This window comes from Miniopterus schreibersii (assembly GCF_964146895.1).
Source record: "Miniopterus schreibersii genome assembly, chromosome: 2".
NCBI classification, from domain to species: Eukaryota; Metazoa; Chordata; class Mammalia; order Chiroptera; family Miniopteridae; genus Miniopterus; species Miniopterus schreibersii.
Window position 1 is genome coordinate 139,693,604 of NC_138102.1, and position 62,249 is coordinate 139,755,852.

At 52.7% G+C, this 62,249-nt stretch overlaps 5 protein-coding genes across 8 annotated transcripts; all 5 read right to left on the reverse strand.

The window, feature by feature from the left end:
• Positions 1-4,998: 4,998 nt before the first annotated feature.
• HOXC4 (homeobox C4) lies at positions 4,999-7,582 on the reverse strand. The gene is made up of 2 exons (XM_081130929.1): positions 6,716-7,582; positions 4,999-6,198 (listed from the first exon to the last, which is right to left on the reverse strand). The coding sequence occupies exons 1-2, from the start codon at positions 7,152-7,154 to the stop codon at positions 5,843-5,845; spliced, it is 795 nt and encodes a 264-aa protein (XP_080987055.1). The 5' UTR covers positions 7,155-7,582; the 3' UTR covers positions 4,999-5,842.
• Positions 7,583-24,651: 17,069 nt separating this feature from the next.
• On the reverse strand, positions 24,652-26,903 carry HOXC5 (homeobox C5; the record flags this gene model as incomplete). The annotated part of the gene is made up of 2 exons (XM_081130964.1): positions 24,652-25,758; positions 26,450-26,903. The coding sequence occupies 2 exons, from the start codon at positions 26,901-26,903 to the stop codon at positions 25,544-25,546; spliced, it is 669 nt and encodes a 222-aa protein (XP_080987090.1). The 3' UTR covers positions 24,652-25,543.
• A 2,379-nt stretch (positions 26,904-29,282) lies between these two features.
• On the reverse strand, positions 29,283-43,036 carry HOXC6 (homeobox C6; the record flags this gene model as incomplete). Of its 4 annotated transcripts, none has more annotated exons than XM_081130963.1 (3): positions 29,283-30,443; positions 31,176-31,521; positions 42,516-43,036. In XM_081130963.1, the coding sequence occupies 2 exons, from the start codon at positions 31,327-31,329 to the stop codon at positions 30,136-30,138; spliced, it is 462 nt and encodes a 153-aa protein (XP_080987089.1). In that variant the 3' UTR covers positions 29,283-30,135. The 4 variants fall into 4 exon arrangements, with proteins under 4 accessions (XP_080987089.1, XP_080987088.1, XP_080987086.1 ...); XM_081130962.1 differs by lacking the exon at positions 42,516-43,036 and adding an exon at positions 40,449-40,707; XM_081130961.1 differs by having other exon boundaries at positions 29,289-30,443; positions 31,176-31,475; positions 42,516-43,029.
• Positions 43,037-46,955: 3,919 nt separating this feature from the next.
• On the reverse strand, positions 46,956-50,399 carry HOXC8 (homeobox C8; the record flags this gene model as incomplete). Its single annotated transcript, XM_081130959.1, has 2 exons — positions 46,956-48,614; positions 49,964-50,399. 2 exons carry the CDS (start codon positions 50,397-50,399, stop codon positions 48,322-48,324), a joined length of 729 nt encoding a protein of 242 aa, XP_080987085.1. The 3' UTR covers positions 46,956-48,321.
• Positions 50,400-56,242: 5,843 nt separating this feature from the next.
• Positions 56,243-59,893, reverse strand: HOXC9 (homeobox C9). The gene is made up of 2 exons (XM_081130930.1): positions 58,877-59,893; positions 56,243-57,145 (listed from the first exon to the last, which is right to left on the reverse strand). The coding sequence occupies exons 1-2, from the start codon at positions 59,412-59,414 to the stop codon at positions 56,901-56,903; spliced, it is 783 nt and encodes a 260-aa protein (XP_080987056.1). The 5' UTR covers positions 59,415-59,893; the 3' UTR covers positions 56,243-56,900.
• Between the last annotated feature and the right edge of the window lie 2,356 nt (positions 59,894-62,249).

Here is a 62,249-nt window from a genome sequence, read left to right on the forward strand (position 1 = left end):
GCAATCCTTCCTAGGATTTGGGGTGGAGGTGGAGGGAGGACCCATTCTTGGCCTGGAATTGCTCTGATGGAAGAGACTGCCGGTTTGATGGCCTGGGATTCTTCAGTCCTGCCAAGTCCCTGTTAGGGAATGCTTCCACCACTAACTAGATCTCCCATCTCCACCTCCCCACACACACACACCCCAAATCTTAAAAGGGTCCCATTCCCTGCTCTTGTAATTCAGAAAACTATCCTTTTATTTCTAAAGAAAATGAAATCTTATCTGCTGACGGTAACATTGGGGTATTGGTGAGTTGAAAAGCAATTAATTGAGAGTCCACTCAATTTTCTATGAAAAAATGGAAGGTGGAATAGGGGAAAGAAAAGGGAGCTTGGGCTCTAAAGAGCGAGACCCCAAGGATGTGGGGCGGAGTTCATAGCACAGTGAACCAGCTCAGAGGCCACACGGCCCCAGCACCCCCCCTCGCTCTTCCTCCCCAGTCCCCCACCCAGCCCAGTGCCCTATTGTCCTCGAATGGAGCCTGAGGTCGTGACCCAGCTGAAGGCGACACTGAGGCCCCGGCAGACATGGCGTGGAACCCAGAGGAGGAGCCGAGCTGCTGCTGGCCTCTTGCATCTCGCCTTTGCCGGTCTTGTCCTATTTCTCCATCCTCAATATCCCCGAAGCTGGGGACACCCCCCCCATGAAAGCAAGCCACTTTGAACCCATTCTCTTGCTCGGCTTCCAGGAAGCCAGAGGTCAGAGCGGGAACCTAGGGTTGGGTTATTTGGCAGTGCCTCCCTACACGCTCCGTTTTAGGGCTTCTCTGCCCAGAAGTTCAAATACGCTTTGCTCTCATAATCTCTGAGGCTAGGAAGGGGGGTCAGAAAGGAGGAGTGAGTAGAGGTGATACTTCTTTGGGCTTGACCATACACCATCGGGACCAACAGAGCAGACCCCAGAGAACCCTCCTCTTCCGGAATCTGAGAATTGCTGACCGGGACTGGAAATTTAAAATCGTCCCTTCCCATTATTACACTCTGTAACCCTGTTCACCCTCACACACTCTCCAAGACCCTCCCTACCCATCCTTGTTTTCCAGGCCTCCTGATTTATCAGCTGGCTGGGCCTGCAGGAACTCAAAGCAGGAAGGTGGAGCTGCAGAGGCCCTTACCCCTGCTTGCATGGATGTGGGCTCAGCTTCTGGATGGACCCTGTGTTCAAAGAAGCTACAGAGCTGACACCAGAGAGAAGAGCAGAAAAATCCCGAGGAATGGAGGGAGAGCAAGTTCTGAGAAGAGGCTCCTGGATCTGGAGGGCAGTGAGCAAACCTTGGTTTCTTCTCTGCTCCCCAAATCCAAAAGGGATGTGAGCTCCTTAAGCTGCACAGGTTTTAAGGTGGCTGAGGGACCCCTTCAAGTCTCTGCCTGGTTCAAACAATGCACCTACAATTTTTCATTCTCAAGAGGCAGCTAAAACTCAGTACACGCTGCAGGAGAAAAATTAAAATGAGGCTAGTGATCCGGGGTGCAGAAAAAAACAGGCCAACGGGGGTGGTCAGTTGTAATAGAAAGATTGGTCAGGGGCAAAGATTTCCATTTCTACCAAATCCCCCGAATGTTTATTTTGGGCTCCTGCCCATCCAGATAAATCAAGCTAACAGATTAGGAAGTTCATAAAATTGTATTCTTAGGTAATGATATCCAGAGAGGTAATAAATATTCCCTCTGCTCTGATCACCGCTGGAGTTGGGGGATCCCTCATCTTTTTTTCCAAGCTTGAGACTGGTTTCCTGAAAGGGGAACACTTCTATTAGAATTAGCTCTACAAAGATGGGGTGCCAGATAGGAACTGTGGAAACCATGAGAAATGGCTTTGTGAGGGCATACTCTCCCAGGACTGGGCAAAAAGCAGAGAAAAGGACGGTGAAATTGCCCCAGCCCGATGCTCCTCGCGGTCATAGCAACCTCAGTCTCAAGGACTCCCTTGGTAATCACTGTTCCATAATCTTAGAAAAGCAGACAAACTGTGCCTAGCACGGTCTACCCTGGCTGCAAGCTGGAGAACCCTTTAATTGTTGTATCTTCCTTAAATACACACATACATTCTGGATTACAATCCACCAAGTCCACGTATGAAAAAAGCTGAGGCACAGATTGCAGAAAAAACTTTTGTAGGAAAGTTCGTACAAACAGCAATGAGAAGCCCTCAGAGAAACAAAGTTGCCCTGTCCTTTCACCCAGGCTCACTTTCTCAGCTCTTTCCCCTTTTTGAGCCAAGTTGTTTCACTCCTCTAGTACACCAGTCGGCGCAGAAACTCCATTTTCCCCTAGCAGAAGCCCTTCGTTCAGGATTAGATTTCCCGCCTTCCCTCCCCAAGACCAGAATTGAGATAAAAATTGAATGGCAAACAGAGATAGAATTGAAATTGCTAAGCTCCTTGCCCCCAGAGCAGATCGCGTGCTAACTACTTACATGTCAAGGGGATTTTTGACCTGTGGGGATCTCCTGGTGCTTGGAGAGAAGGACCTTGGAAAATTGGTGTTGTCGTTTCACCCCGTCTTCTTTTTACTTGGCCATTGGAGAGAGAGATACAATGTGCTGGCAGGCGTTCATGCGCCTTGCCTCTCCCATTACTCTAGGCAAGAAATCGCCAGCCCCACAAAAGCAGTGGCATACTATCTGGAGACCAGGGGCTGAGCCAGGGCTGGCTTGGGAGGGTCGGAGATGGGGGTGGGGGAGAGGTCAGAGGCGCTGCAGAATATAAAGGCGATGGGAGAGAAAATGCTGTGCCCTCCCCGTGAACCTGGGCTGCGTCCTCCCCCCACCCCCACCGCCAGCCTTTCCCCACTACTCAACCCAACTTCAATAAAAAGCCCCAGCCCTCTGCCCTGGGCTTCCCAGTGAGTCTGGAGCAGCATCGGGTGGAGCAGCAGCAAGCCTGCCAGAGCTCAGGGGCCTGGCCCAGGCTGCCCCACACGCTTCTCTCCCCAATCCTCCCCAGCAGCCTGGTCCCATTCTGCATGGTCAGGTCCAAGCAAAGGAGAGTTTGGGGAAAGAGGAGAGAATGGAGTCCACTGGAGGGAGGCTGAAATTTTCAAAAACTCAAATGTAAAGAGATCTAGTTTTGTTTTATTGGTCAAGAATTATGGATTTCAGATGTTTCAGACCAATGGGGGGATAGAGACACAGAGAGAATGACTATGTGTTTATGTGTGAGAAGAGGAAGGAGAAACTGGAGCCCCTAAAGAGGGAAAATAAAAGACTGTCCCAATTCTTTTAAGCTGCTTTTCCTTCAGCAACTTCAGGGAGAAGCTGGAGAAATAAAACAGTCATTTTTCCCCTCTTTGCTTTCATCTCTTCTATTTTCAGAAGGAGAGAGAATGAATTCCTCTAAAACCAAATGAGCAAAGTTAGGAAAGGACTTTGAATCTTAATTTTCTTTTTTCATCCCTCTCTTTCCACCTTAGCTTCCTTACAGGCTTGGAAAGACACCCAGGTCCACCCCTCAGACCTTCCTTCCCTTTTCCCAAGCACAGCTAGACCCTCTCTTCCTGCCCCAAAGTCAACTCCCTCAAGGTGACAGCAGCTACAGTCAGATTTGGCCCCTAATTCACTTGATTGCATAAAATAACTCTAGGTAATTGTTGGCCCTGCTTCCTCGCACTGTAGGCAGCATGTTTTGCTGTCTCCAGGGCACCATTGAGGAAGGAGAAAGTAGACCTACAGGACCAAGTGATTCCCCTCAACACACACACACACACACACACACACACACACACACACACACACTCCACTCCAAGAACCAGCCAGCAAGTGGTACAAGAGGAAACAAATCCAGATCACACCAAACTGATTTTCACAACTTGGTCCTCTTGTTGCCTTTCACTCCAGAATTTGGGGAGAGAGGAAAGAAGTATCCCTGGATCCCCTACACACCCCAGATCTCTCTCTCCTCTCTCTTCTGATAGTCTTCCATCCTAAAATTTGGATAAATTGCCTGAGAAGCTCGCCAACTACCTCCCCCACCTTCTCCCAACAAATAAGCAAAAATTTGAGCAGGTCTTGTTTAGAGCTTGGTCTTCAGGACCAGAATTATTTGGGAACCTTTGCTTAAATTAACTATTCAGGTAACCCAGACCAGTTTTCTTATTTTGCTTCTTTTTGTTTTTGTTTTTTAGCCCTGAAGAAGTAATTTTAAAACAAAAATTTTACAGTCAGAGAGCCGTGTTTCAGCCTTCCCTCAGCCTTGCCGGGACCTGGGAGGTTACAGGAACAGGGGTGGTCCCTGCCTCTCCCTGGATCTTTTCTCAACACCTGGCAGGTCCATGATAAAAGTTAGGGGGAAAAATAAAAGTTCTTCATTATCTCCAGTCATCAGGCTTTGAGGCCTACCCATGCAAGGGGGCCTCCCAGGCCTCTGGCCTCCACTTCACCCTTCTTTCCAAGTCTAAACAAACAGAGAAGCCATCCTGACAGGTCACTCTGCTGCTTCAGAATCACCAGCTCAAAATCTTTCTTCTTTTAAGGAGAACGCACATGTTGAAGGGGCACCTTTCTTAATCCCTCATCCCAAAAGAGCCCTAAAAGATAAAAACTCTTCTCCCCACTCCTTAAACTTGCCTTCTTGTCTGCAAATTAGGCAGGCCTGCTCAGCAGAGAGAAGGGAGAAGGTAGGAGAGGGAAATAGAAAAAAGAAGGCACTGTGCCTAACTATAGAAAAGTGAAACCCCTATCCCCCCAGCTCCACTGTAAGTAGCCCCAGGAGAGTCTGACCTCTTTGCAGACTCAGAGGGAAGGGACAGGAGAAACCAGCCCTCATCTTCCACATCCCCTCTACTGAGGGTACCCTGTCCCAACCCCCTTACTAGTTCTTTTAAGGACATTGTAAAACTAGAGTTGAGAGTTAAGATTTGTGTGTTTGCTTTGAGTAAACTTAGGCAACTATAGAGAAGGTGGGATGTTACCAGACCAGAAGGAGGAGGGAGATAAAAAGAAACCATCAGACATTGACGTAAAACTAATTCACATCCACTGGTTTATTATTGATCACGGGGCATTTCACATCGACACTAAAATTCTTTATTGCAAGTTTTACAATAATCAAGTAAATTCGTCCAAAAACACAATAACCACGATGGGAGGTGTGGGGGGGAAGAGATTACCTATAGACTGCCTCTCTGAACTGAAAGTTCATTTTTATTTTCTTTTGGCTCCTCAAACTGAACAGCTCTGAGAGGCTCTCCAGATGCATTTAGCTTTGTCTGCTGTCTTCCCCCATCTCCTCCCAGCCTCCCCCCACAACAATAATACAAAAGAACTTCATAGCTTTGTTCTCCTTAAAATGACTTCCCTCTCACTAACCTCCCCTGGTGCATTTTCAATGCAAAAGGCCTAAGGAAAGAGGGGTGGAAGGAGGAGGAGGAGGAGGAGGAGAAGAATTGGCTTTAAAAATCTCTTTCCTTTTTCTTTTCCTCATTTCCCCTGAAATTCACCCAAACCAGACCATCACACCTTGCAATATATAATTTTTGCAGTTTTTTTTTCTTAAAAAATAAATAACCCCCCAAAATGGCCTTAAAAAAACAAACCAACAAAAAAAAAACAACAAAAAAAACACCCAGCAGGTACCATGCTAAGACAACATCACATGCTTAAAAGGGTCCTTAATAGTGGAAGGGAGAGAAGGGCAGGGGGCTTGTTTGTTTATCTGTTTTGTCTGTTTAGAATTGACAGGGGATCAGGTGGGAAGAAGAGAGAAAAGAACCAAAATATATATATATTAAATTCTATAAATAAGAGTCAATCTGTATGTGAGGGGAGGACGGGGCTGGGGTGGGGGCAGGGTGTGAGTTATGTCTTATAACCTGGTGATGTCCTCTGCCCGCGGCTGCTCCTGCGGCGTGGCGCTCTGGGAGTGGTCTTCAGAAGTGCCCGGGGTGGCTGCCGAGAGGGTGCTGGGCGCGGCGCCGGCCGGGGGCGCTGACCTGACTTTGGTGTTGGGGAGTCGGTGGTCCTTCTTCCATTTCATGCGACGGTTTTGGAACCAGATTTTGATCTGCCTCTCAGAGAGGCACAGCGAGTGGGCGATCTCGATCCTTCTCCTTCGGGTCAGGTAGCGATTGTAATGAAACTCTTTCTCTAATTCCAGGACTTGCTGCCGGGTGTAGGCTGTCCTCGAGCGCTTGGGTTCCCCTCCGTTATAATTGGGGTTCACTGGGGGATGGGGAGGGGGAAAGCAAATAGTGGGGTTCAGAGGCAGTAGGCTCCCCGCCCCCCCCCCCACCACACCACCACCACCACCACCCTCACCCCAACCTCAGCTCTGTGGAACAGGAGGAGGGGGTGGTGGAAATAAAGTCATCAAGCTAAATGGGTTATAAAGAAGTTGAAGGAAGCTGGAGACTTTGTAGTGTAATAAGAGGGGAATCCTCATTGTAACGACACTGAATTATTTATGCGCCCTTAGAAAGCGAGCATAGTTTTCACACATACATAACAGATCGTAGCACATGGCTCGGACTGCCCAGAGTAGCTAAGCCATAAAATTTATGGGGGATGTAATTACCCATTCTCGCTCGTAAATCCAGTTCAATTGTGCTAACCCAGAGTCGCTCCTGGAGAGAGAGGGGGAAGGAGAGAAAGGAGGACGGGGGCCGGAGGGGGCCGAGGAGGGTGGGGAGCGCTGGGGAAGAGGGGAGGGAGGGGGAGAGCAAAAAGCAAAGTTGCCTACCCGTGCTAACGTGGATTTTTTTCATCCATGGGTAGACTATGGGTTGCTTGCTGGCGGCGCTGGAGGGATGGTCAGGGGCTGGCTGGCTGCAGGCTGGCGGGGCTGGGGACGGGGAGGCGGAGGCGCCTGAGAGAGGCGCCGGCTCGCAGAGCGGCTGTGATTTCTCTGGGTGGTGGTGGCCCGCCTGGGCCGGCCCGTGGCCTCGCGAATTGCCTGGCCCCTGGAGACTGGTGCAGCTATACTGGCGCTCGGGGTAGCTAGGGCGCGGAGGCGGTGGTGGGTACAGCTCCTGGTGGTGATGCTGGAATCCCGATTCCCTGGTCCGGCCGTAATATTCCGGACTGTGTTCAGGGATGTAGCTATTTTGCGAATATTCTTCGCATGGAGGAAATTTCGGATCGATGTAGTTAGAGTCCATCAAATACGAGCTCATGATCATTAATTTCTGGAGTGGAAAATAATTTTTCTCGCTTTGTCGTTTTTCTGCTCCATAAAGCCCTCCTACTAGCTAGCGACCCTGTAAAGTTACTTTCACCATGTGACTCCGCCGGCCAATCACACGGAGCAACCCAGTCCCCGGATAAGGAACCGAATCGCTTTATTCAAAATGTATCCAATTTTTTTTGTGTGTGGTGGTGGTGGTGGTGCCGGTGGTGCTGGTGCTGGGGTGGTGGTGGTGGTGGTGATGTGGGGTTAGCTGGCAGGGGCTGGGGTGTCCCAGTGCACACCCCGCAGACTGACAGCCCTCCCCTGTAAAAGGAGGTGAAGCCCCCAGCTTTCCTCCAAAGCCTGGGCATGGAGGGGCTGTCGGGAGGCTGTGATTCAGCCCCCTCGTAAAGTCTCCCCTTGGACGTCCAATGGGCCCCTTGGGCCTCAGCTCCCGAGCTTCTCCAAAGGTTTCCGTTCATGGCGATCCTGCCTCAGTCTGTGTAGGTCACCGGGCAGCGCCCCTCTTTCGCAGGAAGAGGAAGTTGAATGAGGACTGGAGTGGAGGTTGGATGGGGAGGAGCCCAGGCTGAGCCCAGGAGGCTGAAGAGCCAGGGGTGCCCCCCATCCAAGGACATTAGAGTCCAGCGCCCTTCCCGGTGGGTACACACTCACCCAACCCTCTGGCCAAGGGGCCGGCGAGGCGGGTCCCAGCTGGACCGGGCAGGTAGAGGCAGCGGGATGCAAATGATTCTGACGTCATTTCTGGAGGTCTGGGGGTTGAGACCCCGCTGAAGAGAGACAGGAAGTGGTTGGCAAAAGCAGAGTTTCAGAAGCCTTGCCCTCCCCTAGTACCCGCTGACCCTCCCTGTCCCAGCCCAGAAACAAGAGGATCTCTTCTACTGCTGGTTGCTGTCCCCACTCTCCACGCTGCCTGGCCTGCTGCTTTCTGACAACTACCTCCAAGGCTGCTTCCCGAGGAGCTGGGGCGAGGAGGAGAGGGACCTGCCAGGAGTCAGTGCCCCACCGTGGTGTCCAGCCAAGGCCCTGGGAGCTCTTCCTTCTCCATCCCCACAGAGGGCAGACCTAGCTAAGGGGGAGGCCTGTGTGGGTAGAGCCTGCTTGGGGCCAGGGATTGTATCCATGTAACACATGTGTTTACATGTAAACAGACATTCCCAAAGGCCAGCTCCAGGCTGCCTTCCAAAAGCTGAGGGGTGAGCTCACTCACCAAGCTGGGAAGGCTGGGTACACCTCAGGGGGGGGGTGTCTCCAGTCCCTGCCTGCCTCCTCCCCTCTCTCTGCCACCAACCCACAGGAATACCCTTGTGTCTGGGTGGCAGGGCCATGGAAGGGGGAGGGGGCCAGAAGGGCTGCTTTTCACACACACCCCCCCCATAGGGTGGCCGCATCATGCCACCAATTCCAATTAACTGATCCCATAACTCAGAGTTGGGGGGGGTTGGCAGAAGGGAGAGCCCAGGGAGGGAGCCGGGTCCCCTTGTTGTACTTGATAACAATTATAGTTTAAAATCATAGCTTGCCGGGGCTCAGCTATATTTTACTTGATAACAATAAAAGTGACACATAAAGTTAACTGTTTATGTTTTATTTATTAGACTAAATCTGCCAGCGGTGGTAGGAGCGCTTGCCTCGTCGCTACAGCTTTTATAGGGCTGTAAAACGTCATAAATCAGTCTCGCGGAATCGCCCGCACTCTTTGTGTCGGCGGCGGCGCAGAGCTGGCGGCCGCTGGCTGCCTGCTCCCTCCTTTCCACGAAAAGTCGTAATGTGATTTTTTTCCCCTCTGATTTTATTATTATGATCGCCGCCGTGATTAGTCAATCTACCTTTAATTCGCAGCCCTACGCTGCCTCCTCCCAGCCCAGCCTGGTTGACACTTGAATAAGTACCTTTTAAAACGGCATAACAACTATTTGAGGGTTTAATTAGAACATCTGCAATTAAGGGAATGAGGAGAGGAAAGAGAAAATATAAAGCCCTTGTGAGAGGGAGACTGAAGGCTGGAGATTCTCAACCTGTTTCTCACCACCTTTGGGATGCAAGAAAGGGTCCCCACTTCTAAATTAGGGCTCACCCTGAGGGCAGGAATGAAAGAGACACTGGGCCACAGCTGATGCCCAAAGGGGCTGATTCTCTGCCTGGGCCCTTGGATGCCTTCCCTCCTCAATGCTCAGGCTTCCCACCCTCACCCCAGGTGCCTGGGAAGGGGTCCCTGGATACCCTCTCCCCAAAAAGGCAGTGCCCTGCTCTCCTGCCATCAGGTGGGTGAAGGAACAGGAATTCCCTGGAGGTGTACCATCTCTTGGAGGAGATTCCCAAATTTCCATAGTTGGTTGAGATTCCCTGCCCACTCCTGTCCGGGACCCTCTTCGTGTGAGGACTGGCTGATTTGGTTGGAAGAGGAACTTGAGACTTTGAGGGGAAGGCTGTTGCTTGGTTGATAGTGGCTTGGAACGTGTGAGGGTTTTATTTTTTGCAATTATTGGTGGTGGGGGTGGGAGCAAGAAGAGGGCAAAGGGAAACCAACACTGAATGCTGACCTACATAAAAAGTCTGAACCACTGCCCCAGACTGCCCCAAGGGGAGAGCCAGAGCACCCGGGAATCTTAGGTAGGGTTGGGAGAAGGCGGCTGAAGGAACAGAAAGCCTTCCAGCCCCACCCCCAATCTCCCTTCCAGGCCAGCACCTGGATCAGGCTGCCCCACCCCAACCTGGCCTAGATATTCTTTTCCCCACCTGATTTGGTGAGGTCTTGGCCTGGCTCCCCTCTTCCCAGCCCTCACACTCACCTTCTAACAGCCCTGCCTCCACCTCAACCCTCATTTCTTTAATCTCTTCACCCTCTTGGGCTTGTTAGGGAGTCCTCTCCAAAGCATTGCCCATCCTATGCGATTACTCCCCAGGATTCTGAGCTCCTGCAGGTGGCAAGAGGGAGCGGGAGCAGGAAACCCACTTTGGAGCATTATGTGTAAGTAGATACAGAGAGTTCGGATGCCTCCAACTAAATGTCAAGTCTGTCTTTGGTTATTACAGCTAACAAATATATATACATACATACTATTAATATTTATTAATATATTAAATGCATCCTTATGCAGCCACAAATATATGTGGGGTTCTCATTCCAGGTTTGCACAGCTAATTCAGCATGCACATCCATAAAGTATAAAATGAAATCTGGGAGATTCCCCCCAATATGCCCACACTCATCTACATCATTTACCAAAAAATCTCTCTTTGGGCTCCCATAGCTTAACAGCAAGGAAGTTGCCTATCACATGGGGAAAATAGCAAGCCAGACTGCACCACACACATACAATACAAATGTTTTCACTTACTACCATACAGAAATCAAACCCTTTTGGAAGACTCCTGCACTTAGCATTGGCTTAATTGGGGTGGGGGAGGCACTAAAGCGGCTCTCGCCTATGATGAAGCCTAGTATCTGGTCCTGCCTCCTTTTGTGCATTGCTCTCCTGCCTCCGGCCTTGCCAACCCAAGGATCTTTCCACCCGGGCTCTGCCCTCCACCTCTCTCTTTCCCAATTTTATCTTTTATTTTTTTCTGACTACCTTTTGCCAGCTTCCAAACGCTCTACGAATGCCCGCTACCCCATCTCCTTTCTAAATCTCGATCTGGTTTCTCTTTCGGAAACATGTTTTAGTACAAAGCGCTTCCCTTCTGACACCGCTGAAGAAAAATATGTGTCCATTGTGTGCGAGGCCTTATTGTGCCCGGATTACCATACTGACCGTTGGATAACCCATATTCCTCCCCTCCCCAGTAACAAGCTGCCGGCTGAGAGACCTCAGCGGCTCCACAGATTCTGTGCTGCATTAAAATCCACTTCTCAGACTCCCTGAATTTTCCTAGGGAGAAAAATAAATGGGAGAACCAATGTAGGATTTGGAAGGCAAAGAGAAGGAAAATGAGAGTCATTCCTTTCCCATTCTCAGAAGTGCAGGATTTTTTTTTTTTTTTTTAGGTGTATGTGGTTTTTGTTACTTTAGAGATTAGAAATTGCAACATCTCTTTCTCCTTCCTGAAATAAATTGACTTTTAGATGGTATGCAATCAAATAATTCATTTCATTTTTATTTTTTTCTCCAGGCAACTTGAAAACTCCAAGCTAAAGCAAGACTCTTATCCCATATTTCCCCCTTTGTGTGTGTGCATGTATATACGTGTGTTTGGTCCCTTTCTAACGCCAGCAGGCAGGGCTAATGTATGCAAAAGAATATGCAAATGCTTAATTGATTTTTTCTTAAATCTCTTGTCAGTAAAAGTAATGAATTGGTCTAAAATGATTTTAATAACCCGGACGTGTCACCAGAAAATACTCAACCTTTTTTTCTCTCCTGGAATCGCTTATAGTCTGGGGGAAAAAAAAAAAGCAATCATGGAATGTTAATTTGCCCCCCTTTAAAATATTAAAGATAAATTTCCCTTGTTTGTTCCAAGACCATAGGCAAGGTCCTCTCATGGATTTCCCCCTCCTTGCCTTGCCTTCTTTGGAATTCAATTTTCCTCAAATCTCGTTTAAAGTGGCTTTTTAAAAAGTGGCCGCATTTTAATATTGGTTAGACAGAGTGACCTGCATTTCACCTCGGGTGTTTGACTTGTTCCAATAGGTCACTGCCATGGGGTTATTGATGGGGAAACTCCATTGAAATTTGTCTCTTCGCAAATGGCCTTTAGATCTTCCAGCGAGTTCAATAACTAGTTATAATGTGGAAGGGGAAAAATGAAGGCCCTGGGCTAACGAATTTGATGTTTCATTTTTATGCTGGAGAAATTGTTAGTTAGAAGAGGTTGGGTTCCCCACCCCCTTCTTTGCTCATCCTGGCCTCACTGACCCCCCCACTCCCATCTAAGTCTGCTGGATTATAACCCCTGTAAAACTTGGGCTGGGGTGTCCCTTTCTCCCTTTGATGCAAGCATTAATTCTTATTATTATGAATATTGTTGTTCAAAATTTGACTAAGGGTGCAGGAAACTTGCGCTGCTGGAGATTTGTGACCTGAACTTTCCTGTTAGGGGGGGAAAGGACCTTTACTTTTAAAGGAGCCTAAATGCAGTTTTGAAAGATTCAGGAGTTAGGCTGGCTTAAGGGTAGTTTATGGAAGGCTCGCCGGCCTGGTGCTCTCATTATTAAGGTGATGATAGGAAGCTGCGATCCCTTTGCCCCCATCTGTTCATGGCCTCCGAGGTGCCAGAGACCCATGGGATCAGGCACCCGGAACCATGGAAGGGTGAGAGACTGGAACGGGCTAAGGATAGAGGGAGAATTCCATGGAGCAGACAAGGTAGTCCTGGGTCTCCTCCAGGGTCAGAGATGGGATTCATGGAGACTTGGTCTGGTAACTGCCTACCGAACTTCATAAGAAGGGAACCCCGCAAAAGCCCAATGCCAAAGACAGTGCATTTTAGTGAACCAAAGAGAGCAGAGGAAAATAATGGGGGGCATGGAGATTTTATAAGATTCTCTTTTTGCTGGAATTCTCCAGGAGTGGGAGAGGAAAGGGCAGGGGAAGAGAGGAAGGTCTTTATTTTATTCTCCCCAATCACAGACAAGTTGGGGAACCCTTGACTTCTCCAGAGAAGCCTCTATGGGAAAGGATTGTGCAAAAATCATCTCTCCAGGCTGACCCAGCCATTCCAGATCATTACCATTATTAACCTCAATAATAACAAGAACATCATTCCCTCATAAAACAGAGTTGCCCGCGTGCCTGGTTTCCTTCTTCCAGGAACTATTCCTTCCCTTCCCCTACCCAAAGGGGTCCAGTTTGCTCAGCCCCAAGTTTCCCCTTTAATAAGCCCACCCACTTCCTATCCCCCTTCCGAACCCGGGCCCATAGATGGGAGTCATTCCAAAGGCAAGCACTGATTTCTGGGCTGGGGGAATCAAGGCCGAGGCCAACATGTAAGTGCCTGAAACTAAGGTGCCACTTCCCTCTATCCCCTCAAACCCGGAGGCAGTAAGTACTCTCAGTGCCACCTGCGCTCTCAGGCAAACTTTCCTAGGCAGACCCCTGGCACCACCGGGATGGGGAGCGGCCCTTAAACGCGCGCCAGAATCCCATAAAAATGGGAGTCAGAGAAGGGGGCATCGGCGGCTTCAGGACCCGGCCTGGGAGAGGCCACCCAGCCCGCTCTTCCCAGCCATGCGGGAATCAATAGCGATCTGTTTCTAAACTTGCCCGCAGCCGCTCCGCGCTCGGCCCGGGCGGGCGAGTCCCTTCCCGGGACGCTCGCCCGCCTCGGCCCGCACGTCGGCTGCAACCTCCGAGCCCCGGGCCCCCGGCCTCGGGCCTCGCCCTCTCCCCGTTTTAATTACGTGATTGATTTTCGCTTTGGCCGCATCGGGACGCCTCTGCCTCCGACTGGCGTGTATCTTTCGGTTCCCTTTTTGTCTTTCCGAGTCCTCCCGACGGGCTGTAATTTAGAGACCGCCGCTGGGCCGGCGGCGGCCCGGCTCGCCGCTGCCTCGCCCTACACGCCAACGAAATGGTCCCCCGCGGGCTCGGCGCGGCCGGGTCTGCAGCCGGCCGGCCACGCGAGGCCGAGACCGCGGTCCTGCCCGTTCTCCTTGCTGAATTATTTCGTGCTCCATTATTCTCGGATAGAGAAGCGGTCCGTGTTTGAAGGATCGCTGCGCGCCCGGGGCTGGGCCGGGCTGCCCGCGGGGCCGCCTCCTCGCCCGGACGCGGGCTGTGTCGGGAGGTCCGCGTGGGACCCGCGGGAGCGCGACCCCCGGCCCTGGGCGCGGCGGGGAGCTCCAGCCGCGCCCCCCCGAGAGCCGGCCCCGCGCCCGCGGCCCAGAAGCGCCCAGAGAAGCAAATATGGCCACAACTTTCCACCACTACGCGCCGGAGCGGGACCTCGGCTGGCGGCTCAGCCCCCAGCCCGCACTTGGCCGTTTGGTCTCACGTTGCTCCCCAGCCAGCCAGAGGCCCCGCCGGCACCAGCGCCGGCCGCCCGCGCCTCTGCCCAGGAGCACCGGGCAGCCCCTGCACCCGAGGGGCTGAAGGTGAGGCGCAGGAAGGGAGCGAGGGGGGATTTTAATTTATGAGTAGAAGAGATTTGGGGTGGGGAGTGGAAGGCGAAGACTCGAAATAAAGGAAAGGAGCCCCTTCTGCCGCTGGAGCTGACTTTCCCTTTCTCGCCTCCAGACCAAAAAAACCCTCTTTTTCCCTCCCCAAACCGCTGGTGTTCCGCTTAATCTCTCATCTATTTACAACTAATAAACACTTCTCTGATGATTCTCCCACGGCCTGTTCATTCTTTGATCCTTTCCAAGGGGGCAGAGCAATGAGTTGCTATTAGCAGTATTTGATGATTATTTTTTCCCCTGGGCAGAGGAGGGAGTTGGGAATGTCGTTCTCACTGGGGAAGAAGTTCAGAGAAACTTGAGTTGGTCGCAACCTTCTCCCTGTCCCTCGACCTACAACACCCCAACCCCTGCTCCCCCAACCCCCTTCCCCTGCAGCAATGTTGCTGGGTAAATAAGAGTCCGCCTGCCTGGCTATTAGGATTCTGGAGACGTTGGCATCTGTAGCAATCATTAGTCAAAGCCTCGGAAGCCAAAGGAGCCGAGGAGTTGGACAGAAAAAATCTTGGAAATGATATACAGGAGCCGCGGAGGCATCAATCCCGCCGATAAGAGTGCGGCTGCCGGGAGAGAGGCGGCTGCTTAATTGGGCCCTGGGCACCAAGAACAATTGGGGATGGGGCACCTATGGGTTGGGCAGTTACCCTGGCACCATTTGGGTACGCTACAAAAATAGTCGGGGACTTGAACACCCTTTCCCCGAAATGTCCAAGGCCCAGCTGGGAGGTGGGGGGACTCTCATGCCTCTGTCAGCTTCACCCTGGGAGCCAAGAGTAGCTGGGCTGAAGGACTCTTCCCTTTTTTCTGTCCCCTTCTCCTTAGGGGCTCTCTTAGGAGGTACTGCAGGTTGGGGAGCCTGGGCTGGGATTTCAGATCACAGGGACAGCCCGGAGAGAGGCTGTGATCCCTGGAGTTGGTTTTCAGGGAGCAGATAACTCAGTTGGACTAGATTTGAAGACAGCCTTGGAGATAGCAACAGAATCACTCGTTTTAATAAGCAAAACATCCAAAAGATGTTTGTTCCCTATGCCCATCACCTGTCTTTATTGATCACAGAGATAGACAGAGAGATGCACTGAGTTTAAATCCTTCCAGAGAGAGATCTATCCCCCTACATATAGATATATGCACTGTGGAACCATTTCTAAATGTATGTTTTCATATTTGAGTTTCCAGAAAAACTGCCAAGACTATAAAGATCTCCAAATATTCTGCTTCAATATGTAGCTATTTTATGAGTTGGGACCCTTGCATAAGTCTAGATAAATTTTTCAAAATAGAGATTTAGCAACACATGCACAGTTTTTTCCAAGTGAGAAAAACCCCCACCAAATATTCATCTGGATGTTTAGAGAGAGAGAGAGAGCTGTACCAATACATCCTAGAATATGCATCCAACACTATAGAAAGATTGGTAATGTGTACGCAGGAATTCGACAGAGGACTGTTATGTTCACTGTGGATCTATAAATCTAGAGATCTATAAATCTGCATTTAAATGTGGAATAGAGAGAGATGTAAAACATACATCCTGTTATAGAGACATAGAGCGATCTATAAATACATTTTCATGTGTACAGCTACAGGATTGTTCAGCTCTCTATAAAGACACGTGTATTTGTGTGGAGTCCTAGGAATGAGGGTGATTCTCTAGTCCTTGTGGGTTTGGGATGCCCTAGCCCAGATTTCTCTGTGAAATAAACAAGGGTACACTAGAGCCTGTGCGAATGCTAAGAGGGCCCAGGAACTCACATAATCTATGGCCACATTTTCAGCATGTGGAGACATTTCTCTTTTGGTGGATAGGAGCCCTGGTGCATGGGCCTGAAATGTCCCGATTTACGGAGCCCAAACTGAGATGGAGGTAGAAGGCTCTTTACTTCTTTCCCCTTTAGCTTCTTAGCCCCAGGCTCAGGGGAGACCCATGGGAAATTGGGGTGTCTTTAGGAGGGGAAGGCTCATTAACCTTACAAAATGGAGCCATGTAGGTAAAATATGATTTTTTTTTTAAGAGGGCTCCATTAGAGAGAGATGTGAGAAGGCTGTGGGCTTTCACACACACCCATGTACCCATCTTAATTACATGAAACCAGTCACAGGACTGCAGAATTTCCTCCATTCATATGGTGCTAGATGGGATCTTCTATATGCCTCACTCCCACCCCCTCTTCATGAACTCTCTCTTATACACCTTGTTCTACCTTGTCAAGAAGGGACTTGGGGCCCAGGAAAGGGGTCACAGGAAGACAGTAACCCAGAAGAGAGAAGGGCCCCCAGGAGTCACGGTATCTACCACCAGGCTCAGAAGCTGATTGCCTTGGATGTTGGTTCCTTTTTAATTGAGGGGTTGGAAGATCAAGATCTGTTGTGGGCATAAGAAAATGAAAGGTTGCTGGATTGATTTTTAAATTTAGAACTTTAAGGGGGAAAAAATCACCAATGAGCTCTTTTCTTATTGGAGGTAGAAAATTTTGGGAACCCTGGATTTCCTTTTATTTTTCTTTGGTTTACTGGGGAAAGGGAGGTACAGAGGGGCCCCAGGTGGGCTTGAGGAAGTGCAATCCAATCTAGCTGGCCAGACTGGAGGAGAGTGATTTACAAAGCAAAACCTCAGATGCTACTTCCTGAGAAGTTACCAGATCAAAACAGCCTCCTCTAGGCTTTTATGACCCAGTCTCTACTCCCAACAGGAAAAGCACCCTCAATAAAACCTTGGCCCACGCCCCCATCCTCTATCCAGAGGAGGGGGAGAGATACAATCTAAAATGAGAGACCTGACCCTTACTTACTTCACACACACACACACACACACACACACACACCCTCCCACACACACACTGGGTTTTCTAGCCAGAAAGTTGACTTTTTAAAGAAGTATTTACTAGACAAGATTTTTCTCCACTGCCTAAGCAAAGAATCAGCAGTGAGAGATTTGGAATTTGAGCCTGGAACAGAGGGTAAAGGGGGATTTGATCAGATGAGGGCTTGGCTTCATAGTCCTTTATTATCTTCCAACCACCCACAACGTAATAGGCCAGCAAGACACTAAAGGTCTCTAAGAGCCTGTCTGCCACCATCTCTGGGGGGTACTCCAGGGTTTTGGTTTTCTAGAGAGGCAGAGGGAGGAAACTGGCAGTTGCCCAGAGCTTGAGAGCAGAGGTGGGGAGGGCAGGACAAATGGTCTCCAGGCTGGGTGGATGGGAAGAATGGAACTTGACAAGAACTGGGAAGTTGTTTCGAGACTGGTTTACTGTGTGCAGCCTGGGCTTCAGGCCTGTTTCATGCCACACTTGAGCAAATACATATACCTCTGTGTGTTCAGGTGTGGTGCTTGGGGCTAGGGGCTGGGAGAAATAGAGATCTCTCTAGGGCAGACCCAGCCTACTCTACCTCTCTCAGAGCTGTAGCATGTGCAGTACTGAAGGATACCAGGGAACTGAGATGACACATTCCATCCAGCCCATACAGGGCTGCAGGTCATGGGAGAAATTTCTCTGTATTTGTGTCAGGTATGAAGAAGTAGCCTCCTACCTGCACTGGCTCTCCAGTATGCCCAGAGCCTTCTATTCAACCTCTCATTGCAGCTTCTAAGGCCTGGCCATCAGAGACTGAACAAGGTGCTGGATTACCTAGTATAACTTTCCTAAGTACCAAATTTCACCCCCCCCCCACACACACACACTGATTTCTCCCAGGTGTCACTGTTTCCTTTTGCCCCTCAGTGAGCTTAGGAATGGGAGAGGGAAATGAATCCCAGGGTTCTGTAGGACTCAAGGACCAAGAGATCTTTATCACCCCAGTTCTTCAGTACAAACTCCTTTGGCTCCTGGGGCCCCATCAAAGCCTGTGAAGGAGATTTTATCAGAACAGACACACCATCCCGGGTTACAAGGAACCATTAAAAGGGGACGTGATTTTCTTGGCCCTCTAGCAGCTTAGTTTCTTCCTTAAATTGAAACTCTAACCCAAAGAGCCCTAGCTTGGGGTCCTGATTCTTTCCCCTCTCCACCTCAAAGGGCTCCTAGGTCTCCAGGCCCACTGAGGAAGAGGTGCAGAGTGGTGCTTGTCTCCTCAGCAAAAGAAAACACAGAATTGAAGCCCAGGACGATGATGTTTCAGGTCAGAAACTCAGCCCAAAGCAACTACACACAGAGAGGGAGACTCAAAGAGACAGATAAAGTTTATATGGATATTAGAAGGGGCTGAAGCAATAAAATCTCTCTTCCCAGTGCCTGCTTAGACAACCAATGCCTACTGTCTTTCTTTCCCCAGCTTCATGGAATCTGGAAACTCCAGTGTGAGAAATTCACACAGGAGGTGAGGGTTGGTATCAGACAAGACTACCACAACATCTACCAGGGAAAAGATGTGTGTGTGCTTTCATTCTAACTCATGAAAGAGTCAGTGGAGCAGTGTGGTTGAAGGTGACATGGACAATGGGGGCTCAATGATTTCTCAGAAGAGCTGCGCTCCCTCTGGCTTCTCATTCTAATCCTTCCCACCTGTGGCATAGTCCTTAAATCAGCCCTACCCAGAAGACAAACAAGCAGGAAGGTGCTGACAAAGCCCTGCTCAAACTGGGCTACCCCTCCCACTACTGTACCCTTGATGCCCCCAGAGGAGGGCTTAGAAATCCTGGTGGCACAGCTTATCAGAAAGAACTCCTACCCCTCCAGTCAGCTCAAGGAGGACAGGAGATCAGAGAAAGGCAAGGGGAGCTCAACCAGAAAATTAACCCTGAAACAAAGTCCTGGAGACTGCAGGGTGAGGAGAGAAATACCTGGTCTGGACCCATGAGTGGGCTGGCTCAGGGCCCAGCCCAAAATGTTCAGGAAATGCACGCTTCTCTCATACATGCACACTCTCTGTGCCATCAAATGCTTTTGCTCAGAAATAGTTTCTCCACCCATTGCTTGTTCTGACCTGACCCATGTAAACATAAACACTGAAATCCACACCTTCAGTGACTGTTTCCTTTGATAGCTACTGGCCAGGACACAGAATCATCACACAGATAAAGCTAATGACTCCTGGAGGATTTCCAGAAACACAAATCAAAAGAGGCCTCTTCTAATCATTTCACCTGCCCCCAAGATCAGAAGAGAATGAAAACTTGTACAGGGTGAGTGTATAGGGAATAATTACAGTCAGAATTTGAATTCAGGGCTCAAGTTCATATCCACACCTGCTGCACAGCCTAATCTAGAGTCCACATCTATAAAGCCCAGAGAATTGGGTGGGATCACACAGGCTAAGATGGGAGTAATCCAGAGGACACCTTCACAACTTCAGATCCTATACAATTGAGGTTGACCTCAAGGTACAACTTTGTAATAACCAGAGGACACAAGCCAAAGGCTTTCCACAGCTGGTTCAGGGACAGAGGGAGGAGGCTAGGCTATTCTCAGCATTATTCCCCTGGGCATCTGAGACATCACGGACCCAGGAGCTATAGGGAGTGGTGGGGAGGGAGGAAGTGGGGGTGGAGGGGTAGGGTGAGACAGAAACCCAAGTACTCTTGGGCTGATTGGTTGGCGGGGACCACGTGACCCTGCTTAGAGCATTCTTGACTGGTTGCTTGACCCTTCTAGGGTTAAAGACCTAGGAACCAAAATTTAAAGCTTTCCGGGTTGGCTGGGGCACCTTGGCACCTGACTGACTGCCCCTCCCCCCTCCACTGGACCGCCCCCTCCAATTCGAGCGCAGAGTGGGGGGTGGGAAAACCAAGAGCCACATGTCTAGTTTGTATTCGTCCTACTTTCATTTGTATTTGTCTTACAAAACAGCAAAAAACTGGCTGAGGTAAATTATTTGAGAGGAAGGACAATCTATTATTACTGAGGTAGTAAGAGGGGGGTGATATTTTTGAGCCTAAGAAACAGAAAATGGGACAAGGAAGTCATAGGCCCCCAAGAGACATTGTGTAAATCTGTAAGCCAGAAACACATACACCGCTCCACACAGTGGAAGGGAATGGGACTGAGATTTGACCAGGAGTAGGGAAGAATTATAGACCAAGGGAAACTCCCATCTCCCAGCTGCTTGGATGAAAAGTTTCCAGAGAACCCCCAAATCACCGACTAGTGGGGAGGGGAGAGTGGAGGAGGGCTGGAAACTAGGAAGGGAGAACCTGAGAGCTAACTTTCCAAATGGGCTGCTGAGGAGAATCCAATGGGACCCTAATGCTCTCCCCTACCCCGAGAAATAAAGGAGTAGGGAGGAGGGTGGGGAGGCTGAGTCTTTGCGAGGAACCAGGCCGCGAAGGAAGGCATCGATCGGAGTCAGGCGCTCAAGGTCCTCACGCAGACAACAGACTACTAGGTCGAGGGCTGGGGCTCCAGCCCAGACACGGTGTCTTTGGGTCTCTGTCCCCCTTCAGCCTCCCAGAGTCTGCCTGGGCTCTCCATCTGTGCTTGATCCCTGCTTCTTCCTCAGTCTCTTGGGCGGCAGGGGCATGATAACAGTACCATTCCCCAAATGCACCTCTCCACAAAGTGGGTGCCTAGACCCCCTCCCGCTCTAAGGCGGGACCCCCACTACTCTAGGAAGGCGCAGACCTGGCTCGCCTCCTCCCCTCCCCTCCTCTTTCCCGAGTTGCCATCCATGGGACTGCCTTCCACCCTGCTTTGGAATCCTTCGTATTCCGGTGGGTCCCTTCAAGGACCCTGAGTTCATATGTTGTTGTTTTCCTGGCTTAGCTCTGGGTGATGCTCGGAGGGGTACTGCACTCACAGATGTGGAGGACATGTGCCTGCTGCTGCTTCCTAGAAACCTGAAGGGACCCCCGCCTGAGATTGGCCCCAGGGTGCCATGCCCATGTTGGGCGCTGATGATTCTATCCCCCAGAATCCACTCCCTCCTCAGAGCTGGAGGGCTTTCCTGGCTCCTCTAATAAAGACAGTTGCCTCCATTCCCCCACCCACTTACACTCCACTCACAGCAGTAGCCTCTAGGCCTCCCAGGCCTAGTTTTACCTTAGGCAAGGGCTAGGGATTCCAGGAAAGACCCCAACAGCTAGAGGGAGGAGGAGGCACGAAACCACACTGGCCCCAGACAGACGAGAACCTTGGACCACTGAGGCTGAGACAGATATCCACCCAGGCCCAGTGGGGAAGGAGAGGATGCTTTGGGACTCCTGGGGTTCAACTGGCCACCTTTAAGATGCTTCTGCCATTTCAGCTCAAAGCCTGTGGGTTCAGAAGTCCCAAAGCCCTTCTTCCCCGGCCTCCTTCCCCAGCTACCCACCCTGCCTGGACTCTGGGTCACTGGCCAAGGGCCAAATTGGCCCTTCCCTGGACCAGGAGGCCCCAGAGGCATTTTGCGCTTGCGCCTAGAGTTTACACACTCCTGCAAACACCAAACACCCATACGTCTGCTGCTTTCTGCTTTCTTGGCAACTGAGGAGGGAGAGGGGGTCAGGGAGACCTGGCAAAGCTCTAAAGAACCCAGGCCTCGCTTTACCCCAGTTGACTCACAGCTGGAGGGAATAAGGGGCAGAGAGGAGAGGGCTGGTCTGGAGAGACAAGCTCCCCCATCCTCCTACCTCCCAGCGGCTTCTTCTCTTCTACGGCAGCCTGACGGCGGCGCCTGGGGATGCCTTCTTCCCCTCCCCTTAATGAGTAGGAACTGCCTTCTCTCATGAAGGGGGAAGATTAGGTAAACGGGAGAAAGGGTCAGAGAGAGAGAAAATTAACTTACAGCATTCGCCTGGGATTCATTTGCGAAGATGTAACCTCTCTCACCATCATCCCCAGCGCCGTAATCCCCTCTAACTGCCAGGCCCTCTGTCCTAGCATTAAACCTCACCAGCAGCTGCGTGGCTGGACAGTTAAGATTATATATGATGTAAATATATTGTGGGTTTGTCAGCTCTCCCTACACCATAAAACTTGGTTTAATGACATCACGTGGTCCCCCAAGAGCCACTCACGGGCTTGCCTTCGGGCCATTCACATAAATAACCTCCAAAAGTTTCAAACTCCTAAATTCACATAGAAGCCGTGCGTATTTCTCTAATGCTCAGTTACACTAAAAAGCCCTCGTGCTGCTCCTTTGCCCCACCCCCATACCCCCCTTGCAGGGTGGGGAGGGGGGAGAGGGTGGATCCTTATTTATTTACTTACTTATTTCCATAAGGACCTGTCGCCTCCGAGGTCGTGTTGATATTTTTTCCTCCTATTTTTTTTCCTCCTCTCTCCTCTAATTGCTCAGAGTGGGCCGTGTCCCTCTCTTCCCACTCCCCCAGGAAGGTAAGTCACGCTTCTTCCCCTTCTTTCTCAATGACAGAGGGGGTGGGTTTCAGGGCAAAGTGAAGAGGCAGGCTTCATGGTCTCTGTTTGGGACCCAGAAGCTCCTCCACTAACTCGCCCAGAGTAATGCTAAACCCTGGTACGTGCAGATTGCTCCAGGAGGCTGGCTGGTGGGGGAAGCACCTCAGACTCCAAAATAGAAGCCTCTGCTCAGGAAGAAAGCAAGGGTCTGGGCTGTACCCACTCCCGGTGCAGGGTTGTGGCCGCTGATGCTGCTGAAACAGAGTCTGGGACCTGGGTGCAGACGTGCAGACTGTGACAGGAGTGGGGGGAAATGGGCAGGCATGGCTCCATCTACCCAAACCTGCCCAACTCAAGTCAGTCCTCCAGTTCTTCCAGCGAAAGTCTGGCCCAAACCCTTCGGGAAGAAGGCAGTCAGTGCAGGGTGGGGCTGGTGCACCTTGCCCATGGGGTCTGAGGAGCATTGCCCACACCCCTGGCAAAGCCCTTGGTTCTCTCCCTGGGGTGGCGTATCCCCTGGGGAGGAAGCTCAGGGCCTTGGCAGCCAGGGAGGCTGGGGCAGGTGATGGCGGACGCCAGGGCCTCTTTCTTAGTTAACTGTTACCCATTGGAGACGCCAGTGCTTCTCCACGCTTCACCGCTTGCCCAATAGTTTTACTCAGCATGGAGAAAAAATTAAAATAACTCCCTGATGAAAATTACACATTTTATTTGAGAGAGAGAGAGAAAGAGAGAGAGATAGGGAGGGAGAGAGAGGAGGTGAGTTGGTGCTGGGCTGTGTGCTGTGTGCTAGTGGAGGAGAGACATTTCGGGAGCCCTAATCTGGTTTGAGTGAGTGCAGTGTGAAGCAGGGTGTAGCAATGGGTGCAGCTCTATAAACATTTGGTGAGGCCTCCTACGTGCTAACATGGGGTGAGGAAAGGCTCTTGGGTCTTTTAAAAAATGGCAGGTGGCTTAGGCAATAGGATGCAGAGAAGTCAGTCCTTATAATAAATCCAAGGAGCATCAGCATTAATAATCATAAATATTCCCCTTACCCCTCCCCAGAGCCTCTATGCTCCCTTTCCCTCTTGGCTGCTGGAGAAGCCATCTAGCCCAGCTCTTGAACCTTTCCCCCCACCCCAGTGTGGGGGGCCTAGGCTTGGCTCCAGGAAATTACCCCATTGTGGGAGGTGGGAGAGGAAATGCAGTAAAGTTTTATGGAACCTTCCCACATTTGTTTCTCCTATAAAGTACTTCCTCCCCCATCTCATCCCAAGAGCCTGAATCAGAGCAGAGCATGGGCCTAAGCCAGCCTCAGGCACCACCTGAATTATCTGCCTTTTCCCCTTCCCTTTCGCCCACCCTCCCCCTACACAAAAATCCCAGAGACTGAGATAAATGATGGCAAACAGAAGCAACTCAGGCACTGGTCTATGCAGCTCCTTTCCCAGTTAATTGTTCTGCATAGCCCTAGGCCTTAGAAAGTGGGGAGACAGTCTGATGATTCCTGCCAGGCAGATACACCCTGCAGATTGCCCTCCCTACTCACCCTCTGCCAGTATCAGAAAGCTGAGGCACACCTCCTCCAACTTCCCCAGCACCCCTTTATCAAGCAACACCAACTCTTTCTGAGATCCTTCTGAAACCAAATGAGACCCTAGGCTGAGGGCTCAGCCCTCTATGTCCATCAAGGTCCCTCAGGGACCACTTAGCCCTGGGAGAGATCTCCAGAAGGGCCTGAGTCTGAGTACTGCAGAGCCACCAGTCCCTGCAGATTTGTTCTGGCATGCAGAGAGGGCCGCTGTCAGTCTAGAGGCCCCAGATCCACCCAGCCAAGGTGGGAATGGGGTGCAGAGGCCTGAATGCCTTGGACCGTCACAGCATGGAACAGGCCAGTACAGGCACTGGGTGTCCTCCCCTTCCCACGGAGGCCCTTCTTGGAGCCAGGGATCAGGACAGGAGCTCAGTTTCACCTCCCTTGTCTCAATACCCCAAGAAGCTCCTAAAAATTCCTTTAAAGGAGAGGCTTAAAGGCTGTGGGCCTCCCCCTACACCTCACAGCCTATTTGAACACTTTTGCCCAATACATGCCCCAAACAGAGAGGAGCCACTGCATTTTTAGTCCTGTTCTCTCTTTGTCTTTATTTGATATGACAAAATATAGTTTCAGGAAAGACCTGGAGTCAATAAATAGTTGTACAACAGCGATGGGGCAGGAGGGCACAAAAAGTCGTGGCAGGGACTACTGGCAGTCAGGAACCTCTAGGACTGCTTGCTGGGGTCCGGTGGCAGGGAACCTCAATAGCTGAGCTAGCTAGTGGTCTGAGGCTGGGGCCTGAGAGGGCATGCAGAGGGAGCAGGCTGGAGAGGTTCCCGGGCTTTGGGGTTGGGGAAAAGGTTTGGAGAGCTTAGGACAACCAAAGGGGCCCTAGGCGGACTTCAGTCATCTCCCCCTTTTATTATGCAAATCATTTAAAAATGAACAATTTGAGTTTAGTCGCTATAACGAAGCACCCCGAGTCTGGCGCCGGACTCCCGGTGGCAAAACCACTCTCTCGCCAGCCCGCAGCCGCCCGGCCAGCCTAAACCAGGAACAAAGGAGAGGGCGAGGCTGGAGGGTCGGGGCTCCCAGCCTGCAGCAACCTCAGGGCCCACCTGACTCGGGCAGGTCAAGCTGGGGCTGGACGCCTGAGAGGCGACCCAGGCGGGCATGGTGAGCGCCAGCCCGGTCAGCGCCAGCCCACAGACCACAGCCCTGGGACCTTGCGGAGCTTGCCCTGGGGCCCAAGAGCTGAGCAGAACTGAGGGGAGTCAAGACAGCGCGGGCAGCCCCGGGGGAACCCGGGGTCGGTGGGGGTGCGGAATGCCAAGGGAAAGCGCTTTTGTCTCTGAGGCCGGGGAGCGGGTGTTCGCCACCGCCCTTGCCCCAACATACAGAGAGGAAAACCGAAAAGGAAAGGCGAGGGGAGTGAAACGAGCTCGGGGTGCTTTTGGCGGGCCTCCCCGCTGCCTCTAAAGAGCCTCTTTGCTTTTCATTTTGGAATCTTTCTTCCACTTCATCCTGCGGTTCTGGAACCAGATCTTGATCTGTCTCTCGTTGAGACACAAGTTGTTGGCGATCTCTATACGCCTGCGGCGAGTGAGGTAGCGGTTAAAGTGGAATTCTTTTTCCAGTTCCAGAGTCTGGTAGCGCGTGTAACTGGTTCGGGACCGCTTGCCGTCTGTCTCTGGAATATAAGCCCCCCCAAGCCAGGAAGGGGTGAATAGCGTGCAGCGCCTCAGCGTCCCCACCCGAGCCCCAGGCCCCTACCCGCGGCCGGAGGGACGTGAGGCGAGCAAGGCTAGACAGGCCCGGCGGGCCGCAGGCGGGCCCGGCCCCGCCAGCCCCGGGAGAGGCGCCTCCGCCCAGGCAGGAAACTTTCCGCCGCAGCCTTCACTCAGCAGCCGGAGGGGCTGAGGGGTGGGGGGAGAGGGAGACCCAGGCTCGGACCGAACAATAAGCACCCTCGAGATCCGAGCACCGGGGACCCCCCTCCCGCCCCTCCCAAGTCGCTGGAATCCTCCGGAGCGGCGAGCGCAGGCCGAGCCGGCTCCACAGGGGAGGGAGGGAGCCGCGGGGGGATCCCCGCTCTGGAGCCCCGCGCTCCTCACCCTTCAGATCCCTCTATTTTTTTAACTCCCTCCCTCTCCCCCAAAAATTGAATATTGCCTTTTATACACGTTTTGTTCCTATGATCCAATTATGTCGTCGTAAATTTGGGCGCACACAGCCTCTAAGCCTTTTAGTGGACAGTTTTACGAGCCATTGATGCCTGGATCGTAAAATTTATGGCCGCAGGTTTTTTTTCTTTATTTGCCCCGCATGGCCTATAAAACCCAGGCGGACCCGAGCGCGCAAAATGAAGTCCTAAAGTTTACCGTGGCTCATGTGCAGTTTGGTCATCCACGGGTAAATCTGTGGCGGGGCCGGTGGCTGGCTCAGTCCGGCAGGCTGCCCTGTCTGCGCCTGCTCCTCTTTGATCTCCCCACTGCTCTTAGCTCGCTCTTCCAGCGCCGGGCGAGCCGCCTTCTGACTGTACATCCCGGGGTTCAGAGGAGCCGCTTCGTCTCTGCCCAGAGCGTGTCCCGGAGCGGCCGCGGCGCTGCAGGCGGGGCGGTCGGGGTGAGCCCGGGGGTTGGCAGCCATGTCTACCCCGTGGAGAGAGTTGGAAGGCGCAGGCGGTGGGAAAGTGATGCTTAAGTCCAATCCGCCGTAGCAGTACCTGGATGCCTGCACCTCTGAGGCCGATCCATAGTTCCCACAAGTTTGCATGTTATAGGCAGGGATATTGGGGCTCTGCTTATAGAATGAATTGGCTACGTAGGAGCTCATGGCGGGGAGGGCCCAAAAAAAATTTCTGCACCCTTTTTGATTAAGGGTGATTTGTGACTCTTTGAAGTTGAGGGGTTTTTTGTTCTCCAAAGTGCACAATTTATAGGTGGAGATATCTCTTTCTTTATCCTATGCGCTCTTCCCAAATAAGGGAGCCTTAAATAGAGTCACGTGACTCCAGCGGCCACTCATAAATTTGGCTTGATGACCTCCAGGAGGTTAGTGATGGAAGCCGGCGAAACGCATCTTGATATGTTGGCAAAGCCTAACCAAGGGGGAGAGGGAATGAGAGAAAGAGAGAGAAGGGGGAGGAAAAAATGGTTCTTGGAATTGGGGGTAGCCGGGACAACGAGCCCACAGCGACACCTGGTGCCGACTTGGAGAAATTGCAGCCTGGCGCGCCGGCTCGCCTTCCAGACCGCTGGATTTTCTACCCTGTAGAGAAGCTGGTTGTTACTGCAATAAACCCCTGAAATGGCCTTTTAAATTGTATTTAATTTTAAGGAAGGATGAGGCCTCCTTTAGGATGCACTGATGGTTTTTTTTGTTACTGATAGACCTGTCCTCCTCACCCTCAGGGCCTTCCAATCTTCAAAAATGGCTGAGGGAAGGGGACCTGGGGGGGGGGGGGCTGCCCAGGTTGGACTTCCGAGGGGGCTTATCTCAGGTTGGAGGTCTCTCTCCTTGGAGGTCCCTCTCCTTGAATGTCTCAAGGCGCTGCTATTGATGAGAAGGTGCCTGTCAGAGCAGGGAAAAATGAACCAAGCCTCTGGAGAGGTAGACAGGATGCCCAGGAGAAGGTATCCTGGGTGGGCAGGACTAGATGGGGGTTGAGGGTCATGAGGCTGAGAGTACTGCGGACTCTGGGATGAGCCTGGAGGTGAGGAGCCAGGGTAGCTGAGTATACCTCCTCACCATGCCAGAGGCCCCAGAGTGGCAACAAGGCAATTTTCAACGTATGTGCGTGTGTGTGCCTGTGTGCGCCTGTGTGTGTGTGTGTGTGTGTGTGTGTGTGTGTGTGTGTGTGTGTAGAACCAGACACAATGGCCTGGAAGACTGCTCTACATCCCTGTGTATGACCCTCATGTGATACCTATGTCAGATATTTTGGATAGAAAATAGATGTTAATTGAGGGCGTGGAAAAGCAAGATTCAAGCCTCCACAAATATTATAAGAGCAGGGAAGAGGACAAGGCCTATTTTGTGCCCTATGGGGGAAAGGCCTGTGGACCAGGCTCTCCACAGGACTTGGATCCATAACGTCCACTACAGGAGAGCAATTTCTGAGCTATATGGAAGCTCAGAACCAACCTGACTGGGAGTGGGGGGAAGGGGGTGGGCAGAGCAGGCGCCTGGGCAACCTTCACAGTCCATGGTCAGGGGCTATACAGCCATTCGGCCCCTTTCCTACCCCCTCCCCAATCCCCAAGTCTTATTCTTTCCGGCCTGCCTCTCCCCAGGAAATCTCCGCCCCTGCCAGGAGAAGCCTCCCCCCCGCCCCCCCGCAGGCGGAGGCGCTGGAGGGGGCGCTGGCGGGGATCTAGAAGGTCTGGAAAACTGACGGGGTTTTTTCTCTCTCTGGGAGACCCCCTTACTACCTCACCCTCTAGGTCCACTCAGGTTTCTCCGGCTGGGCTTAGGGAGAGAAGGCCTGAGCTGGGGAAAGGTTAAGGCCTGGCTGCGCTCCTCACTGCCGAGTTTGAGGGGAGAAGAAAGAGTGAGGGACCAGACTGAGGCTGAGGCTGAGGCTGTAAGGGAGAAGAAATTTTGTCCCGGCCAGGTCAGGAGTCCCAGAGCAGGCGAGAGCTCGGTTTCCAGGCTTTCTTTTTCCATATGTCCTTGAATCGCTCAGTCCCGGCGAAAGGCTCGAATCCCGCCGTCTTCTTTTCCCCCTTTGCTCTCCGCCTCCGCCACGTTTCGCAACTGTCTGCCTGGCGTAGGCAGGGGGCTGGTCACAGGGCGCCCCCTCCTCACTTGGAGAGTGGGCAGGGGTGCCCTGGTGCCCTGGATAATGCTGTTTTTCTGGACTTTGGGGGCTCGGGGTTCAGAAGACGGACCCCAGACTACCACAGGCAGAAGAAAGGCCTGTGTGGGGCTGGAGACCAATCCGACTAACTCCGGCTCCCCCCCCCCCATCGAAATCCCAAGCGGCCTTTTTTGCGGGGTGAGTGTGTTGCTCCGTGTAGGGAGCCCAGAGAGACCTCCCAGCCCCCTGCGCGATCACCAAGAGGGGGAGGCCAGGGCTGGCGCCCGGCTCCGGAAAGGCGAGCAGAGGGGCTGGGGGCTTGCAGGCGGCAGGCGGGCGCGGAGCTCTGGGCGCCCTGCTCCAACTTTCACCCCGAGGCAGACGCACGAGCGAATTCACAGAAATCCCGATATAAACTTTTAAAAATAATATCAGTTTTATTAAATATTCGAGAACGGATCCAGAGGTCGGATTTATACAGGAGGGTAACACGAGGGGATTTTTTTTTTTTAATTTATTTTTTTCTCCTACTGGCTAAACAAACGTCATTCACTTTTTTTCTCTCTTTTTGTAATTTCCCTCTCTTTTTTTTTTTTTCTTTCCCCTTTTAAGATGGGATTGGAACACGGACGGTGCTAAACATAAATATAAATACAGAGACCACAAATACAGCTAAAAATATTCACACAGAAACGGTCACAGTTTGTAATATGCCATAATGACCCCCAGGATTCTTTAAATACAATTCGCCTGGGCTGGGCATTTGCTGGGGCAGAGGGGCCGGGCGGGGGCTGCGGGGAGGCCCTGGGGGTTGCTGTGGGGCCGAGATTCGACCTCCTCGGGCCTCCCACCCTGCCCGGCCGCAGGCCGAGCCCTAAGGCCCCGGAGTGGAGGCCCCGGGCCCGGGAGCCGGCTCTCTGCGCGGGGGGCGGGGGCACCTAGGGGTGGGAGGCCAAGTCCTCATTTGAGGGAGAACAGTGGAGTCTGAAGTGAGGTTCAGGGGCAGAGCCCCCAAGGCCTGGGCGGGGAAGGGGCCTGCAGACAAGCCGAGAGCGAGCTAGCGAGGGAGCGAGGAGGAGGCGAGTCGTGAGAGTTTGTGCGGCGAGGGAGGGGGTCCAGAGTTTACTTTCAGGTCCATATCTGACTCCCTAATTTTGTCTGAGGGAGTCAAAACACACCAATTGTGCCAGTGATAAATACAGAGAGTGTGATCAGGAGGGAGCAGGGGGGAAGGAGGAGGAGAGGGGGCGGCAGGGACAGTCCAGGTCACTCCTTCTGCTTCTCCTCTTCTGTCTCTTCCCGCTTTTCCTCTTTTCCGCCCAGGCTGTCAGCCGCGGCCCCTCCGCCGCCCCCTGAGAGCGTGGACGTGAGATTAGATTCCTTTTTCCATTTCATCCGGCGGTTCTGGAACCAGATTTTGATCTGTCGCTCGGTCAGGCAGAGCGCGTTGGCGATCTCGATGCGCCGGCGCCGAGTTAGGTAGCGGTTGAAGTGAAATTCCTTCTCCAGTTCCAGGGTCTGGTACCGCGAGTAGATCTGGCGACCGCGCCTCCGGTCCGCTCCGTAGCCGACCCCTAGAGATCCGGGCACAAAACACACTAAAAACAATCAGCAGGGCTTCCTCCGCAGGCGGCGTAGCCCAGCCAGGTCCTGACTCTTCCAACTTAACCAGCAGCTCAGGGCCCCCTCGGGCTCCAGCCTTCTCGCTTTTGCCCTGCCCCACCCCCACGAGGGGTACAGCCAGGAGCCCAACTTCACTCCTTTTCCCCCCATAGGTTGGTAGGTGTGTGTCCCAAAGAATGGGGGTGGGGGGGTGGGGGCAAGAACCAGGCAGAAAGCTGTAAATCTAAAAGCTGGTTTTTGAAAAAAATCCCAAACACTGGGGATGAGGGCCCCATTTCTCAACGGCTGGACTCCCCCACCTCCCCAAGCACCCTAGCTCCTAGGAAACTTCTCCCCCACTTTTCTGCCCCCTCCTCTACCCCTCCCTTCTCCTTAGACTGACTCGACTTTGGGGGTTCCCCCACCCCCTGCCTCCTCCCCTCCTCCCCTGCCCTGCTTCTGCCCCTTCAGCTCGCCTTGGAGCCCTCCAATCCGTCAGGGGCCGAGGGGGCCAGGCCCCTGCGAGCGAGCGGGAGGCGAGCAGAGGGGGCAGAAGAGGGGGCCCTGTCTCGGCGTCGGCGAGGAGACGAGCGTGATTGTTTTTATGGGGCCATAAAAAACTCTCTCCGCCCGTTCTTCTAGGGAAGCCGGTCATAAAGCCAGTTCAGTTTATTTAATTTATATCTCGGAGCTGTAAAACTCACCACTGTGCGAATTCATTCGCTGCATCCAGGGGTAAATCTGGATACTGGCTTTCTGGTCCTGGGGCGCAGTCCTGCCCTGCTCAGAACTAAAATCCTGAGCGATTGAGGTCTGTGTGTTATGTCCTAAGGTGTTTTGTCTGCAGTTTGAGAGCATGTCTTTCTCCTGGTAAAAGGAATTAGATCCATAGTCATACGGCCCCCGGCTGGAACTGAACACGACATTCTCCTGTGGCGAGTAAAAGGGAGTCGAGTAGATCCGGTTCTGGGCAACAGCCGCTCCATAGGTCGAGAAATGCCTCACTGGATCATAGGCGGTGGAATTGAGGGCGACGTTGGGGAGGACGTCCTGGCCCCCGGCGAGGTGGCAGGATAAGGAAGGGTTAGTGAAGTAGGAATTCATCCCTTTGCCTTTACCTGGTCGGGCTATGATTTCTTTAATATTTATTTCTGTCTCCAGTTTGTACTCGGAACTAGATGGTTATAGGGACGGCTCCAATCCAGGACAGACAAAATGACAAAGTCAGCTGACCCCCTTCCAGCCAATCGCAAGCCAGATGTCAAGAAGGGGGAAAAAAATCGCTTCTGCTTCTGTTGATTCCCTAGTTGAGACTAAGTGTGTGCTTTGAAAGTAAGACTTGGATTTTTTAAAAAATATATACACGTAAGGGAACTGATTTGGAGGTGAAGGAAGGGTGAATTTCCGTGAGCAGGGCCTTGGGGCCCAGGGAAGGAGAGCTGCACTCCCAGGAAATCTCTCAGACCCAGCTAACTTTGCTGTGCAGTGGCCAGAGCCAGGGCTGGAGAATCCCTGTATTTTCAACCTGATTTCATCTTTTATATCTGCTCCCTTCTAAAATTACATCCTGATTTCTCCACGGAGGAGATCCCTCCCAGCTCAGGGGGGGGGGGATCCCCAGAAATCCTATAGGAAATCCTGGTTTTATTCTCCATGAAGTGAGTCCTCACCACCAAACCAGTATATTTTTCCCCAATAACATTTTTTAAATCAAGAGTAGGAAGAAATTCATAAACGTGGTGCTCAGAGGAAGGAGGGTGTGGCTGAGAGCCTTGGATGTAGGGGGCATGTGGGGAGCAAGCAGGTCTCAAGGGGTAAGGGTGAGACTTGAGGGTAGAGTGGCAGAGCTGAGGTGGGCAAAGGGGCCAGGCAACTGCTTTCCCCTTCCTCCTAGCTCCCTTCTGCCTCTTCTTCTGGACCCCCTTTTGGGGGAAACTCTGGCAGCATTTTTGCCTAAAAGGGAGATTGTATAAAAATACAATAGAAAAGGGAGAAAAAGAAGTAAAAGGTGGGAGAGAGAGAGAAAGGAAGGAAGAAGAAAGAACTCAGAGTCTTTCTAGACACATCAACTCCTGTTTATGTTGGTGAGAATTTATGATTTGGAGCCAGCGAGGGCCAGTGGGGTAATTCACATAAGGTCCAGCCAGAAAGAGAAGGCTGGTGGAGCTCTGATGGACACTTAGCATCTTGCAAGCTCAAGCCCCTGCACATGTCAGAAGCCCCCTGCCCCCTCTGGACTCTCTGCCCTGCTAAGGGAGGGACCCCTGGACCTGAGCTCTGGAGCTTGGAGATTCCAGCAAAGTGCTCCCAGGGAGCTCTCACCCAAGGGCCAGCCACACCTGGTGGGGCCCAGCCTCTCAGCAGCCCCCACCCCCTTCTATTTCCACCTTGAGGCTGAGAAAAAGGAAGAGGTTAGGAAAAGGCAGCTGAGTCCGAGGTTTCTGAGGGAGCCGCAGTGGATGAACTGAAGCAGCGGAAGGTGTGCAGATGGGGTTTTACTCCTGATTAAACCAAACTTAATTTGCTATCGTGACATAGGCTAAAAATGCTTTGAGTTGACAAAGAAGGGGTGGTAGGGCAAGTGAAGGGAGCAGTGGAAGCTCATATTTTCCCTTCATCATTTTTTTTGGGGGGGAGGACTGGCTATAACAAGGACCCGGATGTCGCCGGATTTTATGATCTTTTCCTTCTGTGTAACAAAGCGGAGTAATCAATGGGTAGCAATAAAGCCATAAACGGGACTATGCTGGGAAAAAACTCGTTTATTCATCTTCTGTAACGTTAAGGTTTCCCTGGAGTGTCGCTAGGGGGGAAAAATAAAGTTTCAAACCCAAAAGCAGACAGTGTGCAGGAGCTGGAGGCGACAACATGTTAGTTAATACATGTTAGCTCCTTACTGGGTTGAAGAGTCTTCCTGCCAGACAATCTGTATTGGCTTTTAAAAATACAGGTTCAGTCCTTCAGAGAAGAAAATTCGTTGGTATTTAGAAGGGTAGGGGAAAGACCCCTGTAATTACAAAGGTTCCTCCTCTTGGACCATACCTTCCTCTCCCCAAGGAGATGAAGGTAAAAGGGTAGAGGAGGGTTCTTAAATTAAGAACGAAATTTTGAGATGAATTGTCTCATTTTGGGGTGACATGGCTGGTATACAAACACAGACACTAGTGTGAATTGCTTTCCGCTCTAGAATCCAGTTGTCCTCCAATTCATGGCATGCCTGGACAGAGGTTTCCAACAGCTGGCTGGGGCTCCAGGCCCCCTGGAGGGCAAAAGGGGGAGAGAGAGGGAGGGATGGAGGGAGGGAGGGGGGGAGAGAGAGAGAGAGAGACAGAGAGACAGAGAGACAGAGAGACAGAGAGAGACAGAGAGACAGAGAGAGAGAGAGAGAGAACTAGGGGCGGGGAGACCCAGGGGGCTGAGCTAAGGAACAAGTCAGTGCACCCCTGGACACAAGTAGCCGCTCTCAGAGTTCCCAGCCTCATTTCTGCCCTAAGGGTAGAAGTGTAACATGTAGAACAGGCCAAAAAAACAGTAAATTCCACACACACACACCCCATTTCAGAAAGAGATTGCTAGAGGGATAAATCATGTCAGTGATATTTCCTTCAAGATATTAAATTGTTGCAATGTACAACAAATTGAATGATGGGAGATAGGACGTCTTAATGAAGTTTTGCTTTCAATGAGTGTTGATTTTCTATGTATTTTTAAATCTCTTTTATGGGTAGGTGGGGGAAGGAAGGACCTTGGAAAAAAGAAGGGGCTTCTGGGGAAACACGTGCTGCAGCTCCCCAGCAAGGATGCCTGAGTTTCTTTGAGCCCCTCCTAAAACAAGTCTAGAGGGGAAAGGGGCCTCAAAGTTGGGGAGAGCCTCCTTTGGGGCCTAAAGGTGGTGGGCACAGGGGTGGGCGACCTGAGGAGCAGAATGTAAGTCTCAGCCCCGGAAAGTTAAGTGTTTTATTACGTCCCTAAACAGAGGGCAGAGACTGAAAGGTCTCGCCGATTTATAATGAACAGAAACCAGCTGCTGGGGGAAAAAGGCAGAAATGTTGGAAGGGGGAGAGAAGGGGAAGCAGAAACACAAATAATTTCCCCCAAAGCTTAAAGACTTAAAGCAAAATTAATTTCCAACACACTCTCCCCCATCACCTTCCGTTTCTGAGGACAGAAGCTTCCTTCTTTCAGTTAGATCTTTAATTATGCAGCTGAAATTTGCTGGAAGGATTCGCTCCAAGGGGGAGAGCAGGTCAGATGAGCCCGATCTTCTCTCCATTGGATTAAATTTTCCTTTTCTCATTTTATGTTAATTTCTTTCTCTCTTTTTTTGGCAAAAGAACAACTGTCTATGGGGAGAAAGCTGGGATTTGGGTTTTTCTAAATATATTTATATTTTCCTGTTAAATTTGTCTGAAAACAATTATGGAAACTCATCAACAGAAGCAAGAACAGATGTTTTATTAAAACTGCAGTTGAGCTCTGTAAATATGCACAAGTCCTGGGAAGGGGGGAGAACTTGTTCTTTGTTTCCATAAAACAAGCCTAGAGAATCAGAGAACACCCCCCATCAGGCCCGCAGGTCTCGGAGTTGCTCTGCCCTTTCGGCCTCGGAAATCAGGCATTCCGAGGGGGTTTGGCAGCGAAAGCAGATTTTTGCTTTGGGAGCTGTAATTAGTGGATTCAAAAACAGAATTCAAAAAACAGAACAGGAATAAAGGGGGAAAGTTGCCTTTTGCTGCTCCAGTCCCCCCCCCCCCATCCAAAACACATGCTTTTCTCAAGCACTAATTAGAGGAGAGAAACTTACTGCAGGCATGCCAGGGGCCTGAGTGGGGGGCAGTCACTCGCCTGGAGTCCCCAAGGCTAAGGGTCCAATCGGAGGCTGGGCACTTGAGGGTTTCCCAGGGCGAATCAAGTGCTCCTACTCTGGCCTTACCCGCTCCAGGCCAGGGCCTGGGAGCCTGTGTACCTCTGAACAGGGAAGAGGGTGAGTGGATCGGGGCTCTGGCCCAGAAGGGGTTCGTAGGCAGGCCTCACCTTGCATGCCTTTGCTTTCCATTCTGCTCGGGAAAATATATTAATTTCTTAGGGAAGGGTATCTGAAGTGAGAGGGATGAGATCTGGAATTTTTATTTGGGAGCAATCTTTTCTAGAGTTTGTGTTCTGCTAGTCTTTTCTCTCTGTCCCTAGATCCCCCAACTCTGCGCTCCGATGTCTGTGACCCACCCGGCCTCGCACACAGACACACACACTCCATTCGCGGCTGCCCGCACCACCAGCTACAGCTCGGCGCCTCCGGAGGCTGCTCAGGGACCCGGACACTCGAGCCGCAGGACTCAGCGCTCGGCCTCCGCCGCGGCGGCGGGCGTTTGGCTGCCTGGAAGCCACTGCAGCTGCCTGACCCACCCCGCCAATTCTTAATTTCCAGAGCTGGAGAGGAGCTGTTGCCCCACAGGCCCCTTTTGTGCCACTGGGCAAGTGCTGAAATCCCTCTTGCAGAGAAAGCTGAGTTTCAATAGTTGTTCAGCTCACTTCACAATTGCACTGTTTGATTAAGGCTTTGCTGTTCTAAAGCGACTGTTCGGTTGGCCCGGACTAGCTTATGATTAGATTTTTTATTTAAAAATTTTTAAAAATCCTACTCCAAATGCCTAGTTTTTGTGCATGAGCTCCTTTGATCCCCACAGAATCCAGAGTAAAAGGATTGCAAAGAGTCTCTCAGTCCACCAGAGAACCTGTACGCAGGAACTGAGTCTGCTTGGGGACATCAAAGAATAGCTCACTCTAGGAGCCCCCAGTTTCTCATAGAAACGTGGGAGAGGTTGTCTGAGCACATACCTCCCCATATACACATTGCATTCCCCAAAATGATCCTTCTTTCAAAGTTCAGGCACGGAGGCACTTGGAGAAAAGTGAAATTTGACACACCCAACCGGGAAATGGATTCCATTTGGGGGTGCTAGTATTATGGGGACAGGGCCCAAGCTGGCCAGATGAATAAAATTGGGGGTCCACAGGGAGGGGGGAAGAAGGAAGAGGCCAGATGGGGCATGTCAAGTGCCTGAGAACTGCCTCAAACACCTCGGAGGCCTGGGCTGGTGACTCCTCTTTTGAGCTAAGAGGTTTAGAGGCTGCCCAAGCTGCTTTTGTTTTATTTGCCATTAAACAGAGAAGAAACATACATGGAGGGGCTCTGCTAACTCACATCATATTTTCTCTCCTCCGGCTCTCTTTCCAGATTTCTGCCTGACCTTTCATTACTACCACTCCACTTAATGCTGCTACCATCAGCAGACATCAACTCCCACATTGGCGTTTGTTTGGCTTCTCAATTCACTTTTCTGGCTAAAGGTTAAAAAATAAAATAGGTCCCAAGAATCTCTGTCCCATCATACGCGGTCTTGAGGCCCTGTTAGTTCCTTCTGGAAGAAATCATTTCTGGCTTTTGGGGCCTGGCCCCCAAGCCTTCCACCTCTATCCCAAGCAGCTGATTATCAGCTGAGGAGGGGGCATACAGAGAGCCTTCAGGAATGGGGATGGAACTCAGATCCCCCGTGACATTTCAGGGAGGCAAAGCAAGTGGTTTGGCATGGTCCAGGAGGAAAAATGAAAATCCAGAATATTCAGAATATTTTTGGTCCCCAGAATGAGGCCATAGGATTCCCAACCTCCTGGCTTCTCTTTTATCCCTCCACACTGAGCAAGCACTGCTGCGACCGATTTTAGAGGTTTATGAGAATTATAAAATTCGAGAACGTGGCATTTATGACGTCACAGTGAGTTGTCATAAGGAAATTGTAAATGTCATAGAAGTTATATACAGCAGGAGTTTTGTGTGTGGGTGCCCTGTCTCCCCTCACTTGTTTTTTCTTTCCCTCCTTCTTCCCCTGGTCTAAGTTCTCCCACTTGAAAATAAAATGTTATTATGTTCTGGAACAATAAGCCAACAATGAAACATAGACCTCATTTCCCTATAAATAATTTTATCCTTTATTGTTTGCAGATCTGAAAGAACCATTTAATCTGTGCTGGTGAAAAGAGGGAGAGAGATGGGGAGGGGGGAATTAATTTCAGAAAGGAGAATATTACTTACTTCAATGATACTCTTTTAGATTTGATAGCCAGGAGCAAAATTAGAGGCAAACAGTGGCCTCTCCGACTCTACACCTGGCGGAATTGGAAATTTATAGGATCTTTAGTGAAGGGGCAATTTAATTTTGTAGGATTTGCTTAAATTCACTGCTATTTTGGGGGGCTGAAGAGAAGGGAGGGTGAGCGACATGCTTTATCTAGCTTTATGAATCTGCCAACATTACTCTGATTTAAAACCCAACAACCTGTGTCTCAGGGAAAACTCCTGCAGAAAGGAGTGGGGGAGAGGGATGAGGGGGGTTCAACTTTCTCAATGACTGTGGCCCCCTTAACCAAGCAGTTGCCAGGGGGAAGGAAAAAAAGCTGGAGGCAAAGGGAGGGCTGCTCAAAGTCTCTCCACCACCAGGACACCGGAGGTTTATGGTGTCCCCATAATTCCCCCAACCCTATAAACAGCTGCCCTATTTTAGAACAATTTCTGCTTCCTCCCTTCAGAAAGAGAGTGAGGGAGGAGGTAAGGACTGGAGCAGGGTGCCGGAAAGAGAGGGAGTCCAGGGTAGCGCTGCACTTTGTTCTCCTGGGTGAGTTTGCTGGTTTGGCGGGTTTCAGACGCAGGGTGGCAGCAGACAAAACAAGTAAACAACTCTTCACAGACACAATAAACAGGGGCAGCTGCACCGCTGTGGCAGAGGCCATGGGCCAGGGGAGGGGCACAATTGGGGGTAACATCACACCAGCACCCAGGGGTGCCTGAGGCCTGAAAGCCCAAGGGCGCTCTTGGTGCCAGCAGAGAGAAGGTGGAAGAAAGCTGCATGCCTCGGTACCCATAGCATGTCTGGACAGGAGAGCCTTAGGAGGAACCTGATCGCCTAGGAGTAGAGGAAAATGCCGACAGCCCCTCTCCTGTCCTTACTTTCTTTTATCGGTTTTTTCAAGGACATTTATATTTCCCCCTTGTTCTGTCTTTTCGTGGCTCCAGAAGGGCGAAAGGCTAGAAAAGGAGGCTGGTAAATTGCCTGCCCTGGATCACACTCAATGCTCCAGGCCCACAGGCTGTCAGACCCTCTGGCACTGCCCCATCAGCCTTCTCCCGGCTTAGGTAGCAGACAGGATTAAAACAAAGTCCCATTAGCAACCATATCTGAATATTTGGGGAACTTAGAGAACCCCTAATCTGTCCCACAGACAACGACGACTTGGGCAAATCTTGGGCCCCGTAAACCGACAGACTGAGCAAGGCTGGAGGATAGACATTCATAGCACCCTTATCCATTCTGGCACCTTCTCCACAGACCTCTCTTAGTACCCTAGCCCACAACTGCCCCAGACCACTACCCAAAGACCACCGTATCAACTTCACGGTCCCAGCAAGGCTTTAAACATCAGGGCCCAGGCCACTGCTCCAAGGCCCACATAACCCACAGAAGAGTTTCCCACAGAACTCACTTTCAACACAGCTGGGTTCCCCTGGTAAAAGTCTCTGAGTTGGGGAAGTTTGGGGGGAGGTGTGGAGAGAAAGCAGAAGAGATCAGTATTTCCCCAGCCCAGCTGCTGGGACAGAAAAGGTATTAAGGTCTGAGAGAGCCTTTGTAGTACCCGTTGTTTACTGAAACCCGCATATTCCGATTCCACCACGCCACATTTCAGTAGAGCATGCACAGAGAGCCTTCTTGGTGCACCCAGTGCCTCCGTGAGCCCATGCCCATCTAGTAAGGGCTAACAAAATTTTGCATGCACACAAAAAGGTGTTTGAGGGAATATAGGCATGGTAATATACAATTAACCAATGAGGAGATGTGAGTCTGTATATATTCATGCAAAAGTCTAAGCCTGTACATTTGAGCCTGTATATAATGTGTATAAAGCTACCAAGCGTGGTTTTAAAACACAAGAGCCAACCCAACAAGGCCACCTTCTCCAAACAAGGTCGCATTCTTCATGAGGATCACAACTGTCAAACCAGGGAGAAAAGGGGTTTGCTCTGCCCATTTCTTTCTAGCTAGGAACTGGTGCATGAAATACAGCCCATGCCAGGGCTTACAAAGCCTGTAAGGGGCAGGCCCGAGGTACCTAAAGAGTGGGCTCAGAGCTGAACACTGGGGGCTTGGGTTCCAGGAAGCATTGCCATACACTGACCCACAGGTTCAGTGCCTCTGCTCAGCCCCTAGCCCTTGGTGTGTAGAGTCCTTGAGCCAGACTCTATTCTCAGCAGCCCTGACTATTATTAGAGAATCACTGCAGTGCTCTCCTGCACTAAGGACCATGTCTACAGGGGATTTGGCAGCAAGGTGGCTGAGAGTTGCCACTGGTAGCCCCTCTTGTGCTTCTGTTTGAGTGCCAGGGAAGGAAAGAAGGAAGGGAATAAAAATCGAAAGTAAGAAGGGAAGGAGGAGGCTGGCGTTTGAGGCTGGGTTTATCCCCTGGCCAGACCAGAAAACTGGAAAACCAGGGCCAGTCACTGCTGCTATACTTTCTCTGCATCCTTCTGTCTCATGAGAGTCTAGGGGTGAAGGGCTTGGGTGCCTACAGGACCCTAGCCAGGAAGAGACAGAAAATCAATTGATAAAAATATTATACAAGGACATCTCTGGATGGTTCTGTTAACCGGTCAAGCACGAACCCTAACACCCTGAAATCTTGCCAACAGCACTTTCGGTTAGATCCCCCTGTAGTCCTAGAGAAATACCTCCGGCTTGCCCAGGCCCACCCCTACGAAGGGAGGGGGACCTTTAATACCCCAGGTGAATCCCCAAGGGCCAAGTGGCCTTCTTCAGAAACTGTTTACCCGGGGCAAACAAAGGAGACTTGTCCCCCCCCACCCCCAAGTATGGCCATCCGCAGGGGCGGGGGCAGACAAAATACAGGCGAAAGAGAAATAGAGGCCTCACCGGTCGGCGGTTCCCACATTACGCCAGGAGAAAGGCTCCCATTTTCGGGCCTCCGGGGCCCCTCCACTGGCCCACTGTCCTCCCCTTGCCCTTTTCAGGTCCCACAGACTCGGGATCTCGGTGGCCACGGCCTGGCTCCGGGGCGGCAGCCCCTGGGCCGCGCAGGAGCGGCGGAGAGCGCGCGGCAGCCGGAGCAGGCGGCGGGCTGGGCCCATTTGGGGAGAGCCAAGCGCTTTTCTCGATCGTAAACAAGGAACGCGAAATTAGCCCCTCGGCAGATGCCTCTGCCGACACACAAGTCCTATTGGGGGGGTGGGGGGGAGGGGGAGAGAAAATGCCATTTCTTCCCCCGGGAGAATACCTCAGAGGTCTTTATGTCGTCTGCGAAAGGGAAATTTTGGGGGGGCAGAAGAGGAAGGGAAGGGGATTGTGGGGGGAGGGGAGGGAAGATTCACCGTCAACTCGAGCCCAAGGGGTTTGATTTGAATGCAGTCGAACTATATTTTTAAGAATCTGATAAAAACAGGTTCTCTCTCCCCCCTACTCCCCCACCAGGCGACGGGTCAGGGTTTAAACAGGAAATCGAGGAGCGATCCCCTCCCCCACTCGGGCTTGGCGGAGCAGCCCAGTCGCGCCTCTGGGAGAGGATGGGGGGCGGCTCCTGACTCGGGCTGAAGGTGAGTCTGGCCCCCAGACTCACGGCCCTCTCAAGGAACATGCGCCCCCTCTCCCAGCTCTGGGGTGTGTCTGCCTGGGTGTGTAAGAGTTTGAGTGTGCGTCGCCCTTTATAAACAGAAGCTCGCACATATAGGGGCCGCCTCGGACCCAGGCCAGGGCGCAGGGCGGGGTCATATATCAAATTGCAACACATTCAGGGCCACGTACATTTGGAAGAAATTAAGCCACTGTGTTATGAAACCATATGTGTCGGGTTAAGACTATACAACACGCCATTAGCACCAATTATTAGGAAGAGCGCGGGCGCCCCAAACCCTCCGGGCCGCGCAGCTCTGACGTCCCTACCCCACGAGCAGCCACGCCTGGAGTTCTCACTGCCTCCACTCACCCTGGGGGCCCCGCCAGCCGGCGAGGCCTGGGCCTGTCTCCACCCAGGCTGGGGCCTCCCCAATTTCCACCTCCGCCCCAGACAGGGCTGATCCTAGCCCAGAGCAGGCAGGCCGAGGTGGGTTAAGCAGTCCAGTGTGTATCCTGGGTGGGGTGGCCGCTGTTGGGCTGGGGGACGCCACTCGGGGGAGAGAAGGCAGATAGGCCCCGTTCCTCCAAGCACTCGGCGAGTACGGAGTCCCCACCCCCACCCATCCACCCGCAGTGCAGGGCACCTCCCATCTTTCCATCCGCTCGAATGAGAGCCGGAGCAAGGGGTGGGCAGACGCTCTCCCCTCCGCTGACGCGCACCAGCCACCAGCCTCCCCCCTAATTGCCAATTAACAGGCCCTGTGGCCCGCCAAGCCCCGTTCTCTTCCTGCTCGGCCGCCCGGCCCTGGGCCCGCACTGCGCATGTGCGAGCTCTAGCGGTGGCGCTCTCGGGAGGGAGGGGGCTGCGGAGCAAGGCGGGGGCACTGGAAAGTTTGTTTGGGGGTTGGGGGGCCGACTTTGCTCGGGGGCTAAGGGTTACAGCCTACAGGTCCTCTCTTCCACCCGAGAGTTTGAGCTTCTGGGCCCCCTCAGTCCCAGTCCCATTAGCCAAGAGGCCGCAAATCTAAATAACAGGTAAGGACACAGTGAGCACCAGGCAGCCGGTCAGCGCACTAGACCCCGGCCTTGAGCCCCACAGGCGCAGCTCTCTGGCGGCCGCCCCCCCCCCCCCGTCCCCCAACTTCGGCGCACAGTGACATCAGGACAACACCCTTCCCCCACTACCTAATATTCCAGTTTAACCCAATTTCTCCCCCCTCCACATTTCCTACCCATAATTGCCCACGCGCCCACCCTCTCGCAGCCCCCTCTCCTCTCTAACCAAGACCAGCCGCTGCTGTCCTTATCTTGAAACCGCCACCCAGCTACGGACCATTAGTTACATATTTGAACCAATAAGGAAACACTTACCGGGCGCTGCTGTCACTCTCCCTCTCCCTCTCTCTGCCTCTCTCTCCCACTCTCCCTCTTTCTCGTCTTCCCTCATTCTGAGCCGCTGCCGAGCCTGTCTCAGCTCCACACATACTTATATACTTTACATAAATTTAAAAATAAAATAGTCCCAATAATAAAAAATCCAAATAAAATTGAGGAGAGTTGCAAGAAGGGGGCAGGAGGGAGAGCCTGGGAGAGGGGAGGGGGGAGGCATCTGCAGCTCCCAATCTCAACTCCTGCTCCCGCATTCCTTCTCCCCTTGGGGGGCTAGAGGTCCGGGAGGGAGAGAGAGGTGCCCTCAACTCCTGCCTCTCCCCCTCCCCCCTCCCCAGGTGCCCCCAGCTTCCGGCAACTCCACCTGGGAGGAAAAAAATTAAATGGGGGGGGGAAATAATTATTAATCAGATTAATAAAAAAAATACTGGTAACGAAGGGAGCGCCCAGCGCAGGTTTCCCTGGCAATGGTTAGGCTCTTACAGGGAGGACTGTTCTGCGGAGCGCTCCGAACGGACAAACCACAATAAAAAGTTCACGTTCATGGATGGAATCCACATGACTTCTTGTGGCCAATCCAACTTGTGAGTCGATCGTAAACTTTTATTACTCAGCTGTAAATTTTCTGCAAACAACCGGGAATGCGATGCATTTGTGTAGCGTGTGCAAATGGGCGCCGCGGTCGCCATGTTTACCCAATTCTCTCCGAGAGGGAGCATCCCCCGACTCCCAGCGCACCCCCACCCACCGCCCACTCCCCAAGGGCCCGGCTGCTGCGGGCTAGCGTGGAAAGGGCGAAGGGGGATGCGAGAAGAGCGGAGGGCGGATTCTGGCTCTGAGTCGGCTGCCTCCCTTTGCCATGCCGAATTTTAAATATTTTCCTTTATAAATGGGTTATTAAGGTTGGATCTGGGGGAGTCGAAGCTTTGCAAAGGTTTGTGGCATTGGGGCAGTGAGGGCTGGCAGGGTGAAGGGACTGAGAAGGGATGCGCTCCTTACCCCTGCCCTTTTTTTCTGGTAAGTGAACAACATTCTCCCCAATGGGGTGTCTGGGCAGTCCCCCTCTGCACCCCAGACAGGAACGGGAGGGGCAGGCCGCTGGAAGCCTCATCAGCAAGCCAGACCTGACCGTGGTCTGCAGAGCAGAGAGGGCGCAGAGTGGCCCTGGGCAGTCCAGCAGAGACAGCAGGAGGGGTGAGAACTGGGGGCAGCCTCCAGAACACCCAAAGCACCCCTCATCCCCAGGTTCCTTTTTCAGAGAAAATTACATTTCCCCCTCAAGACCACCCCTATTGTCCAGTCTCCTCAATTCCAAGGTTGAGATGGCAGCTTACTCCCAATCTTCTTAGAATTAAAAATAAAATTAAGGCCGAAGATTTTGGTCCCCACTTCTTTTTCCTTTAGGGGAAAGGCAGTTTGAGCCTCTTCTGTCTTGTCGGGTGGCCCACACCCGCCTGCCTTTTTTAGAAAAATTCCAGTGTCCAGACAGCTGAGACACACCTTGGAGGCATTGAAAAAAAGAACCTTATCCCTCCCTAAATTCCACCTTCTATACTAAATTCTGAGCACCCAAGTCACCCCCACCCTTCTCCAGACCCCAAATTTTGGCAATGTGTCCGGTGTGGGGGAGCCCAGAATAAAGTCCCCATAGAGACTATTTGCCAACCAGTCGTAGCCCAGTCGCTCTTCCCACCAGCTGGAGATTTGAAGGCCCAAAGCTCTCCCCTCGGTCCCACACGAAGCTGGCACACACGTCCAGGCCTGGGTGCTCTACCCTAACCAACAGGGGTCCCTCATCTCCTCCCCAAACTTCCTCCACATAAGTGAAGCAGTTCCCTCAACCGGATGCAGGGACCTCGTTTCTTTTACAAACCCACCCATAAATTTTATAACAGGTAGTTAAAAATTACGACGAGGAAGCGCTGGCCCAGCTTTTCACAATGGGCCGCGGGGAGAATGGGACAGCACTGCGGGCAGCTCGCCGGAAATTTTACTTCTTGTCTGTGGCACAACCTGTCCGGAGTTCGCTCTAATTGGGGCAGGGTAACTTTCTCCAGCCCGCTCCCAGTCGCTGGGGCATCTCATTTGGAGAAGATGAGGCTGGGGAGGCCAATCCACACTCCCATCCTAGGGTCCTCCAAGGAGCCTTTTAGGACGCGCACTACCTCCTTCATCTCCCCCCACCACCACCACCACTTTCCCCGTAGGCCCGCACCTCCCCAGGCTTCAGCAATGAAGTGAGAGAGAGAGACGAAATGCCGAGAATTTTTTAAAATCCAGAGAAACGAATTTGCCCCCCAACTTAATAGCTGCATTATCCCGTCTCTATGGTTGAGATTAGAATAATAAATTCAAGGCGAAATGAGGGAGATGCTTCAACTCAGCATTTTGAAAGATACTATTTTTCACAAATCACAAATAGCTTTCGGAAGCCACTTTGATTGGCTAATAAAAAAGTAAAGAATGGGAGAGAGTTCTATCTGCTGCAGCCGAATGGTCCCCATTCCCGTAATGGGACGGCGGGAGCATTTGGGAGACGCGTTTCTAAAAAGAGCGCATCCCGCTCGCAATTAAGTTCGCCCATAAAACGGGTTTTTACCTCCTTTTCTCTCCAAACGAGAAAACGGAGGCGGTGGGCAGAAGGGGTGGGGGAGTGGGTGCTGTAAGAGGGGGCGGCTGGAGCTCTCTAGGTCTGGCTCACGTCTCGAGCGATACCCGGCGCCAGATGTACCCCGCCCTCCGACGCCGCGCTTGGGGCCACGGGCATCGCTGAGCAGGGCCAGGGGTATTTGCTGGGTAAAATTCAGCCAGGTCCTTCGGAGCCATTTAGCGTAGGGTGTAACCCACTCGGCTACTGGGCCAGCGATTTTTATTAATAGCATCCATAATTCCACATTTCAAAATGAAACGGCCCTCCGCCAGCCCTCGGGGTCTGGAGAGGATGTGCCGCGCGTGGGAAGGCCTGAGGTGGGAGCTAAATGCTGTCTTTTAAGACCTTTCCGGCGGGTAGCCGGTGTCTCCCGGAGCAAACAGGGTTACCTGGCTGTCTCCGCGGCCCTCCGTAGGGACCCCCGGTTCCAAAAGATTTTCCCCAGAGCTGCTCAAAGCTGTTCCCGGCTGCCCACAGCCCCTGCTTCCAACCGGCACCCTCTCTCCGGCTGCAGTACTCCCCTATCCGCGGTGCCCTACTCAATCCTGTTTTCAGGACCACTTTGCGTGGGAGCCAGGACCCAGACGCGGGTGAAATTACACAAAACAAGATTCAGCCTGGGCCTAAGTCTGGGAAAATCATTGGGGGGGGGGTGTCTGGACTAAAAAATATTTCAGTCTTTGGGGATCTGGTTTTTAAGACCAGAAGATCTCATCCCCTCCCATTTCCCCCTCTCCTGGCTGAGCCAGATGACTTGTATCTCTGGAATTTGGTATTATTTGACCAGAATCTTACTGGCATAAACAGATTTCTCTGTCTAGGACCCTCCAGGGAGGAGTGGGAGACCCCTGAGTCCCTTAGCCTTCAACCCTTTATTTTGGGGAATGAGGAGTCCAATGAAGACTCTTCTTACCCTACTGTGGCTGGGGTGGAGGGACTGACCACTCAGCAGGCCTGTCCCTTCTCCCCAGGCCAATAGCCTTCATTATGAGTGCAGGGCAGGCTGCCCAAATGCCAAGGTGAAGCTGGGACTGGGCTTGAAGCAACTAGAACAGAGGTTGGAGTAGATGCAAATGGGTTAGGTGACAGTGATTGCTCTGTGCTGGCTGAATTTGAATTTCAGAATGTGGACCCACAGTGCTTGGTGTACCAGCTCACTCACCTTCCCCTTCTCCTCTCCTTTCCCCCAGGCTTAAGCTCCCTCATCTTTAGGCATCTTCCAGCCAAGTCCTTCAGGCTGCCTTGAGCCTCATATTTTCCCCATCCTGCTCACTGTTCTAGTGCTGGGTGCTGGGTGCCCAGGGTTGGCCATGAGGGGCATGTGGAGATCAGAAAGAACCCCACTGCCTCATCCTCAGCCCCAGCCCCTGGAAATAAAAGGCCTGGTTTTAGGAAGGGCATGGGGGCAGATTCTTTGTCTGGGTCCAGCCAAAGGGGGAGGAAGGTGGGCAAGTGGGAAGGTGCTTTCTCCCCACTGGGATCCTGGCATCCAGACACCCATTTTGTTTGGAGTCAAGGTTCTCCAAAGAGCATACTGCTCTTCTTCCCCCTCTTCACCTCCTTCCTTCACCTGTCCTCCCAGCCCAGCCCACCCTCTCAACTCCACGAGCCCCCCCCTCCAGTCAGGTCAGTGGAGGAGACCTTTACCAGAATGTTGGGAAAGAAGAATAAGGAAGGGAGAGGGGGCAGAGAACTGGGAGGGGGTTTTGGAGGAAAAAACCAAGTCATTCCAGATTCAAATATTTTTCTCCTTTTTTTTTTTTTTTAATTATGACTCACGTATACAATACAAAGTACTTGGACCAGGAACAGGGCTGCCGGGACACAAACTCTACATTCATAGCTGGACGTAAAGACAAATGACCAAAAATTATTATTATAGATATATTTTTAACGTTTTTTTTTCTTTCGAGCACATTGCATAAACAGAGAATTCAAGACAGAGTTAACTATACATTCAGTGCAATTTAGTTCTACTCTACTGGGGTTAGAAGCACAATAAAAGCGCACAGGACCGGCGAGCTAGGCAGTCTCAGTTGTTGGGTTTTCTTAGTGAAATAAGCAGCAACAAACGACAACAAAACCGCATTACGAATACTCTCAAAGCAGGATTTCTTTCTATAGGTAGTGATAGAATACGCTGGAAGTTTTTTTTTTTTTTTTTCATTTTAAATTTTTTCTCTTTTTTTTCTCCCATATTAGGATTTCTAAAAGTTTCTCTTTTTTTTTATTTTTCAAGATTATTGCAGGTTCCCTTTAGGTAGTATGTGAAAGATTTATCAGTATTGTTATTATCAGTATTATTACTCATGATTATTGTGATTTCTGAGCGCTAACACAAATGCAGCTCAGAGGAAGCTAGGCCCAACAACAGAAATCAGACGGCGAGGGGGAGGGAGGCATGGGCCCTAGTGACCATGGGATGGCTAGGTAGGACTTTCGGTGACTGCAGGCTCCTATCTACCCTCTGGAAAGGGGAGGGATGGCAGAGATCCACATCTCCTTCAGGTTTTCTTCAGGCTCCTAGAGAAAGTCAAGGGGTCTTTCTAAGGGGGGAGCCCCAGAAAGGGAGATGGGATATTCCTTACTATCATTTTTTAAAAATTTCTTTAAACATTTTTCCCTTTGCTTTCCTTCCTTCATTTTTTCTTTCCTTTCCTCGAAAGGAAGTAAATCTAATACACTAATCCTAGCATACACACAAAGCCATGAGTTTTCTTCATTTTGAGGGGGGGGACTCCCCTCTAAAATAAATACCAAAGGAGCAGGGAGGTGGGAGTGTGGCTAGAAGGGGCTAAGAGAGGGGGGCAAAGAGGCCAGGTCTCAGACCTTAAAACCCAGGCTGGTCTCCGAAGGGTGGGGGTAGGGACAAGTGTGTGTGTGTGTTGGGGCGACGACAGAGACAGAGACTCCGAACTTTTCTCGCTGTGTCTCAGTCTCCCCCCTCCAGCCCTCCGAACAAATAAAGATCGGGGGGAAGTCCAAAGGTAATAAAACCAGAACGGCAAGTATCTGACAGGTAGTTAGAGTTGTGAGTGTCATTCTATTCTCTATAAAAGCAAATGACAGTCGTAAACTTCTCAATTTATCCGCTACCATAAAACGAAACTTCAAGGGAGTTGGGGGGGCCCTTTCTGCCTAGTCCTTGCTTTCTTCCTTCTCCTCCTCTTCCTTCTCCTCTTCCTCGTTCCCTTCCTCCTCCGCCTTCTCCTCGTCTCGGGCCCCGGGCAGCTTATCCTTGTTGTTCTCCTTTTTCCACTTCATCCTTCGGTTCTGGAACCAGATCTTCACTTGTCTCTCGGTCAGTCCCAGGGCGTGAGAGACTTCGATCCGGCGCTTCCGTGTCAAATAAGGATTAAAGAGAAACTCCTTTTCTAGTTCCAAGGTCTGATACCGGCTGTAAGTTTGCCTTCCGCTGCGTCGCCCGGGAGCTGGACAGAACAGAACCCCAGGCTCGTTACGTTCGGGTGGGGGCCCCACTTTCCCCCGCCGCTCTGTTCTCCCCGACAGCCCTCCCTCCAGTCGATCTCCCGGTTCCTCTCCCTCCCTCCCTGCGGCCCTGGCCCGGCTGGCGAGGGCAGGGAAGTTTGGGAGCTGGTTTTGCTTTGCCCCACCTGGGGAGACAGGGTAGGGTGGGGGCAGGCGCGGGAGTCTCCCTGGAACCTGGGGGCAACGCTGCAGAGCACTCCCGGGCCTGCAGCCCCAGGAAACCGGGCCCTTGCAGCTTTGTTTACAAGTGCAGAGTGGCATTTGGTGAGCAGGGCTGGGGACAGTCGGTCTGTTTCCAAAAAATAAAAATAAAAAAAATAGGAAAAAGGTCTGGGGGTAAAGAAGAGGGGCTTTGCTCACTGCCCCCTCATCAGATCTTTCTGCCTGATGCTTTGCCAAGAAGAAAAATCATTGATCTCCTGGAATGTATCACTGTTTGGCCTGATTGCTAACTGGAGACCAGCAAATAAATCACGGGCCATCCCCGCTGGAACTTGTCGCTTTCTCGCTTCCCCTTTTACTTCGAAATTGGGCCAGGAGGGGCCACCCTTTGAGGGGCTCATGACCTGAGCTACTCTTGGGGTTGCCCACTGGCCTTTGGTTGGGGCAGGTCGGCTAGGGTCCCCAGGGCCTCAGAGCCCCCAATCTGGGCGCCTCTCCTTCACAGGGCTCTTCCCTCCTCCTCTCTGGCTCCCTCTCTTCTCTCCAACTGAGGGAAGTACAGCAAAGTTGGGGTAGGGCCCTAAGGCTAGTCTCTCAGAGAAGCCAGTGGGTGCCCCAGAGAGCCAGAGCACCTGTTCTTGGGGTCTCACCACCCTCTGACCCAGCGAGGGGAAGGAAACAGGGGTCCCCCTTCACCCCAAGACAGCCTGGACACTCCTGGACTAAGGCTCTGTGCCTTATGGAGACACTGGTTTGCTCTGGAGTCTGATAACCTCAGGGTCCTCAGGCCCCTTCCCAGTCACCTCACCAACTTTGATTTTAGGGATGGTAAGAGGGAGAGACAGACAGACAGACAGACAGAGGTGGAGACAACGACTTTTAACCCTTTGCACCAAGACAACACCTTTTCCCTTATCTTAACCCCAGTCCCCAAAATATCCCAGGCAAGCCCCCGTGCCTCACCCCCAGCTGAACCTCCCCACCTCAAGAAACCCACTCAGGCCCGCAGGTGGGGCCGGGGAGACCCCCAAGCCAGGAGGGAAAGGCAGGGCAGACAAAAAGGAGGCAAGGGAGGGGGGGAGACCCCGGAGCGCGGGAGACCAAGGGGGAAAGAGAAAAGGCTTCTCACCGTGGGGTCTCATCCATGGAAACATGAGGCTGGGAGACGAGTTTTGATTTAAGTGGCCTTGTCCTTCGCTACTGTTAGTGTTGGCGGAGGATTTACAGTCGGGATATTGCACCACGCTCGCCTCTTGCTGAGCCCCATAAAGGGACTGTCTGGGGAGCGCCTCGTAGCCATAGAATTTGGAGGCGTCTCCGTGGCAGCTCAGCGAGCAGGGGTTCTGCTGGTAGCCCGAGTTGGAGATGCCCGAGGTGCCGTGGTGGAAGAAGTCCTGGACGTGGTGCGAGGTGTGCTGGAAGCCGGGCGCCGAGCCGCCGGGCCCGTACACCAGCGCATGGCTCCTGCCCACGCTCTGGGGGAACCGGCAGTCGTAATAGGCCGGTTCCAGGGACTCGCCGCCTTTGTATTTGGAGAACAGGGGGTTGACGAAGTAGGAGCTCATGCTGGGCACATGAAAACCCGCCGCCCCCTCCCCTCTGGCTCGCGACTCCCCCGCCCGGTACCCCCGAAACTCCCCTCCCCCGGGAGCGAACCCCCGGCCGGCTGGCTCCCCGGGGCTGGGCTGGGCCGGGCTGGCGGGTGGGGGCGCCGGGGCCGGCCGGCCGGCTCACGCAGCTCCCGGCTGGGCGGCGGCGGCGGCGGGCGCGGCGGCGGCGGCTCTCTTCACTGTCGGTAGGTAGAGCTCGCGCTCCCTCACTTAGCTCTTTCCTTTAACAGCCCAGGCGAATTCCTCAGACTCCCGGCGGTGGCGGCGCTTACACGCGATTCGCGTTCATCAATCCACGACATGAAGACAGGCGAGAGAGAGAGAGAGAGAGAGAGAGAGAGAGAGAGAGAGAGAGAGAGAGAGAGAGAGAGAGAGAGAGAGAGGAGGAGGAGGAGGAAGAGATGGTGGGGGTTGAGGGGTTCAGGGCTGGGGGGGACCTGAGGGAGGGGAGAACGGGGGAGGGATGGGGGGTGTGGTATATATGTGTGTGTGTAGGGGTGAGCCAGCCCCAGCTAATGGCTGGGGCCAGTTTTTCCAAGGTGCGCATTCAGATCTGAAGGTGCCTCTCCCCCCACCCCTTCTCTTTTCCTTCCTCTCAGAGAGATACCTGAGCCAGCAGGTCAACTCAGGTTACCTCAACAGGTATAAGACCCCCAGGGGGTTGAATGCCAGCAAGGGAGAGCAGGTTCCCTAACCCAAAAAGATGGGATCCCAGGGGGTCCTTAAGTCTGGAGACTTTGAAGAGGAACAAGCACATCAGATCCCCCAAATACTTCAGGCATCAGAACTCTCCATGCCTCTCGCCCCTCCCCAGGGTGGGAAGCTGCCCCGTCTTCCCTAGGTCCTTGAGGCCCTTTTGCCTGCCTGCTGTGGGCAGAGAAGAGGGCTAGAGGTGGGGGCACTGCACTGCCCCTTCAGACCAGCTCCTGCCTGAGGCATGAAGCCCAGGCGATGGCCAGGAGCTTGACTGGAGGCTCTAAGAGCAAAGCTGCTTGTAGGGACAGAGGAGAGGGCAGCTGGTGGGTCTCTGGCTTCTGGCTGGGCTGATTCAAGATGTTTCTTCTTAGGAGACTACTTGTATCAAGGTTGGAGGAGACTGGAGCAGGCCTCTCACTTGTCCCCACATATTCTAACCCCATGAGAAATGCCAGCTCGCCCTGGGCAGCCCCCTGGCTTCGCCTCACCTCCCACTTCCCCAGGCAGGCTGCCCAGGCCAGGATGCGGATGAGAACTGTTAACAGACACTCTTTAAATATTTACCCACACTTTCTCTGGGCGGTTTTCCCCATCCCCAAGGCAGGGTAAATTCAAGTTAATTCTAATGAATAAAAGAACCTTAGTCCATCAGCACCCTTCTTTGGCCATGTGTGTGTGCAGTTTTGTAGGCTGAACACAGAGAGAAAAGGGAGAAAGTGAGAGAGCCGTGGAAATGTGCACTGTGTGCGTGTGAATGAAGAAGAGGAAGAATGATTTTTCCAGTCCTCCCCCGATAGTATGTGGGGTTGTTACACACAGGGCGACACTGAGGCGCACGCGGGGTAAACACATACTTATGTGCCACCTCCCACCCTGAAAAACATCAGATGCATGCTCAGGAAACGATCATGCCTGGAAGCACCCCTGTCACTTCACAGATATGTGCACACACATGCACACCCAGGAACACAGGAAAATAATACCTGACAAACATACACACAGCTTTAGCTCTTTGCCTCATGAACAAATTTGCTACCTATTTTCCTTTCACATCCTGGGGTTTCAGGGTTGGGTGAGGAAGGGGGCAATTAGGAAGCCAGATCTTTTTCTTCCCCACCCAGAGCTCAACTCTGGGGATGGAGGGAGGGATGGCAGTGCAGGGAAGGGTGATGTTAAGAGAATGAGCCTCCCCACCCCATCCCTCTATTATCCAAATAATTGCTGGGGAAATGGCCACCCTCAGCCAAATTCCCAAAGAAGAGTCACTGATCCCTCAGCAAGAGACACTTCCACTATCCCCTGAATTTACAGAAACCCACCCCCAGACTCTCTGAAACCCAGAACATGGACCCTGGAGCAGCAGGAGGGGAAGGTCAGAGGAAGGCTGTGTGCCAGGGCCGCAGGTCGCCTTAGGGCCCAAGACAGTGGAGGGCACCACGGGGGTCTCCTCCACGACCAGAGCCCGATCCGGCCTTGGTTCCAGCCCTGCCTTCTCTGAGCTTGCTCTGCAGTACTGAGCTGAACGAGATGGACTCTAGGCTCCCAGCATCTGGGTCGCTGGGGACTGTCATAAATACTTTCCCTCCCCTGCCTGGAAAGAGGAGGCTAGCAGGCCGGATCTGCTCTGGGGCCTGCACCTTATCTTTTAGAGGGTGGGGGGATATCTCTACCATTTATGGTCTAGCGAAATCCCTGCCACACAGCTATTCTTCCGGGTCTTTGTGTCTTGGAATGCGACTGTCCCGAGGGTGCTGCCCCCACCGCCTGCTCCGAGATAGAGCCCACTAGTCCCGAGGTCCCCGGCTGGACTTGGTTTCCCCTTTGGGAGGTCCTTCGCCTTTTCTTTGTTTCTCTTATTTGGTTGCTTTTTCTTTGACACATAACTGGTTGATTTCGCTTCGGGAGCCTGGAAATAAAGAATCGTCCTCGCTGGGGAGTCTCTGTCCCTGCCTCGAGGCCTGCACCGCCCTTCTAGGTACCACGGATTTATGTTCGTTGGTCTCGGTCATTCTGCGTTTTTGTGTTAATTATGCGCTGCCTGCTTCCTTCTTATCTCCTTCGCAAAGCGATTATTTTCGACGCCCACCTCCTGAGCCTCCCTCCAGAACCTGCTGCCAGAGCTAGGGCACATCTCCCGCCGCCGCTCGCGATTTATTTACACTTCGCAGGTGAGAGGATTGATTTGCTCAGAGCCCGCAGGGCCGGGCTGGACCGGGGCGCGGGGCCTTCTCGCCGCTGCTCGGAGGCGCGGGGCCTCAAACGTCAGTGCGGCCAGGCCGGCCGGGGAACCGCCGCCGCATCTAATATTGAGCAACAGCGCCACCTCGCGTCCACTTGCTCCAATGCAGTCCAGCCGGGGAAAAAAAGCCAACGGATAGAGCAAGCAGGTCTCAGGCTCGGCCCAAAGGTGGAAAGGGGAAGGAAGGAGTTTCCAAAAGGGTGCGAGGGGCGCGCGGGGGCGGGGGGGGGTGTCCCTGGAAGGGAGTTCCCCTCGGGACCTCTGTGCGTTTGTTTTTATAAGTTCTCAAGATAAACCTCGTCAAAGGTTTCACACTATTCTCTCTTTTTGTCACCTCTTCCCGCATTGAGACACTGTGCAAAGGAACAGCCGCATCTTTCCTCCTCCCCCCTTCAGGCGCATTTCTGGGCTGGGAACACCTCCACGAACGCAGATACGCGCTCTGAAGCTCCCGCGACCGCCTGACCAAGGCGCGCACCCTGAACTCCTCGATCTTCTTACCCTGCTGCTGGTTCCGCACCGCCTTTTCCGCCGCTGCCCGCCGGACTTTGGGGTGGGACTCTGACTTCTCCCGGCTGTTTGCCCCCTGGTTTGTAGCCCATCCCTCTCTCGCGCGCGCTCTCTCCACCTCTCCTTCCCAGCCAGTGAGGTCCTGTTCTCCGTGGGCCATAGACAAAACATTCCTATAATCTGATTTCAAAGGAAAGAGTGTCCACCTTATTTAAACCATAAAACAATTAAGCCCAGACGTCTAGCCAGCTCCGCGCTGCTGTTTTGTTCGGCCCCATTCAGAATCCAGCGCAGGGAGACAAACAGCGCCATAAAAGTGGCATTTCGGGGCTGCGGAAATGTACCTATCCTCTGCCTTTCCAAGTGGAACAACCTTTAGGGTTTTGTGATTCTGACAAAGGAGCAGAGGAGAGGTGGGAGGGGAAGATTAGGGCAGGAGGGCGTTTGCTAGCCCCCCTTTACCCCCAGCTTTCGTTTCTTTCCCCAGATGTGTGTTGTGTTAGGGTGGTTTTAACTCACAAATTATAATAAATAAAAATTGAATCCAATCCTGACCTGCAGGCGACTGAGCTGATACTGAACAGTGGGCCGGGCGGGGTGGGTCTGCTCGGGATCCCACGCTCTCCTCAGGGCCCTCCGGCCGGAGCCCTGCAGCCCTCCTTCCTGCCCGGACTTAGCCGGCTCCCGCAGGCTGCAGGAAGCAGGCCCCGCTGACAGACAAGGGGAGGCGACAGGGCCTTGGAGCAGGGGCGGGGTGGAAGCCCAGAAAGGCCGCCAAGCTCAGGACTGTGAGAGAAGCCTGGGTCCCCGTGGTCAGGACTGAGGCAGATGGGTGCCTTGTTCTCCAATGGGTGCGGAACTGAGGCCAGGGTAGCAGAACAGGAAAATGGCCAAGGGAAGGAGAGAGGACGCGGGGAAAGCGAGAAATCTACAGGCAAAGCACCTTTCAAAAGGACCAAGGAAACAATCGCTTCTGGAATTGGGGAGGATGTCTCTTAAGCCGGGAAAGAGGAGACAGTGCTTCGGCGACAGGGAAAACCACACCGTTGTTGTCGACTTTTGATTGCCCACCTTAAAATATTATTAAAACAAAATGTTCGCCCCTTCTCACCTTCCTCCAGCCCCCAACATTGCAGTGTTTAATGGAAGGAGGGAGTAGGACATTCAAATGATGGGGAGGGGCTGGTCCCTACAAGTGCCTCACCAATCCTATAAGGTGATGCAATGGCCCAGGGAGCTGCACTAGGGCTGGGGTCCCCAATTATTTTCTTTTATGATATACCCCAAGTATTCACAGCAGCACCCTGCATGCGCCCTCTCCAGAATGGGCAGCCTTAGATATTAAAGGGCTATATTTCAGGCAGTCTGAGTTTAATAGTTTCCAGATTGGGGGATTTCCGAGAAAGGGGGCGCCTAGGCAGAGGCATACCCGGCAGCTTGTGTCTGCTTCTGATTAGCAGATGAAAACTGCCAGTTCTGGGGAAGGCACTCTGGGGTACAGTGCAGCTGACCAGCCCCACCAGGCTGTTACACACACATCTCTGCATCCTTATGCCTGGGGTCCCACAACCACCAGAGAACATTCCACGCCTGCCTAATCCCTGAGTAGCTTCCTTGGGCCCCTGGCCACACCATCCCCCAGAAATGCTGCAGCTGCACAGCATAACCCCTGCACCCCCAGACCAACACTCAAACCGAACATTAGAGAGACAGAGAAGCTGAGAATGCAATGAGAAGTAGAAACTAAATCTAATTCTGACTGTATTGGCTTTAGCATCCTTCTCCTTCTTTCCTCCCGCTCCCCCCCCCCCCAGCACCTTCCTCCTTTTACTCTCAACGAAGTCCTCAGTGCCTGTTCTCCCTGAGGCCTGCGGGCCTTCCTCCTCCTCACCGCACACCCTTCCTACTCAACCCCCTCAGTCATCCCTCGAAGCACCGATGCAGCCAGGCAAGGATCCAGCCCGGGCCCTCACCCAGCACCCAACTTTCATGTTCACCTATCTCTTCCCTCCAACCTCCTGTACTCATAAATTATTACAATTAATTACAGCCAGGGAAAACCATTCATGCCATGCCCCCACCCCCTGGACTCCACTGAGCTACCAGGAAACTCCTAGCCAGCTATTGGAGCAGGCATAAACTGTACCCAGGCCTAAGCAGCCTCCACCCCACCCCTGGAGTCTTCACCCCCACCCCACCCTGCCTGGAGAGAAGCAGCAGGCACTTGCCCTTTCGAGTGCGAGAGAGCCCCTTCCTGGCTCCAGCCTCCCCCAAAGAATCTGAGCACTTGCCTCCTCCACGACAGCAGCCTGGGAGCCACAGGGAGGAGAAATAATGAGAACTGGATGCAGTTGGGTTTCTGGTTTTTTAAGTGACTTCGATATATTAACACAGAGCTGTTCTACCATAACAAACAGAAGCACATTACAGGACGGACGCTGGGGATGATAGGAAACACTGCTATGTACATGCCCGAGGCATCGGCCTGCGCCGCTGGACCCAGCCTGCGGCACCATCCCGGCCCTCGCGCCTCAGCTCCTGGGCTGGGAATCATTGTTGTGTATGTATGTGTATCTTTTTTGTACAAAATCTGCACGCAGAGCACCCCAGGCCTGGGGAGAGATGGCCCGGACCAAATAAGATAGAGGAAAAAAATTAGAAATATAGCGATTCAAGTACTGGCTTCTCTGAAGAAAGGAGAAAAAAAAATCACATTTGTGTGTGTCATTTATTTCAGTTGCGCTGGGAGAAGAGAATGCGGTTTCTCTCCCCGCCTCCTGATCCTCGCTGGGTAGAACTAACTCTAAAACACCAATTTCTCAACACTGAACCCTCCCAAATCGCAAGAGTTTTCCTTTTCCCTTTCCTTTTTTTTTCTTTTTAAGCTGATTGGCTTTTCTCTATCTTGCTCTTTCCTTTTCTTTTTCGTGCTCTCTGCCGCCTGGGCTGGGGTTTTTGTGGGTTTTTTGTTTTTCCCTTGGCTGTGCCGAGGCAGCAGGCCGGGGCAGGGCTTAGGATTGCTCCTTGTCGGTTTTCTCTTTATTCATCTTTTTCATCTTCATCCTCCGGTTTTGAAACCAGATTTTGACCTGCCGCTCGGTGAGGTTGAGAACCCGGGCCACCTCGTACCGACGGTCCCTGGTTAAATACATATTGAAGAGAAACTCCTTCTCCAGTTCCAGCGTCTGGTACTTGGTGTAGGGGCAGCGCTTCTTCCTCGTGGAGCGGGCGTGGATCCAGTTGGCCACGGGGTTGCCTGGAGGGCCAAACACAGGCAGGGGTCAGTGGAGACCCTTCCAGCCCAGGATCCCTGCCACTCCACCCCCAGTCTTAGCCAGGCTACCAAAACCCAATAATTGAACCTGAATTTGGACACGTTTTGCTTTAGGAATTTCCCCTCACTCCTTTTGCATTCTGCTTCCTCTCCATCTCCCCCCTCTTCAGTTTCCTAAAACTATAGGAAATCAAAGCTATCAAAGCCCCTGCAGTCTGGTCCTCAGCTTCAAGAGTAGTAACTCGAGAATATCCTCATAAAAAGTCCAAATTCCCAACCGTTTCATAGGCCCATAAACGCTTCTCTCTCTTGTTTTTTATTTTTATAGTGAGGTCTCTCTCCTCCCCACTTCCCTCCTCCTTTGCCCCCTCCCATTCACCCAGCCCACGACCAAGTCCTGAAATTTCAGCAGTTTTGCTTCCTGACCCTGAGAGTCCTGAAGCCCCTCACTACCCTCTCTAGCGCTCATTTGCTCATCTCTGCTCTCTGAGTTCAACCCTGCTGAGGCGAATTCTCAGGGTGATGCTGGGCTAGGAAAAGCCTTCCTTCTCTTCCCCAGAGAGCTGCTGGCCTTGGAAGCAGGCTCCCCTATATTTTAGCTTCCCTGTTTGGCTCCCAGTGCCCCCCCCTCCCCGCTTCTGCCAGCCCCAGGACAGTCTCTGCAGGAGCCAAGCCTCCAATTTCAGGTTTATGGGAGTAGCTGAGGGCAAGGAGGGAAGGCTCAGAGGGGTATAATTAGGCCCTGGCCCCTTATGGGGCTGGAGGAAAGGATTTCCTGGAGCCCCCTCCTGGGACTCCCCAAGACACTTCCTCACACCCAGGGGGCTGCACCCCTCCTCTGCTGTTTCCCTTCTTTCTCCTTTCTCTGCCCCTGCAGCTCCCACCTGCCCCTCCCCACCTACCCCTGCCCTTCTTTGCAACACTCAGGAGGCTCCTGTCTCCCTGATTGGAGTGTGTGTATGTGTGTGTGAGTGTGTACATATATGTGTGTGTGTATGTATGATACTCTAATCTGAGAAGATGTCTCTCCCCACTCCTCATCCCTGACACCCCCATTCTCTTCCTTCTCTCCTGCAGACCCTCAGAAGAAGGCTTTCAAGTTGAGACTGGGACCCCACTTCTCTCCCCCAACTCTGGAAGTCCTGTCTCTCCAAGTTCCTAGGCTGTGAAATCCCCCAGACCCCTCACTCAGTGCTCCTGGGAGAGAAACCCATAGATCCTGGGTTTTATTCATCTCTAGTGGGATGAGGACCCCCCATGCTGGCTGGGAGGTAGGGGTGAATTTTCTCCCTGGGGTATTTCCTCCCTGTCTCCAGTGTCCTCCTCATCTCTGCCCCATCCCACCTCAAACCATAAAATGAACCTCGCCCCCACCCCATCCCCTGGCTCTATCTGCATTTCTTCGAAAGTAGCGACTGAGCCAAAAATCCTGGGCTGGGGGTGTGGGGGGCGGGGGTCTCTCATCAAAGCCAGCTCCTGGGAGAGGAGCCCCCCTCAGCCCTCTCCCAACCTGGCTCCGTGGGCCCCCTTCTCAGACCTTCCTGCCCCTGAAAGCTCCCCAAGGTAATTCGCTTTTATTGAGTGCTCGCCCCCTTGCCCTCACCCCTCTCCCGCGCTCCCTGCGCCGCTCCGAGGGGTTGTAATCTGGCTCCCCCCGCCTGGCCTCTCCTCCCCTCCCGCGCTGGTTGTAAAGGAAAATTGCTCCCAACTTACTGGGGTCCAGGTCGGCCTTCTCCTCTTTGTGCTTGCTGCCGGCGAGGGCGTCCGCCTCGGGCGAGGGCAGGGTCTGCGGGGCGCGGTCGCGCAGCTCCCCGGGCGAGCCGTACATGTAGTCCGGGTAGCTGCGGCCGTCGCCCGGGCCGCAGTCGGCGCGGCGCCCGGGGTAGGCGTCCGGCTTGAGGGCGTAGTGACGGCCCCCGGCCGGGAAGCTGGGGAAGGAGACGGCGCCGGACAGCGGCTCGAGCCAAGTCCGCATGTAGCGCGTGTCGGCGCCGAGGTGGGGCTGGGGGCCGTAGGGGTGGTACACCACGGACGACTGCGAGGGCACGGGCGCCCACGACGTGCTGAACACGGCCGGCTTGGGCGCGAAGCTACAGGACGGAAAATCGCTACAGTCCGGCACCAAGCCGCTGGGTCTGGCGGCGGCGGGGTGAGCCCCGGTGGCCGGAAACCTGGACGCTAGGAGGTCTTCATTGTCGTGAGAGATGAGCGAGTCCACGTAATAGTTACTGATGGGCCCCGTCGCCGACATCGTAACGGGGTTTTACATACATAAGATTATTGTATGAACTGTATATGTACTTTTTATCTGCTCACAGAACAATCAAGGCAGGTAATTATTTTTCCAGCCTTTTCCCCGCAGCTCATTGGCTCTCCGGCCCCCACGTGATCGTATTTACCCAAAAATACGGCGCGGATCAATGCGCAGGGGCTTTTTTTTTTTCCTTGCCTTTTTTTTTTTTTTTTTTTTTTTACCTTCTCCCACCCCCTTCTCTGCTGATCCCCGCGACCTGCGTTTTCCTGGGGGTCCGGAACTCTGGACCCAAGGCGTCGGTCACCCCCTCAGGACAACTCGTATCTCATCAGAGAACCCCCTTGCCCATGTCCACCCATAAGCAGACGGCCTCCCGCCTCCACCCCCAGGAGGATTTCTCAATGGGGTGGAAATGCCAGTCCCCGAAGCCAGGGTTGCCGGACCCCCGGGGCCGAGCTGGGCGCTGGAGCCCAGGGCCGCAGAGGCCGCAGAGGTAGGTGGAGGAACTATTTCTTGACGTAATCTGTCTCTGTCGCCCCGACGCTCCCGCAGTCTCTGCGCGAGCCGAGATCAGCGATTGTCAGTTCGGAACGTGGCTTTTAAAAATGCGTTTTTAAATAGTGTGTATGTATGTATTTCTTTCAGGAGCGGCGGCGGCGAGGGAGGGAGGGAGGGTGGGAGGGGACTGGAGAAGCTGGGGTGGAGGGAGGGAAGGAGGGAAAGAGGAGAGTCCCTCTGCCACTGGCCAACTCAGCCCCCCAAATCTGGGGTAGGGGAAGGTTAGGGAAGGTGGTCCGCGGGTGGGAGGGGTACGACCTATGGATCTCATACACCTTTATCATCAAAAGTCCTCTCTTTGCTTTGGTACAGATATGCAAGCACCTTTATTTTAAATTTATTGTCTATATCTATCTTTTTTTTGCCAGCTTGAAGAAGTGGAGGAGAGATCTACACAACTTAAGTGGGGCGACCCCATCCCATCTTCCTGCTCACCCACCTTTGCCCCCAATTCCATCTCTGCGACACCCTGCCCCCCAAAAAAGAAGTCGCCTCCCAGGTTCTGTCTGCAGAGAGCCAGGGTGAGAGCGGGCAAGGCGAGAGAGCGACCTCAGTCGTGGGCAAGTAGCTTGTTTTTACGTCCTTCAATAAAAATTTTATGAGGATCATTTGATTGTTCATAAATGTGTCTTTCATTAAATAAAATTGTAGGCTGTTTTTGGAACGGGAAAAAAGCAACGGAGGGATGGGAGAAAGCAGTTTCTTTGGGGTCGGACACAGGAATTCTGGAGGAGCAGTGTGATTGTAGGGAAGATCAGACAGCTAGGATTCCTCCCCCCAATAAGTTGGTTGCTATCCTCCTGTTTGAATTTGAGGTTTGATGGCCAGCCCTCTGTTTTCCATCAGACTGTCCCTTGGTGGTTTAGTAAAGGTGGGCTTTAGGCAAGCAGGAAATTCTGTGTGGGTACAAAAGAGGGGGCAGGAAGGTTGGCTGGTGGGGGAGAAGAGCAGGTGATGTCCCTAGAGGCAGATGCACCCTAGGCATGCATGGCAGGGCGAGTTTGAAGGAGGCGTGCAATTTCAGGGTCAGAAGGAAAGAGTCCCAGTTTGCGCTAGAATAAACTGGCAAGAGCTGAGGCTGAGAGGAAGGCTCTGGAGCAGCAAAGAAGGACAAGGCTTCCCAGATTCGAGATGCCTGCCCTTCCTTCCCACTCCTGTCCCCAGGAGGGGACCAAACGCCAAGGGTGGGGGCCCAGGCTGGTTTTCTCCTGCACCTACGTCAACCTGTCTCCTCTGGGGCAGAGAAGGGCTAGAGAGAGGTGTCCCAGAGAGTGTAGTATGTATGTTCAGGGGGAGGGAGGAAAGTTGAGGGGGGAAGGATAGATCTGAAGTCCAAAGCACTGACCCCAGCTTTCTAGGCCCCCTCCCCAGTCCCTGTTCCTCCCCTCTCTAGTTCTTTCCCTTTCGGTCAATCAGGGCTGGGATTTCTATGCATGGGGGATGTGAGAAGTGCCTGGCTGGGAGAGCAGACCCGGGGCCTCAGCCTCCTCACCCTCGGCTCAGATTAGATGATCCTCCCCTCCCCCAGACTGGACTGGTTTGGAAAATCCAAATAACCGCAAGAAACAGAGTATCTCTTTGGCCTTGATGGAGTTGGGTTAGCTGTCAATCAAAAATTCTCCCTCACTAGTTCAAGGAAAAGACAGAAGATTCCTGTCCCCCTGCCGAGGCTTTCTCCAAATCCCTAGCGCCGTCAGCACCTCCCCCAGCCCTGGCGGCTGGGGACCCTGACCAGCTCTTGGGCGGCTGCAGGCAAATATGTAGCCTTTGGCGGGCCCTGGGGCCAGGCTGTGACCAAGAGGACATCGGGACAGAGCCTGAGGAGAGACTGAGCTGGAGAGACAGCCTGAGACAGAACAACTGAAACACAGGGCGCCAGGCCCATTGAGAGGAAGGAAGGAAGAAGGGAAGGAAAGAAGAAAACGGAGGGTTAGGATAAAAAGGAGAGAGGGGAGAATTCAAGAAAAGAGGGGAAGCAAGATGAAAAGAGACAGGAGAGCAGGGAAAGGAGGCGTGCAGAGAGCGAGACAGAGGAAGAGCGGTGATAGGCAGGCAGGACGGGGTAGAGGGAGCTGGCGGAGCAGCCATGGCATTGTGCAGTCCGCTTGCTTGCCGGGCCTTTGCCGGGGACAGGCTCCAGGCGCAGCGGCCACTTCTGTCCGGACACAAAGGAGGAAGAGGCCTCCTCTCCTGCCCTTCCCCGCGTCCTGCTCCTGTGGGTACACTAGGCCCCTGAGATGTAGAACCCCATTTCAGCCCAGGCGGTCTCGCAGG

What these genes read in the sequence shown, in the direction of transcription:
- HOXC4 (XM_081130929.1), bottom strand. Translation starts at nt 7,154, where the DNA reads ATGATCATGAGCTCGTATTTGATGGACTCTAACTACATCGATCCGAAA. An exon ending in AAAAATCCACGTTAGCACGG is followed by an intron (nt 6,199 to 6,715) that starts GTAGGCAACTTT and finishes CCCATCCCCCAG; the next exon opens with TGAACCCCAATTATAACGGA.
- HOXC9 (XM_081130930.1), bottom strand. Translation starts at nt 59,414, where the DNA reads ATGTCGGCGACGGGGCCCATCAGTAACTATTACGTGGACTCGCTCATC. An exon ending in GAAGGCCGACCTGGACCCCA is followed by an intron (nt 57,146 to 58,876) that starts GTAAGTTGGGAG and finishes TTGGCCCTCCAG; the next exon opens with GCAACCCCGTGGCCAACTGG.